Source organism: Argopecten irradians, unplaced genomic scaffold (genome assembly GCF_041381155.1).
Source record: "Argopecten irradians isolate NY unplaced genomic scaffold, Ai_NY scaffold_0427, whole genome shotgun sequence".
NCBI lineage: Eukaryota > Metazoa > Mollusca > Bivalvia > Pectinida > Pectinidae > Argopecten > Argopecten irradians.
Window position 1 is genome coordinate 1 of NW_027187894.1, and position 57,744 is coordinate 57,744.

Here is a 57,744-nt window from a genome sequence, read left to right on the forward strand (position 1 = left end):
TATATGTACGTATGTTTTTTTTTATAATTTACATTTTATTCAGTTTTTTTTCATCAATACATGTTATGTACACAAGATAACTGTGGTCAATGATCATCATACATACATCATATACACTGGTAGCCCTGTTCTGTTAATTTTCGTTCTTAAACTGTTATTTTAACCATATTTGTGATTTTTTAAATATTTATGTTGGTTATATCTGTTTTACTGTTATTATCAAAATTTTAGTTATCTTTAACTAAAAGCATGTTATTATTTTCTAGCACACGTTATATATTTGCTGCTGTGTTATCTCTATCTTTGCATGCGTTTGTCTTTTTTAAATGATGTTAGATTCAGTGGCTGATGTTATTATTTATTTTGCATTGTTATTCATTTCATTTCACGTGTTAGTGTCAGCAATGATTGTTAATGATTTTGTTTCCCATGTTATTGCCAGAATGTTACGTGATTTTTATGTGAAACTTTGTTAGCATCAACAGAACATGTGATTGTTTACGTGACCACGTTACGAGTATCGTTGGAAACGTTTTTTTTTTTGAAAGCGTTATTTTTTTCGTGGAAATAACACTGCCTATTGTTCTCATTGACCCCCTACGGCGACAGCGCAGTGAGCCGGCGGGCGAGCTTCGCTAGTGTGTTGACCACTCACCCATAACGAGAGCACGGCTCCCGATATATAGTCGACTGGCGGTATCGCTGTCACTGTATCGCTACCGTATCGCATGTGCTGTGCAACTGAGCATGGAATATATATAGTTTTCAGTTACTATATTTACAGTTCTTTTTCTGCGAAAAAAATCCTGTATAAATGACCCTTATTCATATATTTACAGTTCTAGCTAAGTCTTGCGAAAAAATCCTGTATAAATAGACCCTTAGTAATAGGTACGCTTCTTATGTGATTGGGGTAATAGTATTCATGACATAGCCCATGAGGCACGGTGACATTTTTCATAAAGAATAATGTTCATTTTTCAGACAATTTTAAACATTATAGCCAGTCAGGTGATACGACTTCTTTAATTGACTATTTGTAGACTTCTTTCAATTAACTGTACGGATAAGCAAAAGATTTAATGTCGTCCACGTGTTCTCACAGCATGTCATCACTCAACTACTGTACTAAACGATACTGATTTAACGGAGCAGTGGTTTTAAAAATAGTATGCAGTTTTGACAAAAAACAATAATGTATTCATGGACTTTATGCAGCAGATTTTGGACCTAGAAGATATGACGAATATGGACTCACACAATTTTTTTTTACCGTGGAAGGAATTTTAGCACGCATGAAGATATTTATGGATTGTATCAATTGATCTACAAAAACGACCCATGTCATCTGTTTTAATTATTCTCATTAATTTGATGTGTTTTGTCGATGTACATGAAACACTAAATGCTTTTGAAACCACTTTTTACCTGATTGTTTATAAGCGGCCCGCAGGTTGAATCATTTAGATTGATCAAAGATCGTATTAAACTTGAAATAAAAAAAAATGAACAAATGAACTTTGTATATCAAGGATGTATTAAAAGGACCCCATTCAATCTGAGGACCTCAGTTATGGAACACCAGCGCAAACCCAGTAATGATATATATTATTTTATACTCGGCCGTTATGTCTTTTGGTCAAACTCACTTTACAAATTTCTTTACTATTCATAAAATCAAGGACGTATATCTCACTTATAAATCCTTGATAAAATCCACCGACTTATTGCGTTACGTGTTGTATTGTATCGTGTGCATTTATGGAACTATATTTCTGGTTATATACATATTTTTAGCGTGAATTGCCTGGTAAATTGTATATATATATATAATATAAAAAAAATAAAAATCGATTTCTCACAAAAATGTTACATTTTTGTATTTAGCAAGAGGGATATTTAATCTAATCTATCACTAAAATTTCTCTTTTAACCTCATGTTTACGGACCATGGACAAAGGTTGGCGATTAACCGCCAGCGGCAACTCTCTAAATCACACGCGTGGCCATTCCAACAAACCCATAACGAAAATTGACGAAGTCGTACCCAGAAAGTTACCTGAGAACTAATACGGTTGCGTGGCTTGGCATGTAAATCGCCGCGGGGTTCTAGCGTGACCAAGACAACGGGGTCATACCTCACGAAAACACGTGGAAAGCCCACCTGTCGTGCTTTTGATTCACAGACTTGCCTAACCAGTGTACGGGTACTCTAATATGTAATTAATCCATGTCACTGCAACTCAGAAGATAGTTTCAAAGATTTCATTATAGTCTCCCAGACACATTAAAATGTGTTACATGGATTATACAAGTTACATTTTTAACTGCACGTGGCAGGATGGACAATATATATCATTACCAATTACTAAAATATGGAATATTAATTTGAAAATTAACAATACTTATACCGTACTACTATCATAGCTTTTATTCACATCTACAAAAATACCATCATTTTTCTTATGAATAGAGACACCTTCTTCAATAATTGGATATTACAAATACCTATAAATCCACCCATCTTATGAAGACTGGGATTACTATAATAATACTGTGGGATATATTTAATACGTATATTTTTTTTCTATTTCTTCGTGTTTACATACAAAAAGATAGTGAAATTCATTCCCGATATTTTCATTGCATAAATGGCATATTCTTTAACGTTTCTCAACATTACGCCATCTTCCAGTCTCAATTGGAATTTTTAAATTTGATGTACGGAATTTAGTTATGTATACTCTATTCATTTCCGATAATTTTATAAGATAATTTTCAAATCCAAAATCTTTTTTATATATTAGATAAGTCTGTCTCTTGAGGAGTTTTCCACACCTGAGAACCATTTTTGTATAAACTGATCTTAAAGGCGCTGTTTAATAAATCTTTTATAAAAACTGTTAATCATTTGTATTTCATTGAGGAAGATATTTGGCTGACCAGATTCGTCAAAAATATTTTTAATGAAAGATTCCATTAAAGTGTATATTCCTTCGAAATGTAACTTCGAGATTAGTTTATAAAGTATGCTACTTAATTTATTTTCATTTGGTATAAGTCTATTCCAAAAACACAGCATTCTCAGTTTGATATTTACTTCGAGTGGGAATCTTCCCAGTTCCCCATACACCATAAAATAGTAGTCGAAGAACATGTACCATAAGTACACATGTACCAAAAGTACGCTACACAACCGTGTGCTAATATTATACAATACTATTTATTTTATCTAATTCTTATCGGAACACATCGTCGTACCTAAATGAATAGTCAAGGACTCCAAAACCAAAAACTGTAACTAGATAGAAAGTTTCTTTTTAATCTGTTAAAATCGTTCATATATCTGGGTTTAGTGTAGTAGATAAACAAAGACGTGCGTGTCCTGAAAAGTCGTATATTAGAACGTGAAACTTTTTTTTTTATTTTGAAATATTACCATTTAGTCTTTATATAAATTATCTCATAAAACGTTGACTTGTATTTTGAAATGAAAAGTTGTTAAATTCTGTTGGTAACTCGATTTGGTCCGCAGTCACTGAAATAAAACACACCATATTACAGTTTACGCGTGGCTGAACACGTGATGACCAGGTACTGATAAAATTGACAGGAACAGAAAGGTCGTCATGGTTCACGCTGGGTGGATAGTTATTTCATGACGGGAGGGGTGTGCGGTCTGTATACATGGGACGGTGGCGTTTGTGTGACATGAGTGAGTCGAGGATGCAGATATTTCTTCGATATTTTTAGAAATTGATACTGATTAATACGTTCATAAAAATCACCAGAACTCAACTGTATGTAGTAAAAAATCTTTGGATTATTACTCAATGATATGTCGAGCATTTAATTACGCCCCTAATTGTTTTCTAAAAGGTATTGTTCATAGACGGCACTGATTAAGATATACACTTAATTCATTAATATAAAAATATGATTCTTATAGATAATACTTGTATATATGTTATCTGTAATTTGATGTATGGATAAGCAGTAATAAAATGCAAAGTTTGTAGAGGTATCACTATTTTAATTACTGATCAAATAAGGAACATAGTCTAAACCAGACTGACAGATGTTGTAATGGATTTGATGATCAGATTGATTTCTTAACGCAATGACGCGCAAGCGTGATATGGGTCTGATGAAATCCATTGTTAATCGTTGGAAGTTTCGAGTGGGATTGGCATTCGGGTGTCGACAGATCGGTGAGGGGTTGAAGGTTACCTGTGACCACATCAAAGGAACTCTGTGATTGGTGTTACAAAACGCCATTTATAGGAAAAATATATCAAAGTTTTTCAGGGATGTAAAAAAAATCAACACGATCAATTTTATTGTCCTCTTCAGCTTTTCAACAGTTAACACAAGTGATGACGTCAGTTTGGTATTTCCTTCGATCTTCTCTTGTCCTACACTATGATATCTGAAACGAGAACCTCAGGTACATTTGTATACTATATTAATTGAATATCAATGATCTAGAACTACAGGAACGTCTTCAATCGCAGATCGAAGCCATGTATACAAGGTGTGTAGACAAGCTTTACAAATTGGTCTCATCTAAAACGAGAACCTCGAACAGCATTTAGTATCAACACAATTCACATCAGTACAAACAGTAATTCATATTTTACCGCTCGTATCGGAACTCTCCCGAAAAAAGGTTGAAAATGCATGTTTCGCCAGGTAGCAAGAATGACGAGAGTAAAACAAGTAAATGTGTATTTAGAGAAAAATAAAGAAGTTTTAGTGTGCATGCATGACGTAAACATAAATATCACAGGGGTAGTCTACAATCGGATAGCTTGGCCCGTTCCACAAACCTAATGTTTACCTGTGCAAGCCGTGTGTACTCGGCCGTCACGGCTCGGCGCGTCCGCTCGATAATTACCAACGTCAGTCAGAAAATCTGTTAAACCGACGAAATATTTAATTCTATCGTCGAATGTGTTAATTTCACTGTCGCATCGGAAAAGTTTGACCCCGACTATGTAGCATTAGATAGCCGTGCATGTAAAGCTGAATATCGAACCAGGTCGGTATTCTCGTCCTAAGGTTCTTTTAGAAAACAGACTTTGTACATTATGTAACTCAAACTGTGTTGAAGATGAATTTCATTTTTTAATTGTATGTGATTTTTATTCAGATTTACGAAGAAATCTTTTTACTTTGGCTGAATCAATTTTTCCAGATTTTAGCCTTTTAAATAATCAAAATAAACTAATTTTTTTAATGAATGAATGCAATCTTCAAAATATTTTACCAAGCACAATCTATAAAATGTATAGTAGAAGAATTAATTTTTAAGTACATACTATAGATATCAGTGTCTCGTAAGCCTTTATGTTATAGGCTGGGTGTCAATTTTAAATTTGAATATTTTGTTCAGTACTTTTACTTTTCTGTTTTATGTAAATTGACATGTGACACTTTAATAAAATAAATTGTATTGTATTGTATTGTAAACAAAGGTGGGTACTTGTAACTGATAGCCTCTGATGGTTTGTTAGTCGGCCGTCACGGCGGAGACAACGGACAGAAAAATACTTTTTTTTTACGGCAGAATACTGAATTATTCTGATCGAATTGGAATTCTAAGGAAAAGTCCTAATATTAAGGGTTAACACTGAATAAAAAAGCACATAAGCTAATCCTGCCGAAACTTGTTGAAAATTAAGTATTCTGCCGTTATTCTAACAAATTCTGAATATTGGTGCTGGAAAACAAATATTTCTTTTACACATAATCGGATAAAAATGTCAATTTATCATAAACCAATACATTTGTACATGTTTCTGTTGTCATACATACATAAATAAAGCATCGACTTGTTTTCATGTATATATGGTAATATCACAAGGATCCGAAAATTAGCTACATTTGATATATTTTATTTATGGACCCACCAGAGACCATTTATAGACGTTTAAGAGGTTTAGATCAAAAATCAGAAACCTCTAAAATTTGGTCTTAGGGTACTCTGTTGGGTCCGTGTAAAACTATTTATCAACAAAAGGAAGCGAATGTCTTACGGCCTACAAAGTATGTACTTTATCTTCAAATTCCGCCGTCAGCTGTCAACATAAAACTTGTTCGATGTCATACTTATAAATGATGGCAATTAGTACTTAAGGTGCCACTTGAAGTTTGGATCGATTCAAAGCTCACGAGGAAAGATCATCCCAATGTCTCCCGGGAAATATCGCGGCCTGTTTATTTATTAGTTTAAACAATACTTTTTACTCAAGTAAACTTCTTATAAGCATACACATACAAATGGATTCAACGATTACAGAAATTTCCCAAGATGTTCTCAATGGGATGCAGAACCTGGAATGGAAATATTAATATCTGATCAAAATCGTGATTTTTATTCATTCCTATAATTCATGTACATAGTTGTGTTTCTTAAACCGTTCTGGAATTCAAAATAAATAAAAAGAAGTAATTATTGTGTTTGTAATGCACTAAAACAGATTGACAATTAAAATGTTTCTGACAACATGAATTTTGACACGTGTAGTTCCACAAAATTTAAATGTTATAATTATCTGCAGTTTTTGCGTGATTTCAATGTAGATCTAATGTCGATACGTATAAACCCCCACCCCCATATACAATATATGAATCAAAATTTATGATAGAATATTATATGTCTACTAAATTACAGTTAAACTATTAAGTCTCTGGTTTAAATACTTGTAGATGACTTGTGTGCACATTCTGAAGATTACTATACATAACGTAACCACCCGCCCAGCTAATCCCGTACTTCGCTAAGATTTCAACCAATTTGCAACTCATAAAGAGAAATTTTTACGTCTACTAGCAACTTTCAATGTTAATGTTCCTTTCAATATCTTTGTCTATAAAGTGTATACAATTATTGTCGGCCATTTTCTCGCTTCGTGCTCCTACTAGTGCTAGCGCCCCGAAGTCGAGCCTCGTAAGTCAGGGCGCATCACGATTCCGTTAACCTTCTCCACCGTGTATAGGTCTAGTGTAAATTCCTGTCTAAACAGGATAATCATACTAGCAGACATGGCGAGAACCAATAAGTGCTGTGACCTGTCACTCAGAGAGGGAGGCAGAGAAAGAAAGAAAGAGAAGAGTTAAATATGTAGAAAAATGTTAATGCTAAGATGAATACAAGTATGTGTTACTTTTTACTACAGTCTTTAGAAAGAATGCATAAATCATTGAAAAAAAAGTAAGAAATCTACACGAAAGTTTTACCCTCATTAAATATACATAATTATCCACCAGCCTCCGCATCCAGGTGAAATTGTACAGGGTTACGTTGTTCATCGCGGTTCTCACAATTACGCTTTCGTCCCGCATTGCTTAACATTTTATAAGAAAACGAAAGTTCATGACAATGCTATTTAATAATAAAAAAATCAGAGAAACGTACCAACAATCCCCAATCGCTGAAAAGACGTTTTTGAAAATCACAGGTAGGTGTGTCGAGCGCCGTATGCAAGCATTGATAGTGATGAGCTGCGCTGCCTCGCAAAGGGTCGATTACGTCACGCACCAAATAAGTCTCGTTACTACAATACATGTCCTGGCACCGAAATGCGGATATCTAGGTGTCCGGCAACTAATGACTCCGAGTGTCTTGAAAGGAGAAGACACCTCATTTTATCGTGACACAAATTCTTTGATAGTAGAGTATAGTTTTCCTTTAGCTAGATGACTCTATGTCGCGGTACCATTTTTCAATAATCTTTGTTGAAGTTAAAAGTTAACGGCTTAAGTTAACAAGCCGATTCCAAACAGTACATAAAAAATTAATGGTAGCGGCCTTCTAGCGTAGATAATAAGGAAAAATAAAGGAAAATAAAAGATCCACGACTGCTTGACCCGCGGGCAATTTTCACGGGTCGCTGCGCATGTTACATGTCCTGCGCGGTAGCAAGTCGGATACAATGGAGTTTGTTTTGACAGTGATTTTTAGCATGAACTTGAATATATATTTCATTTTTCATAACGTAGACAAAACGTACAATACAGTGTATTTAATTAAATAAATGCATGTCAGTTTGCATCATGCGTATTTTAACTGTATTCAAGGGACGTGCATTTGATATTTATTTGTGTCTTCCCTGTACGATACGACATATCATATAGAATTATAGTAGATTTTGTCATGTTCATTTTGAATATATAGCAGTTGTTCCAAAATATGCCTCAAATAATGTTGTATATATATAAATCAGCCATTCAAGAAATGTACACAATTTCGTTAATCAAAACAGATTCCATAATATGCGTAACTTCGACAAATAGTTTTGTTAATCAGCCATACAAGAAATGTACACAAATTCGTTTAACAAAACAGATTACGTACGTTATCAGAAACATATCTATATATTATATTTATAACGTAATAATCAATAAACTTGAAATACACAATATGTTAAAAAACATCAAATCTTTGTACAGTGTAGTTAAACTATGACCGATTCCAAGGATTTAAACGTCCTTGCCGATTCCAAGACAACCCTAATATGTCAGGAATTTTCAATAAGTTTATACAGTGAATGCAAACTTTGGAGAAAAAGAACTGTAAATATAGTAACTGAAAACTATATATATATTCCATGCTCAGTTGCACAGCACATGCGATACGGTAGCGATACAGTGACAGCGATACCGCCAGTCGACTATATATTGGGAGCCGTGCTCTCGTTATGGGTGAGTGGTCAACACACTAGCGAAGCTCGCCCGCCGGCTCACTGCGCTGTCGCCGTAGGGGGTCAATGAGAACAATAGGCAGTGTTATTTCCACGAAAAAAAATAACGCTTTCAAAAAAAATAACGTTTCCAACGATACTCGTAACGTGGTCACGTAAACAATCACATGTTCTGTTGATGCTAACAAAGTTTCACATAAAAATCACGTAACATTCTGGCAATAACATGGGAAACAAAATCATTAACAATCATTGCTGACACTAACACGTGAAATGAAATGAATAACAATGCAAAATAAATAATAACATCAGCCACTGAATCTAACATCATTTAAAAAAGACAAACGCATGCAAAGATAGAGATAACACAGCAGCAAATATATAACGTGTGCTAGAAAATAATAACATGCTTTTAGTTAAAGATAACTAAAATTTTGATAATAACAGCAAAACAGATATAACCAACATAAATATTTAAAAAATCACAAATATGGTTAAAATAACAGTTTAAGAACGAAAATTAACAGAACAGGGCTACCAGTGATATATTTACTCTTTCTCGCGTGTGTAATCATACATGTACCCTTACACTCGTGCATAGCTTTTTCTCATGCTGTATAGATTATCAATGTACATACACAAAACACTCTTCTTACTTGCTTAGATTCTTTCCTGGTCAATTAAACTTGCATTCACATACCCACAGTACTTTCTAATTTTTAAGTATAACATTTTATCTATTCATACATTTACATCAACATAAAGCACTTTCTTACTTAGTAAATATCTAATTTTTATTCATACATACATTTAAATTCACATATCACATTGCACTTACATTCCCGCAGAATACTTTCTAAATTTCAAAACTTGCATTCACACACATTACTTTCTTAATTGATAAGGTTGCATAAAGCTTAAGTGTTATTGTAATTATTTTCACCAAATTCATATCTATTACAGATATATACAGTGTATATACGGTATATAAGTGATGTCATTTTGTAAGGGTACGATAAACATGTATATATTAAAACAGCAAATATTGAAGAAAAGAAAAAAAAATCTTTGTATTCATTTGCTTTAATTACAGTTTATAATTTTAAAGAGGCAGGAAATACTTTGAAATCGATGAAGAATAATAAAAGTCCTGGATCAGATGGGTTCACAACAGAATTTTTTAAATGTTTTTGGGGAAAATTAGGGGAATTTGTAATAAGATCAATCAATTTTGGTTATCAAACAGGACAATTATCTATAACACAGAGACAAGGAATAATAACATGTATTCCTAAAGCAGATAAACCAAGACATTTTATTAAAAACTGGAGACCAATTTCACTTTTGAATATTGTATACAAAATTGCATCTGGATCTATAGCTAATAGGATAAAAACTGTTCTCAATAAATTAATAAGTGATGATCAAACTGGTTTTATTTCAGGTCGTTATATTGGTGTGAACACACGATTAATATATGATATTATGCAATTTACTGAAGAAAATGAGATACCTGGCATGTTATTAATGATCGATTTCGAAAAGCGTTTGATTCTGTTTCGTGGATATTTATTGAAAAAGTTCTTCTTCTCTTCGGCTTTGGTAAAAGTATAATAAACTGGTTTAAATCGTTTACATAACAATGTTCATTCTGCAATAAATCAGGGAGGAAACTTATCTTCATTTTTTGATATCAAGAGGGGCTGTAGACAGGGGGACCCATTAGCACCATATCTATTTATTCTCTGTGCAGAAGTATTAGCTACAAAATTAAGAAATAATGAAAATATAAATGGTGTAAATATTGAAAACTGTCCAAATTTTATTATCACAGTATGCTGATGACACTTCACTCATACTGGATGGAACAGAGAGGTCATTAAAGGAAGCAGTATGTGAACTTAAAGAATATGCTAAAATTTCAGGTTAAAAAATGAATGTAGAAAAAACTCAAGTTATATGGATTGGGAGTAGAAAGTATAGTCAGGATTATTATTTACCTGAGCTAAATCTTCAGTGGGGGAAAAGAAAAATTTACATTGTTAGGAATAGAATTTAGTGTAAATCTTCATGAGATTCCTAAACTTAATTTTGACAAAAAGCTAACTAAACTCAAATCACTGATTAAGATTTTGGAATAGGAGGTCATTAACACCTATCGGAAAAATTAATATTATCAAATCTCTACTCATATCTCAATTTAACCACCTATTTATATCACTTCCTAACCCTGATGATAAATTTATTAAGAAACTTAACACAACTTTTATATGAATTTCTGTGGAATGGAAAACCAGATAAGATTAAAAGGGAAGTAATTGTTCAGAATTATTGTAATGGTGGCTTGAAAATGACCCATATTAGTGCTTTTATTAACTCTCTAAAACTCACTTTGATTAGAAGACTCTTTAAGAGTAATGAGAAATGGCTGATTATATTAAAAACTTTTGTTGATTTAGACCGTCTTGCAAACTGTGGTTCAGAAATATATTCAGGTGTGTATAAACAGGTGTTCAAATAAATTCTGGATAGATGTTTTCAAATCGTGGTACATGCTAAAATACAAAATATCATGATAATTTCTTACAAGAAAATATATTGAAAGTTCCTATTTGGTATAATAATAAAATTAAAATTGGTGGAAAAGATATTTTCTATAGGGCCTACTATCAGAAAAACATCTGCATTGTGAATGATATTTTAAAAGACGTAAGCACAGGCGAATTTTATTCATTTGCTGAATTTTATTCAAAAATATCAAGTGAACACAAATTATTTACAATACCATGGTCTTATTTCCGCAGTGAAACATTTCCTTTCAGCATATGATGTCTCTATTTATAAGATTTCTTATCCTTATGTACAATTAATCTACACTTCATTCTCAAAGACAAGAAAGGTTCTAAAACTTTTTTATAATATCATTATAAAATCAGATAAAGTACCATCTGGTACCAAAAAGTGGAATGATATTTTTGAGAACATTGATACAATAGCTTGGTGCAAAATCTACAAAATTCCTTTCTGGGTAACAAGAAACACAAAACTTCAGTGGTTTCAGTATAGAGTGATTCATCACATTCTTACTACTAACTCATTTTTGTACAAAATTTGGAGTAGTTACTTCCCCTTTATGTATTCTGTGTAACGTTACTGAACCTGAAACCCCATAACCCTAGAAGTCTGAATTATGGGAATGCAAATTCCATTTTCATTTAATAAAAAAACTTTTCAGCCTTCGGTATCCTTCAACAAACTTTACACTATAACTTGAGTATGCTGATTATATTGCAAATTATACTGATTACAACATTATGGGCCTACCAACTTTGTTGTGTCATGTTCAAACTGTTAAATCCTATTCATGCATAAGGAATATTATAATCATTTTCCTGAAAAAAAAGGTTATTTTTATTACCTTTGTAATTAATACCTGCTCAAAAAACAGCTTACAAAGATTATTCACATTGGTTATCTAAAGAAATTAATTAATGTTAGGAGCTGGAATAATACTTTAATGTTTGATATTTTACATGACTAAAACCCATATGCTGTGATTTTTAACAGGAATAATCCTAGAACAGCCATAGGAGTCTGGAGTAGTGCTGAGTTCACCACCAATAATTTTATAGTGCTGTTGGAGTTTTGTTGTTGCGTTGCTAGAACAAAACTTCCAGAATTCCTGTGTACACAGCAGGTATGTACCTTGTTTTGTCTGCTTCATTAAATGCTAAACAATGAAACAAAAGGTTAACACAAATTTTGTGTTATATGATTTATTAATTTCCATTTTCAACAACAACAAAAAACATGAAAATGAAAGGGATCAATCCAAGTGAAGTTCAGTTTTTTGGTCACCCAACCATAATGTTTTTGGTATCTGTTCCAACGATTTCATCATAAAGCCTGCAGGGGCATTTTAATGTTCTTAAAGATACTTTCAAGTTTTCAATAATAAGTTTATCTTGTAAAGTGTAACAGGGACTGTGTTTAAATTATGTCCGGTTTTGTTTTTCAGTTTAAACAAGGAAAATTATGTGACAGGTTAAATTTACGCAAATTATGTGAAAGGAAGTATTAAGGCGAGAATTTTTTCCATAGCGCGTATTGTTTTCTATATATATATATATGGAAAATGTTGAAAAACCGTTAAAATGTATTTATCCCAAAATTTAATGCTCATTGTGATGTAAATGTTTACCCTGTGAAAAATCGTAGGAAATCAAATTGTTTTGTTAAAAAAGTCAACATTTTACGGTGTAATAGTTTACTATTAAGATTGAAAACATCTACATACAAGCAGAATTACTGAGATTGACCAGAACAACAAGAAACATGTGAAATAGGAATGATCACTGTACTCGGGTTTCTGTGGCCAGGGTTCATCAACAATCATTCACTATGAACGCCAAGTGTCGTGTTCATGATCTCCTGTCGTTCCTTTAGCCAGCTGTGTCTCCATTTGTAACCTAATATAAGACCCAAAAGGTGAGATGATGCAATACCTTCCATATGTTCAATTTAGATTTTCTATGAATTCGCTCACTCAGTCCAACAGCGCAGTGGAAGCGACTGAGTCAACTAGCTAGTGAACTTTTTTCACTTTTAAAAAAACAACATAAATATGAAAGGCGTTATAGACTTTATATCGGGCATGTAGTTAGACTAGGAATGAAGGGTTACCAAGTTTGTTCAAATGAATCACCTTGACCCTTCAATTTAATTGTAACAGGGTCAAATGGGCTAAAATTGGTTTTTTTTCCTGACATTAAATTAACGGATATTTCTCTCATTGGATAGAAATCTACTTAATTGGTTTTTTGACTTCATGTCACTGAATTAGTATGAAATCACCTACTCTGTAGATGCGGGTATAGGCCGAGTGTTACAGAGCCAGATATCCATGGTAGGGGAAAGTCAGTCGACTAGCCCATGACCTAAGAACCAAAGCAACCTTACAGCTTTCTGCTTGCCTTCCTAAAGAGGAAGGAGCTATTGTGCATTTGTACAGGAGTTTATTCCAGAAACATATGATGGTAATAAAACTTACTGTACACACATAAGAAGACTGTAATCTTAATAAAATAATCTTTCCTCGTGAAAAGCCATTCTGATAAAATCAATGTTGATTTAAATTTTTGAATTTCAGTGTTTTGGTAATGTCTATTGTATCGCCGCCAACGATAGTTTAGACTATGGTGCTTACTTTTTCCGGCAAAGTGGTGGGACAGCGTTGTCCCTCGTTATGTTTCTTCTGCTCCTCAAAAACTGTTTAGAGTCCTAATCTATGAACCAAACTTTAAACATAGCTGAAGGACCATCATTATCAACCTTAACACACGCCCCGAATTATTGCAAGTGATTCATTTCATGGTGTGGAGGATTCAGAAGCTGTGAAACTATTAGTGATGCTAAACAATACCTTAGTTCTTTTTCTTTAAAAAGTACATAAGTCTTATCCTAAACAATCTTGTAAATAGAGCTAAAGTGCCATCATTTACACCTGAACACACCTAAATGTTTTTCAAAATTTCATTATTTTCATTTTTTAGAAAAAAACAAAATTTTGAAAAACTCCAGGAAACAACATCATACGACAACCCAAAAAAACACCATATATTTTACAAATAAGAAAAACAATTGCTGAATGGAATATTTTTGAAAAACATGTGACTTGGAAAAAACTAAATGAAATGTCTAAACTTTCTTTAAATGAATTCGAACATTTTTATCATACCTGGGCATTTATAATAATCAAACATTATTTAGGTGAATGTTAGCAATTTGGGTACTCAAACCTGCTGAAACACAGAACTTTGGACTGGGCATGCTTCCAAGCTCTGTAATTATAAATATACCGCACTGCTGAGGCAGTAAACCAATTCATGAAAATTAAAAATAAAAGCATCTATTTGTGGAATATTAAGAAAAAAAAATCTGGATTCAAGCACAAGTAAGAAAATTTTTTACAATTAATTTTAAAAAGAGTTCCAATTTGTCATGTTCACCTACTAGATATCAGGTTCTAGTTTCATTAAACTTGATTGGGTATAAAGTTTGGATGCAAATACAAAAATATTAGAATACTGTAAACATGAAAATGTATTTGATGGGAAAATTTTTTGCTAATTATGTGACTATGAGTTAACATTTCCATGTGTAACCTTGCTTTTAAAAAAAAAAACTATTTTTTGAGAACTGTTCCTTTTACACAGGGCTTCTTCCATAATTTCAGTGGTCAAAATTGGACATCATAAGCAGAACTTTACTGTCTTTTTTGACATGTGAGGACTTTTGAAAAGATTCCTATTTAGACTGGTGTTTCATTCCTGACGGTAGTGGAGAGTTTACCTATCAGTACATCTTTTTGATAGGCAACATTGAGGTAATGGAGGTTGGTTTTTTTGTGTGTGGTTTATGTGTTGGTAGTGAGCCATACCGATGAGGAACTGTTGGGATTGAATACTTCGCTCGACTACAACCTGGCCTGGCTGTGTCTGTATGTGTGTCCAAAGCCAATTAAACATCCTGGACGGACTATCTGGTGTTGGAGGGGCTCCCGAGGACGACATCTACAAAATTACCCCTTACACAACCAAAGTAATTAATAATAATATATACTAGAGGGGCATCCATTGGACAACCTTTACAGGATTACCCTACACACAATATGTTATTAGTAAGTATTTAAAAGGAAATATTAAGACAACAAATACCTTTATTAAAATTTAATTTGTAACATGATTCATTTAACAACAACGATTGTGGAGACAAGTTGAAATGATCAAAAACTGGGTGACTAATCACTTGAGTTAGTCTTGATGAAAGATCCTAAGTGCAGCAAGAATGTGGGATGGCAACCGCGGTAATCCGGGGAAAACCCTTTTTGATGGCGAGCAAACCCAAATCAGGTTAAGTCGGGAACATTACCTCACCTAGTCCCTGGTTAAAAGGCCATAGCATAATTTACCACAGAAATGTTCCATTGATCCAGTCCAGCAACCTTTCAGTACTGTGATAAAATATAATTGTTACTCGAGAGCGGTTTAGAGAGTAGACTAACAGTGTCATTGTATTTACTATATTAAACTTTCAGTATTTGCCCAGGGCACTCTCAAAAATTACAAACGCAAATACCAAAATGCCTATCAATAAAGAAATGAATAATTTCAAATCTGTATTTAACAATAAAACTTGAGGCCTTGAAAGAAGGTGATTGCTGTTTACAGGGAAGAGGTGGCTGATTTAGGTGAGAAAGCATGTGATTTGATGCATATTACAGTCCAGAAAATCTGAAAGAATTTTGCAATTAAAAATTATCAGATTACATGGTATAATAATTGTGTGAATGGAATCTGTGGCGACATTAAATAAGATTTGGCTTGATTAGTTTAATGTCCTACTATAACAGTTAGTGTCATTTAAGGACATGTTTGGGTTGCTGGAGTACCCCAGATAGAAAAAACGCACCAACCAACGGTACAAATACCTGTCATGACGACTGTTCAACCATGAGATTCAAACTGGTAACCTGATGGTGGAGACCAATGTGTCAATACCTGCATGACGACTGTTCAAAATGAGATATTCAAACTGGTAACCTGAGGTGGAGAAGTATGTCTGGTATTCTACATTGTAATTTTTTGGGAAATCTTAACCACTCATCCCGCTGCACGCCGCTCACATCAATAACGATATCATAAAAAATCTAACATAAAGAGAAAGAGATTATAGGTTTACTGTTAGTGACCTACCTGGTAATTACATTGCTGTATTCTTTTCCATGGATTAAGGATCATGCGTTTATTTCTTGACAGGGTAAACAAAGTATATTTTTCCTGTTGCCAAAACTTCAGCTTCCTTAAAATAAAAGCCAGATAAAATGTGGGGTAAGTTATTCGAATATGGAATCATAAGAGCTTGTATAAAATAACATAAAAGACAGAGCATAAAAGATTCCTGATTTAGGCTAGTTGCAATAAACATAAAAGGAAATTGTTTATATCCATGACATTCATAATTAAAGAATATGCTTTTCTGTAATATATAGTTGTTCCATGCCAATGTAAAAGAAGAGTTTAAAGAATCAAATTATAAAATCAAAAATTGATAAATTTGGATGAGGATATACTTACTAATTTAGTGATGAATATATAATTGACAGACATGTAACCACCCCCTGATTTATGTTTTTAGCTATCTGTACTTTTTCATTCTTTTTATGATGGGTTAAATTTTATGAGATAAGATATGAATCATGCAATTTTAGACTTCAACACTTTCCTACTTTGATCAGGTTATTGCAATTGATTGAATACAATTTATTTTTGTTATTTCAGACTGTCCGTCACTTGTAAAATCAGTTTACAATACAGTAGATGTACTTTTACCCTGATGAATTATATAAAGATGAAAAGTTAATTTAATGTTTGTATGTATTGTATGGTATATCAAAAATGTCTTAAAATGTTTTTTTGCACTTCAAACATAGGATTTCACAAAACTTGTATATAGTCTGTAGATTCAGAAACTATATAGCAAGAGTTCATGAGTTAATCTTCCTTGTCATAATTGATTATTATCTTTCATATCTATCATAATAGTCATTGAAATGACACTATAACTATCTATTGAAATGAAAAATTGATTTAAAACAACTTGAAACTTACAAGCAGTTTTTTTTTTTCAAAAATTATCAAAAAAAAAGAAATTTATGTCCATATGATTATTAGTTATGTTTCTTTAATTAAATTTTTCAAAAATTTTAAGAGCCATAAACTGTTGGTTATGCAACATCGGAGAGAGAGCAACCAGACTTGACATGAACCCCATGGCCATTCACTGCGTTCCGTCAAAGGGAAAAAACCAATATGTTAAGGATGCTACTAAGTCTCAACAAGCCGTAAATGTACAAAGTTAAGTAATACAAACATTTGAGAGAAAAATAAAAAAACAGAATACCAAATTTTACATGAAAATGAATCATAATAAGAAAGCAATTAAACTTAACAGTGAAAAGGAGTAAATCAGTTACCCAATTAACCCCCCAGACAAAATTTGAACTTTATGAAATTTAAATGTAACCTATGCTATACTTTTTAAACCATTCACATAAATATTATCTTATAAGAATTAACTCCTGCAGTCTTGAACATTAAATGTTATTGAAAACAGTCATCAGGCAAGTACAATACTGTACACAAATAGTAAAATAATATAAGGTAAGAAACTAAATTCATTAAATATCTTGTAAGTGATCAAATTAATAGTGAAAAACAGTTAGAAAAAGCTGATTAAAAACAAAAATATATCCACGTTGAACATTACGTGGTATGCTTAGTGGTTGAGATTTGCCCACAGATATACCACTAGCGGAGTAGCCCTCCACCGCTGGTTTAACAACTTTGGAATCCCAAAAAAATGGGCATTGACAACTGGTCGGGTAGTATTATATTCTAGGGGTTACTCCATGGCATTTCAATGGATTTAATAGATTAACATCCTATTAACAGCCAGAGACATTATAAGTAAGTGCCAGGTATGTTTTGTAGTGAGGAAAGTGCCGAGATATCTGGAGAAAAAACTCTACCGCCGAGCGGTCATTACCTGGAAACTGCCTAGACATGGGATTACGAACTCGCGAGCCCAGAATATTGAGGGCTATGTGTGTTAAGTATTGTCTAGACTTCCAACACCGCGGCCCCTGTTCTCTGGCTTTCTGACCTATAAACCTAACACATCCTTAAATGGCTGTTAACAGGATGTTAAACAAATTAAACAAAACTTTGAAACAAAGTCTTTTATCAAAGTATCTAACTGTAGTTGATGGAACTAATCGATGTAAATGTTGTATTATTTACTAGGGGAAACATCCCTCCACAAAGCCTGTATTAAAAATGACGTCATCAACTTGAGAAAAACTGCTAAAGATACCAGGTAAAGTTATGTAACACAAGTAATTGATGGTATGTTGGAATCTTCATATATTACTACCATTTCTTAATCTTTTACTCCCTAATTGAGACCTATCTCATTCTTCCACCCACACCAGCAAGCATGAATGAATGAGTTTTATATCATTTATGGAATTGTTCCTAAATAATCAATAATATCTGTAAAAACAAAACTGCCATTGTGAAACTACTTGATATACTGGAAGACTGTAAACAGACTTATTTCAGTACAATAAAATTTTAGTCCAAATGATGAATCTGTGCAATCACCACAATGGCTATATAAACAATATACACAAATACAATTAGCTTAGTCATATTTAAAGGGACAATTCAGTCTAAGAGAACATTAAAATTTGTACATATATCGGAAAAAACCCAGTTCTAATGGAAATTAGATCAGTCGGTTTTACTGTGATATGCCTGAAAAGCCCATGGTGGTGACATGTGTGTAGAAGTTCAAACTTGCTCGCTGTCCACCATTACACATTGTGGTCGAACTTCTTGTATGCTGAACCCTGTCCCTTGCTGGTAGAGTAATGCAACTGTTGTCTAGAACTGCTCAAATCGCTATGACGGTAGTATGTTTACCTTATTAGGTGAATTGTCTTGTCTAAAAAATTCATTTTATCATCCTCTCAGTGGTTATGTAGTTATTTGTTTAACGTGCGTGACTTTGGTTCGGGTATGGGTACAGCGTCCATATTGTACCTGCTTAATCGTATTGATCTTTCAACGATATTAATTAAAATACTTAACAATGTCGTGGAATTTGTCAATTTTTTACGTTACATGTTTCATAAGAAATGTAGAACAATACATTTATGCCATATTTTGCTTTGGTTATGTAAAAGAATTAGCCTGAGTGAATTGTCCCTTTTAAGCGTAGCATTTCCGCAACAAAAAAGTGCTTAGATGAGATTACCACTGAAATATGTATGTTTACAGTATACATAAGCCGCTGCATGAGACAAGTCTAGAAATTCTCATTATTGATGGACTTTAAACTACAAATATATATAATAATTACAGCTGTTGCATAATATTTTATATGTACAGGAATAGACATTAATGCCAAAGACAATGCTGGCTGGACACCGCTACATGAAGCCTGTAACCATGGCCACATACAGTGTGTAAAAGAACTCCTAAGCCTTTGTACCATCAAAAACTGTAGACACTTTCTTCAGTTACAGGTATATACTTAAAACCCTCAAAATGATGTCAGGGATCTACAATAAACTGCTATATTGTCCAACCTCTGTATATAAGACCACTGTTTGATAAGACCACCTTTCTAGCGATTCCCAATCGACTAATTTTAATATTTAACCTGTGTATAAAGACCACCTGATTTTAAGACCATGTTTTCCTTGTGTGGTCTTTATAGACAGGTTTGACTGTATCTCCTTGTCAATATGTCACTGGAAACCCAAACTACCAAATTTTTTTACCTTGACCTTTAGCCTAAATTTTAAAGATGCCTCCACCACTGACAAATGGTATTTTTTGTCTATCAGAAACAGGAGCAGACTAATTAGTATTTTTCTTCAGTTACAAAAGTTGCTTACTTTACACCATTACCACCATTGAAAAGTTTCAGTATCTAGTTTTAATTCAAAGATAAAAATATTAAAAATTCTGTGGCACAATGTCCTATATGTAATGAATTACTGATTGCGCTTGCACCAAAAGCAAAATAGATTATTTTATATGTGTTTTTGTGTTAGTTAGACACATATAAACACGACTATACATCAGTTAATGTTCAAATGATTGGTATCGTTTAAGCTGCAATGGAGCTTCTTTAAAAATTATGGTTAGGAATGTTAACGACTACCTTCTTTGACTGATTTTGAAGAGTCCAAAGTCTCCAGAATAACGGATATAACTTTAGGTTTGTTTTAATACCTGTTGTAAGTCAAAGACATTATTAAACGACCATTTGTGTTTGTTTCCTGAGATATATTTGACACAACACCTACAGGGTTTCCATTGTACTTTACAGGTGATAATATTTGTAGAAAGGCAGACCTGTTGCTAAGTAACAATGAAGGAATTACTCCTCTACATGATGCTGCTATGAACGACAGACTAGATGTGTGTCGTCTTGCTGCTTCAACATGGTGGTAAGATTCAATGTATAGGTAAATTATTCTCTATCTAATGCACTGCTTGGTACACAAAATCTTTCTAAAGAGGATAAAAACAAAAAAGGACGGTGTCAAATTAACAGGCCATTCTGTTGTTCATTTGGCTGAGCAAATGTACATTGTGTGCTGTTCAAAAAACTTCTTTTGTAGGACAGAACACAGAATCAGAGTATCAAAATGAAATTTTACTTGCTTGAATTAAAACAAATTAAACATAAGAGAGACCACAAATGGTACCAATATTTAAAGGGGACATGGTTGTTTATAAGGCTAAGGTTGTTGGTCGGGGTGGGTGTGAACTTGAATATTTGGAAAGTTTTTTGGTGGGGACACCAGGTTTGTTAATTTTTTTTTTTTGTAAGTGTAGAAGATAGGTTAAGGTTAATTGGGGAGGGAGAACTGTTATCACTCCATTTTAGACTGGCAAGAAGAATAGAATGAAAGATTATACTCAGACAGGAACCAGAATTACAGAATGACTTACAATATTAGATCACAATAATGTTCTGGTAGTTAAAGCTATTGTTGATACCATCTTTTCTTGTAGTAGTTTATTTGCATGGTTTATAAATTTCTGAATAATTTACAAGTGTTACGAAAAATGTTCTTTTGTGTTACAGGCGAAGGACTTCTGCGATGCAAGACAGTATATAATTTTACTCCTCTAGACCTAGCAAGGACAACAAATATTAAAAACTTGCTTCTCTCATTTCAAAATGAAGAACAGATGAGTAGTTCACAAGGTATATATGTTCAACATGCTGAAATTCTGAAATATTTCTTTAGAAATTCTTGATACATTGTGAATTATTTTAGCCTACTGTCTGTGATTTGTCGTCTGTCTGGCTGTCCATAAACAATTTTTTTTTGTATTATTTCTCAGAAGGAATTTAAGGATCCTTCTCAAATGTCACTTGCAATATATATATTTCTCTTTGTGCCTAAGGGTATTAAACAGAGAAAAGTTCCGACTATCCTTAGACTGACAATGGTCCACTATGTGGTGGGCACCAAGATCCCTTGTTGCAGGGAGTGAGTTTAACTGAGTTAGAAACAATTAATGTTTTATTCTAAGTTGTAGATTAGATATCTAACAATTTATCCCTTATTCAATTGGACGAAGAAGTAAATTATTTATGATTTATCTTTTCTTCATTAATGATTGATGTTTTATTTTAGGGAGTGAGAGTTCCCGCGGGAGTCATATCCCAAGCGATTACCTGTACAACCAGGTAATAAATCAGGAGGGACAAAACACTGATCTCGTCAACTGTGTAAGGTACATTGGACTTATAACTAATACCATCAGGGCCTATCTGGAGACCACTAGCCTCAAAACACTTCTCTCCCTCTCCAGGACAAGGACTGGTGACTCCAGGGATGTATCAATACCGTCCAGGAATGGGTTGCATGGCGGTGTGTCATCAGAGGAAATGTCATCATTCAACGATATGGATCAAGATGTGGATGGAGTTTTGTCAGGCAGTGATATGATGTGCCCTGACAAAATTAACAATGGTGCACTAGAGAAACAGACTCCATGGACTATAAATGACTGTGATATACTCCACAGAGTGAAGTCAGACATGAAGGTCGCCAAAAAACTGAACCAATACATCAACCAATTTGAAAATCATTTGATGAAAATAACTCAATCTGATGATCACCCATCGGTAAAATTCAGAATCACATGTTTAAGATGCCTGGCTGAAGCAATGTCATAAATCACAATGTGCTCTATGTTTTATTGGAAACAAATAATTTTGAATTTTCAGATATAAGTGATGACTATATAATGTAGTTTTACTAGAAAATGTAACTCTGTACTCTAGTCAATTTAACTCAATACTCATATGTGCCAAACTTAGAAGTATTCAGATACACTGCATTACATGACTATTGGTATAGTGTGTAAGCCTTGAAAGTTTTAGTCTGATGTATTAAATATAATACTAAAAACAATAAGAAGTGTTTGCATGATGTGAAAATTTGGACAACAATTTAGTGGTTAATAATAAAGCAAGTTTTCATGTTTTCGGGTCGTCAGGTAAAGAAAGGATAATATAAATGAATGGTCACCATGTTTTAGGGTCGTCTGGTAAAGGAAGATAATAATCAGTCACCATGTTTCACTTTTTGGTTTATGCTGATCTTGGAATTTCTTACTTTTCAAACTTTTTTTCTGTTGGTTGGTTATCCTCAACAAATGGGGTTTTTTTTTTCAGGGAAATTTAAAATAGAAACCATCACTGTCACTCCTTTTTAGCTTACCTTACAAGAAAAGGAAGGCTTTTGATATAACTTTGGGTTAGGGTGGGCATTTAGTTTTGGGGTGGACATTTGGTTTTGGGGTGGGCATTTAGTTTTTGGTGGACATTTGGTTTTGGGGTGGGCATTTAGTTTTGGGGTGGACATTTGGTTTTGGGGTGGGAATTTAGTTTTGGGTTGGGACATTTGGTTTTGGGGTGGGCATTTGGTTTTGGGGTGGACATTTAGTTTTGGGATGGGAATTTTGTTTTGAGTTGGGCATTTGGTTTTGGGGGGTACATTTAGTTTTGGGTTGGGCATTTGGTTTTGGGGTGGACATTTAGTTTTGGGGTGGGCGTTTAGTTTTGGGGTGGGAATTTAGTTTTGGGGTGGGCGTTTAGTTTTGGGGTGGGCGTTTAGTTTAGGGTTGGGCATTTGGTTTTGGGATGGGAATTTAGTTTTGGATTGGGCATTTGGTTTTGGGGTGGGAATTTAGTTTTGGTTTGGGCATTTGGTTTTGGGGTGGGAATTTAGTTTTGGGGTGGACATTTTGTTTTGGTTTGGGCATTTGGTTTTGGGGTGGGAATTTAGTTTTGGGGTGGACATTTAGTTTTGGGGTGGGCATTTAGTTTTGGGGTGGGATTTAGTTTTGGGTTGGGCATTTGGTTTTGGGGTGGACATTTAGTTTTGGGGTGGGAATTTTGTTTTGAGTTGGGCATTTGTTTTTGGGGTGGGAATTTAGTTTAGGGTTGGGCATTTGGTTTTGGGGTGGGAATTTAGTTTAGGGTTGGGAATTTGGTTTTGGGGTGGGAATTTAGTTTTGGATTGGGCATTTGGTTTTGGGGTGGGAATTTTGTTTTGGTTTGGGCATTTGGTTTTGGGGTGGGAATTTAGTTTTGGGGTGGGCATTTAGTTTTGGGTGGGCATTTAGTTTTGGGTTGGGCATTTGGTTTTGGTATTGGGATGGACATTTGGTTTTGGGGTGGACAGAGTTGGCATAGACTTAATTTGTCAAGGTCTAAGTACAAGTGTTGTCTCTGACAACTGACACTTTGATTTTACATTTTCGTTTCAGATAAAAGTTTTTGCACTTTGAGATGTACAATGGGTCAATTTGACTAAAATGTACATTATGGTCAAAGGTTTTAGTGCAATCCTTAGCTACCAACATTGATAGCTGCATTGATGCTGGATTATACTTGTTGTTTTTTTATATGGATAAGTAAGACTTAAACATTTTGGATAATTTCAATGGGTCAAAGTTTACTTGGTTCAGGTTTTGGTGCAAGTGTAAAATTTCTATTATCCTTACACTTGACATTGTAGTAGGAATTGTGCAAAAAATTCTATTTTTTAACTTTTTGGTTTCCACCCATAAGATTCAGCTCAACCTTGCCTTCGAAAAACTCGGATAGATTATTAAAATATGAATAATTTCTATAGGTCTATATTGAATCTTGTAGTAATTGTTTTATTGTACTAATGGTTGTGGTATTAAGATAACTTTGGACTTTTTTCTTCTAAAGGGATAAAAAAAATCCTCACAATGTAAAATAAAATTATTATAATACAGCATGTCAAGAGTCTTTCATTTTGTTGTCCATTGTTTATATTTCGGTTGTGATATCTTATTTTCCAAAGAAATAAATATTTTCCTACACACCTTTACAATACTGCTTTATTTTGTTTTTAGCATGCCTTCATCAGAGAGCGGGTTATTCATGAACACGATAAATTACCTGTTACCTCTTCTTAGACACCGTAGTTAGCTGGTTCCAGCTAGTTGCAGCGCGTTTCGTTCATTTTTTAGGTTGTTGTTGTTGTCCGGTTGTGCCATATAAAAACTGGGATAAAACTTGCATGGCACTGATTTCCAGTGTGTGTTCAGTCGGTTTTTAAACGAGTTTAGAGTAGGGGCTCCTACTACGAAGTTTGGAAGGGAGTTTCACGAATCTACCACTTGCCAACTAAACATACTTTGTGTGACTTTAGTCCTGCTCTGTTTCTTAAACAGTTTTAAATTATTACCTCTAGTACTAGCTGAAGACATTGTAAATAACTTGTGTTTATCTAGTTTATCTATTCGGTTCAGATATTTCAAAATTGAATAAATATGCACAGAGCTTAAAAGATGCTCCACCGTTGACAAATGGTATTTTTTCTCTAGCAAAAACAGGAGCAGACGATTTAGTATTTTTCTTCAGTTACAAAAGTTACTTACTTTACACAATTACCACCATTAAAAAGTTTGAGCTTTCAATTTTACTTCAATATAATTAATTAATAATTAACAGAATAATTAATTGCGTCCCGAAAAAATCCCGTGGCACTTTGTCCTATATGAATACAGTACTGCATGATTGCGCATGCACCGAAAGCAAAATAAATTATTTAAAATTATTTTTTATGTTAATTAGTCATATATATATATATACAATTAACCACCAATTATTGTTAAAATGATGGGTATCATTTATGCCCTGTCGGCAATGGAGCATCTTTAAGGAAACTTTGTATGTAAACTAGCATTGGAAAGATCTTGAAGGAGTTTGAATATCGGCTTGATTCGAAATACTTTAATGGACCTTGTGAAACTTAAGTAAATTACATGGAGCTTTATGAAACTTTGGCTTAAAACTAACATTGGAGAGATTTCACCTAAGTTTGAAAATCAGCTTGATTCAACTGTAACTGATTGAGTTATTGCCCTTTGCAATTAATTATTATTGGATCTTGTGAACACGATAGTTTGAGTAAATATGCACTGTCTGAGCTTGATGAAACTTTGTATTTAGATAAATATTGAGAAGATCTCAGACAAGTCAGCTTGATTCGAATGTAACTTACTGAGTTATTGCCCTTTGCAATAATAATAATCATTATTGGACCTTTGTTATGAACATGATAGCTTGTGTAAATATTCACCAAAGGTAGTGAAACACTGTACACAAACTAACATTAGAAAAACAAGTACAATAAATATTCTTATTCCATCAAAACTGATGGAATCTTTTTTTTATTCTTTCAGTTCTTATTCTCTAGTTATGCATGTTGCATTTTTGGGACTGAGACCGAAACACTAGTCAACTATTTTAGAATTTGTAAATTGAGCATTGTTATCACAATTTCTCAAAAATTGCTTGTGTGACCTCTAAAAGTTGATAAAGCAAGAGGTTTCAATAGAAGGTGCCATGATCCTTCTGACTTATCAGTATCACTAGGCTATCAGTGTTCTTATGGTATACAGTGGATCTTCTATAATCTGAACACAGGTGTCTCCAGCCTAAACCGTCTTAAGTGATAATTTTCAGGATGGCTGGATTCTGTTTACAGTAAAACATGTTTATAACGAACCTCTAGGGACCAACAAATCACTTTGTTATAGAGGGCCTAGCATAATTCATTATACAGATAATGGAGATATACCATAGAAACCTTAACGGGGAATGAAAATGCCTACATTATGAACCATGAATTTGTTGTAAGCATGTTGGATATAAATGTGTTTTACTGTATAAAATTACTTAAACAATGATCAAATACATTCCATGAGGTTTCAATCTAATTAAGATTGGACTTGTAATTCCGCTCCAATAAGATGCACTACAAACTAGGATGTGCTCTAATCCAATATTGCATTGGAACGTAACGTAGAGCATCGTAATGGAGTGGAATTACAAGTCTAATTATAATAAGATTGTTGATATTTCTGCGGGAATGTCAGTTTTCTGGTGGACTAAAGGTATCCAGATTATTGCAGGTCCACTGTACAAGAATCACAAACAACAGGGAGCATTGGCATAAATTATATAACGGTATATTTATTTGACATCCTTCCTTTCACAAATTACACAAGTACACATGAACACACTCATTAGTTTATCAGTATTCTAGCTTTTCACAGCTTTCTTTTTCCATATATGCTTATATTTATTAGCGTCAAAGTCATCATCATATTCCTCTACCACAGTTATCTTCTTCCGTGGCGTTCTTTTACTGATTACTGCTTTAGCTTCTTCTTCAGATAGCTCAGTTAGATCAACAGGCAACTGCAAAACATAAACAAAAAGAGATACAAATGTATAGATAGAAACAGGTCCAACACAATATTCTACCGTATATTTAACTTAGACAAATATTGACATTTTTCAAAAGTCAGAATAAACAACAATAAGGAATTCTATAATATTACGGTATATATCAACACATAATTTGACTGATATCCAGTGATTTTGCTCATCATCACGTGTAATATTTTTGAATATGCAATTAGTGTAATGCAACCTGTAGTGATTTTCTTCGCATGCAAATTCATTGACGTCATTAAACAATGAAGTGACATCCGGTTTTGAGAATGGTGTGACAAAATGGCAGACACAGCTGGATTTTTTTCAACACATGTTTACGGTACATCTTTTAATTTTAGTGTGCCTATAATGACAACATCATCATAGAATACCCAAACATTAATGGATTAACAAATAGTACGCTATAACTGGTAGTATTATAATATACAATAATGTAAAATAAGATGTAACATTGGTTCCTCGAAAACAAACAAAAGAAGTGGAATGATGATGGTAGAGTGTCGGTGAAACTTTGCCATTTGACCATAGTAGGAAATAATTTGGATTAACATTTATTCATCTAATTACTATTTCATACCGTGATGAGTTTTCTCGGCTCCTTGTATCGCACTGTAATGGTAGAACCATCTGGATAGACTACTGTTGTAGGATACTGACGGACATAGACCCTTCTGCGGTAGCGTGTCAGTGATGTTCTACTGGATATTGTTTGATACTGCCGAATTAAATGTCCTTGGCAGACTTTACACAGCGACTCTCCAAGTCTGAAATAATTAGAATAGTTTTAATGTTATCAATCTTTCAATGAGCTTTATCTTGTGTTACATACCCAGTCTGACTTCAAGATCCTTATTCTTACTACTTTACTTTTTATGACCCTTGGTCATAATGGAATTACTATTTTTGAAATCTTGAAATATCAAGTTCAATAAAATGAGATATGTGCAACAGTTAGGAGAGAAGAAAATGATGCACTCATATACATTTACCTAGTTATTGACCTACTTCATCATATTGAAGATTGCCAGCTAGATCGATGATCACACAAAGGGCAAGAGAGTTGTATAAATCTTGGCTCTGACTCCCATGGAGTAAGAGGGGCATGGCCCAATAGTGGTAAACAGAGATAAATAATTTAAATCTCTACTAGTCATATACTAGTTCTGCAAGGACTGTAAACCAAATGAGGCCAGAAACATCCTTGGGGAAATCAGGAAAAATATCTATTTGGACTTTTGAAATGCAAAATTCTTCAGAAATTATTTAAACTAAATATAATGTCACAATAACGACATGAAAATAACTGCGAAGGTAAGATTATCGAAATACGATTTTGGAAATTAAAAATTTTGAATACATGAATTCAAACAACGGCTATAACATAAAAGTCCCACGTGAAAGTCACAGTTACCTTGCCAGAGTCGCCATGTTTGTTTTACTATACTTCCGGTGTACCGCTTATATAATAGAAAAATAAATATTGAAACAATTTATTTATTCATTGACGTTTAAATTATGGTCAGATTAATATTTTCATCATTATTCTTTGATAGTCGATAAAGAAACCTTAATAATGCTGTTTTGATCTCAGACTTGATATTAAATGTAATACGATCACTGACACATGTCACATGACCTATTTTTGGTCGTAGAAAATCATGTGACTTGCTTTCATTTTGTAGGTGACGTTATGTATGTTCAAATGATTATTAACAGTGTATTTGACCGATCCAAGGACAGATCCTCCTAAAATGACGACGTGCAAGACATGTTTAGTACTTTTTTTGGTTTTGTTTAACTGTAAGTACTGTATTTTGTTTGATTGGTATGTATTTACGCATATATTGTATACATTTGACACCCACTGTGCACTATACAATGTACATGTACTAGTTGTCAGTGCTACAAGTAAACAATGTCATCTATAATCTAGATGTTTTGAGCCCTTTAGAGTTTTCAGTTATTAGATCAGTTTCTTGTGTCTTACAAAGTAGTTCTAGACATTCTTACAAAAGTCTGAGATGTTCAATTAACTCAGTATTTCCAGGTGTCAGGAACATACTAAGCCTTACAAATTAAAGTGTTCATTATAAAGATGTTTTATTGTACAGTATACAGTGTAATGTAACTAGTACTTTTTCCAACACAGACATTATATCATATTCCCATAGTAAAGTCTGCGTGACACTGATTATAGAGTACTGAGGTACAATGTATAATGTAGTAACAATACAATATAGTTTAATTGTCTCTTAATGTTTTATATATCATGTCATATATCTATAGCTGAATATATAGCTATCTTGATTTAAATCAGTAGGACTGAGGCAAACTTTGAGTTTCATCAGAGGTCATATTGATTGAGTTTGTATATTAAGTGTACTACTGCACACGATCTTCATGTGAGAAGCATGTGAGAATGTTTGTGACAGTTCATATACAAATTAGGTGAACCAGATACAAAACGTGTGAAATTTATATATGTAAGCTGATATGATCAAGGTAAGAAATGTATGTATATACATATAGCATAAATTTGAAGAAAAATACATATGGAAGAAAAAATATATACAAAAAAAAAACCAAAAAAAACGGCTGACTAATGTTAGCGCTTTCGCTCCATCAAAGGGAGCTTTTCAGAGTCTGAAGACTCAATTAAGGACTGGAAAATTTGTATCCGGTATGTTATTATTTAGTCTAAGAGAACTCGCATTATAGCTACTACTAAATACATGATGACAAATATATATATATATATATAGCCAAAGCCATCCCGCACATATGAGTACTGATATGTAGAATATTGACCATAAGATGTAATATATTTTTGTAGTTTGAATCCATAAAATCATTAATGTCTGTGAAAAGAAACACTTTTACTTAGACAAGTATACATTTCAAGTCAGCTGCATTTTTACCTATGTTTAATATATTGTTAGCAGAAGAACTTTAGAGATTTATAACTTTGGTAAAGGCTGGTGAATTTTTGTTTAATGTATATCTATAGTTTACCAGGTACATTTGTATATCATTTCCATAAAAGAAGATAGCGTTTGGATACTTAGATATGTTCATCCTGTAACACTACTCCCCCCTTTCAAATGCGTTCGCCCCCGAACACAGACCAACCCAGGTTCTCTCTCCAGCGAAGCCTCTCAATCCCGTATAGCTTTCGCTTGGTGTGGTCTACGGCACCAAATGTAATAGAGCGAGATTAGTGTGCCACCAGCCGGACTTACTGGTCCGCCGCTCTTCCGACTGAGCTAAAGGGAAATTCCCTCTAGCGCGAAACTATAAGGCGACCATATCACTATGTACAATTAAAACCTGCTACACTCTATATAACCTGCCTTGATTGCATGCTGAGTGGATCTCAGACTGCCCTACAGCATTATGTCTCACCAAATTGAACGCCTCTGGCCTAAACACCTACAGTAGTGATAAAAACATAATACATATACCTGGCAATATTAATTGTCATGTGTTAAAATCAAATGTGGCCATAGGCAAAGTATTTCTGTGTGTGCTGTCGGTTTCCATCACAAATCAGTACGAGTCTAATGAAACTAATTATGATAGTTGACTTATTAAAAGGGACCATTATCTAGTAAGGTATATTAATTGACCCTTTTGCATAATTATCAAGTTTGTAATAGAGTTTATCTATTTTGGAAATATTGTAATTTTCTTTTGTAATTTTGGTTCATTGTCTAGATAGAATTGGGTAAATATTTAGGAGAAAATATATATTGTCATGATATTGTATATAGCAGTATAGCTGTATCTGACTGGACCGGTAATTGGTGACCTGGGCCCATTTTTACAAACTTTCTTTAAGGAATTTCATAACTTAAAATCATCCTTTAGTAAAGCATTGCAGATTTTAAAGAAGGATCCTAACTTAGTGTTTGTTCCTGTATATCTGTCTGAATTGGTTTCCAGATGATAACTTGAGAATTAATGGATGTATTTTGTAACACAATGGTAGCACATGGGAAAATACTATCCTGAACTCATACATGTCATGTCATGTAACTGATTCTAGTACCCTGTACCCTGTACCCTGTACCCTCTACCCTGTACCCTGTACCCTGTACCCTGTACCCTGTACCCTGTACCCTGTACCCTCTACCCTGTACCCTGTACCCTGTACCCTGTACCCTCTACCCTGTACCCTGTACCCTGTACCCTCTACCCTGTACCCTGTACCCTGTACCCTCTACCCTGTACCCTGTACCCTGTACCCTGTACCCTGTACCCTGTACCCTCTACCCTGTACCCCCTACCCACTACATGAGTTGCTATTACGGACTATCGGCTTGCGCATGCGCGGGTTATGACGCCTTAGATGTTCGAGTGAATTACAATAGATTATGAAGGAATCTTATTACTTGATATAAAAGCAATTTTTCAATTACTTTCATACCAATGGCAGTCGGTAAATTTATTCCGAGTCATACTTGCATACCTTGTACCCTGTACCCTGTACCCTGTACCCTCTACCCTGTACCCTCTACCCTGTACCCCCTACCCACTACATGAGTTGCTATTACGGACTATCGGCTTGCGCATGCGCGGGTTATGACGCCTTAGATGTTCGAGTGAATTACAATAGATTATGAAGGAATCTTATTACTTGATATAAAAGCAATTTTTCAATTACTTTCATACCAATGGCAGTCGGTAAATTTATTCCGAGTCATACTTGCATACCTTGTACCCTGTACCCTGTAACCTGTACCCTGTACCCTGTACCCCCTACCCACTTCATGAGTTGCTACTACGGACAATCGGCTTGCGCATGCGCGGGTTATGACACCTTAGATGTTCGAGTGAATTACAATAGATTATAAAGGAATCGTTTCAAGGAACATCTTATTAAGCAAAATCAAGATATTTCTCAATTACTTTCCTGACAATGGCAGTCAGTCATTAGATGTATTGTCATGTTGTATAGCACGAGTTGGAAGGGGTGACCGCATTTTGATGTTGATCGAAAATTAAATACGGCTGCCGTAACGTCATACCGCAAAAGTTTGAAATAGCTATGAATAAAAAAATGATTGAGATACAGGAAAAAATGTTCATGATGAATGTAAATAGTATTAAAGACTTACTTTTTTTCTAATATATCGTTATTAGATCAAATAAAAAAGTTCGCTATGGGGTCAAAGTTCACCTTTTTTCATTTTTGAAAAATGTAGCCTGTATGCGGGGCAACTTCACCCAATATACGTTTATACACGCATGCGAGCGTCATTGATGTTTCAATACCAATACTGCTGTATTTAGCACTTTGCTTGTTAAATTCATCGAAGACAGCAAATAATAAAAACATGCTTTATTTGACTTAATATCATTAATTACAATTGTACATATGTACATGTAATATGTAATATTGCTCTCACATCTTCAAACTCAAGAACATGTAATCATTAACGGATGACGAAACGTCCGCAATGCACTTTCCCAATTTAGCATTTACATTAACTTTGTCAAAATTACACCATGCACGCATTTTTACACAGATTCAAAATCACCATATTCTATATCCATACAGTTACAAGCTTAAAGATATAATGTAATGATCTACAGAATGTTAAATCAAATACATTGCACAACTTTTATTGTATGTCGTTCAGCAGGTAAATATATTTTCGCGACTGTATATGTTACAATTTACATTTGTTAAGAAAGATTTAGCTCTTGCAATATGTATTTTGAACAACAAGAGGCCCATGGACCTTAACAGGAATGTGACAAGATGTTTTAAAGTTTTCCCTGGGGGTCAATCATGGAGGACGATATGTGTATAGCGTGAAACTGCCATTGCATACTGATAGTTTAAATAAAGTATGTGCTAATTCGAGATGCAATTATAATAAACTATGCTCAAAAGTGTTCATGTATTTTACATATCCTTTAAAAAATAACAACCTTATTCTATGAAAGGCAATAGGAGTGTAAGTCTAGAAAATATTCCGAAATAAACCAAAGTAGCTTTGTAAATTGGTTATAAAACAAAAATATTTTCAAAGCTTTTTAAAGGCCAACACTTCTTGGAATAACTTGAATTGTTTGGTAATTTAACTAACTTCAAAATCAAATGTTTTGAAATTAACCAAATTAGATGTGTACATTGATAATGAAACAACAAGTTATACAAAGCTTCTTTAAGGCCAACATTTCTTGGAATAAATACAATTATTAAATAATCTAAACAAACCACACAAAACCAAATGTTTTGATAAAGTATGTGAAACAAACATTAAATCTTGATACAAGTATGCATAACCACATGACATAATCTCTCACTTTTATTATTATTCCATATGCAATTCTTATTGCAAAGTTATCAAAATATCATATGTATTTAGTAAATATAAAGGTATGTTGTAGAATATGTCCTATAAACATTTTCTTATACATGTTTTATGTACATCCAACTAAAACGTGTGAGGCCCATTATATAAGTATACCTCTTATAATAATATTATAGCAAGGAATGACTACAGGGATCTGAGAAACAATTACAGATTATAGTTATATTTGAACCACTGGAGTGTCCATATGTAATTGTGGAAGATTTAAATTCGTTAAAGCATGCTCTAGATGTTGCATAGTAATCTATGATAAACATTTACAGCATGGTTTTGAAGATTGTTTTATCTAGACCAGAAATACTTCAAACAAGAAGTGCAGTCCTATGACATAATGTTTTTTCAATGTGGTAATTTTAGTGAATGTGGTATCAATCATGGATTTTAATAACTGCACTGCTTGAGCTGCCTTCTTTCACATTAAACCAATTTTAATCATTAGTGATTAGAACACCTTTAGATGTGCTTTTAAGATGGCACCATGGCGGTTATTTTAATTTCAGATTGTACTGTAAATATAGCAACACTGGGTCTATGTTATATCAGGATCATTCCAGGCAAGCTTGAGAAGAGGTTCAAAAATACGTTTTCAAAATGGTGGCCATCCTGGCTTTAGGATAAATCGAAAACAATAACACTACTTGGTCATGACCAGGTCAGGATTTCAGGCAAAGTTTAGCTTAATGAGAAAAAAAAAGTATAAAAAAAGATATGATAACTCACAACTAAGCATTCAAAAATTAAAATCTAAGTATTGATCAGACTATACAATTATAACAAAAACCGACACACAACCCATGTTTACATTATACTTGTCGCACAGTATCTTCAGAACAGAACCATCGTCAGTAACCAATGTAATTAGCCTATACTATGTACGTTGCCGTCTGGTTCCGGGTGTAAACGGAGCACGATATATCACTACGATAAGTTTGGTTAGTAATGGAATGTATTCGTTCGAAAAATTATATCCTGGAAAAAGAGGTCCATGTGTATTAACGGTAATCTTATTTTTGACACAAAACACAGAGAGACTATAGTTGAACTGTGACCTCAACTGAAGGTAAAGGTCATTGATTTGAACACATTTGGTAGCCCGTCCTCTATCATGCTACATAGGAAATGAAATATCTCTATGGCTCTTACATATTGACAAGAAGTCGTTTTAAAAAACCTTTTCGACCCTTGTGCTTCGAATGAAGGTCAAGGTCATTTATTTGAACATATTTTTAATGGAAAAATTATCCACGGTGGACTGCACACGTCGATTGATGACGCATTGCCTACATTGCCTAAAAACGCGACTTTGTTCCCAAATAAATATGCAAAACTTCTGACAAAAAAGACACTAAAAGTTAAATTTGAGGAAGCTAGACCTTTTCAGTACTTTCTGACAAAGTGGCAAAATTCAAGATGGCTGCTAATCAGTCTTATTGTTTACTTTTAATATTCAAAATATAATTACAATGTCTTGGGACAAATATAAACCCTAAATTTGAAATTTCAGAAAGATGGCTTTATAATGTTTTTAAGAAAAAGCAGTAACAAACTCCTACTATCAAAATTCAAGATGGCCAACTACCGGCCTTCTTGTCCGATTCTTCCAAAATTGCAATATGCAATATGACCATGGACTGAAGGGTGGACGGGAGATCACGGACATAATGGTGGACGGAAGACCACGGACTCATGTGTAGACGGGAGACCACGGACTGAAGGATGGACGGGAGAACATGGACTTAATGGTGGACGGGAGACCACGGACTGAAGGATGGACGGGAGACCACGGAATCATGTGTGGACGGGAGACCACGGAATCATGTGTGGACGGGAGACCACTGACTCAAGGGTGGACGGAAGACCACGGACTGAAAGGTGGACGGGAGACCACGGACTGAAGGATGGACGGGAGACCACGGAATCATGTGTGGACGGGAGACCACGGAATCATGTGTGGACGGGAGACCACTGACTCAAGGGTGGACGGAAGACCACGGACTGAAAGGTGGACGGGAGACCACGGACTGAAGGTGGACTACCTGATGACATATTTTATACTTACGATTCCATTGATTTTCCAATGGGTTTTTTCTAAATCAATACGCAACGTCGACGTCTCTATTGTGACGTCATGATAACGTCGAGTTTTCACGCCATTCTCGAATTTTCTTCAAAATAGTACGAAGAAAAAGAACCTACCAATCAAATAGTAGAATTTAGTATAAAAACAATTAAAAAGTAATTATAAAAACATGCATACAAATTGAGGGTAGGTATATTTGTTGGGCTTTTTTTCCAATCACAATATTTGTTGCTTTTCGAAACATTTATATTTAATTTCTCTTCGTTTTCATAGCTAAACTGGCTTTCTGATTGGTCAATACGTTTTTGAATCCGAGAATGGCGCGAAACCCCGACGTTATCGTGACGTCACAAAGACATTGCGTATTGATTCGGAAAAATGAATCCCTTAAAAAATCACTGATTCACACAGTTTGCAAACAAATTGTTTTTCAAACCCAATACATGTAATATCTAAATAAACATTAATGCTTAAATATTAACAATTAAAACCACTTGAACAACACTCAAATGTCACAACCAACCTTTCGACAAGGTTTGAACAAAATTTCCTTCAGCAGAGAAGTCTAACAAATCTAACAGGAGACAAAAACAGCAAAGTTCATTGTGCCTTGAAAGCTGGTCCCTGCTTTAATGGACTCACTTAATCCGTCGTACTCGTACCAGGATCCCGCAAATTTGATCTTGGCAATGAAATGGGACCTCCTACAGATAGTTACAGCAAAAAGTGCATAACTGGAACAAAAAAGATGAAAACTACTTTTTAATGCGAGTTTATGTACATGTATACCAACAAGTAAAACCTACACTAAATAGAGTCATCTGAGATAATTAGTACAGAAAATTAATTTTAAAACCATACCTTTTTGTTGATGCGTTTCGTTTTACATCTCACAATGAATGAAGGCTATGCTTTGGTGGCGGATTATCGCCTAAGTGACATAAATTTATAGTCAGGCGAATATCGGACAAAGTCAAATTGATTAGTTTGTGACAATATAGCGATTTGGAACGTTTAAATTTTAGGTAAATTTGAATAAATAGTACATTGTAGCGGAATGGAATATTGTTTTCTACTGTTCAGATAGAAATATAATATAATTGAATATTCTCCTCCAGATTTTCAGTATTGTCAAACCATTTAGTACAATATATACTATTTTTCATCATAACTTCATTAAATGTGTATTCAATTGATACGATTAATGGTCCTTACCTCTTCTCTTGCACAGTCAGTCTTTGATCGATGTCGTTGATGGTCAAATTTCGCACACGGGATAGGAATGACACGTCAATAACCAATATTTCTGGGGCCCTGTCTTTGAATCGCCTTTGCGTGAAAGATCTTGTGCCTTTGCAGATTTTGTTCCTCCTTCAATCAATACAATCAATAAGAATTGATTTAAAGGAGGAGTGTCAATTTGGGCCCTCTGGTTGGCATGACCGATAAGCATTATTTTTTGTTTACAGATACCCGGGGTTTAGGACATCATGATATGAAATATGATTAAGGTCAGGTCGGAGTCCGTTGTGAGTTATGGGGGGTTAAACAGGATGGATAATTTTCGGTTTTGTCCAGTTTTGTTGGAACCAAATGATATTTTTGAATGATTTTACATGCATTTATATGTTAAAAATAAAACTTTTTTTGAAAATAAAACTTAAGTGTCAAAATATAGGTCACAGTGATCTAATTTTGTAAAATGTCAATTTTGTAAGAATACTGTTCATCTGGTGCCATAATTTACCAGAAAAAAATGTTATATATATATTATAATAGATTATATTGAGCAATATATATATATAATTTGCATATTATAAACTTAGGCATAGAGTATTGTGGATGGGATGAGATTGGGTAGGGGGTACAGGGTACAGGGTACAGGGTACAAGGTATGCAAGTATGACTCGGAATAAATTTACCGACTGCCATTGGTATGAAAGTAATTGAAAAATTGCTTTTATATCAAGTAATAAGATTCCATCATAATCTATTGTAATTCACTCGAACATCTTAGGCGTCTTAACCTGCGCAGGCGCAAGCCGATAGTCCGTAATAGCAACTCATGTAGTGGGTAGGGGTACAGGGTAGAGGGTACAGGGTACAGGGTACAGGGTAGAGGGTACAGGGTACAGGGTACAAGGTATGCAAGTATGACTCGGAATAAATTTACCGACTGCCATTGGTATGAAAGTAATTGAAAAATTGCTTTTTATATCAAGTAATAAGATTCCTTCATAATCTATTGTAATTCACTCGAACATCTAAGGCGTCATAACCCGCGCATGCGCAAGCCGATAGTCCGTAATAGCAACTCATGTAGTGGGTAGGGGGTACAGGGTAGAGGGTACAGGGTACAGGGTACAGGGTACAGGGTACAGGGTACAGGGTACAAGGTATGCAAGTATGACTCGGAATAAATTTACCGACTGCCATTGGTATGAAAGTAATTGAAAAATTGCTTTTATATCAAGTTATAAGATTCCTTCATAATCTATTGTAATTCACTCGAACATCTAAGGCGTCATAACCCGCGCATGCGCAAGCCGATAGTCCGTAATAGCAACTCATGTAGTGGGTAGGGGGTACAGGGTAGAGGGTACAGGGTAGAGGGTACAGGGTACAGGGTACAGGGTACAGGGTACAAGGTATGCAAGTATGACTCGGAATAAATTTACCGACTGCCATTGGTATGAAAGTAATTGAAAAATTGCTTTTATATCAAGTAATAAGATTCCTTCATAATCTATTGTAATTCACTCGAACATCTAAGGCGTCATAACCCGCGCATGCGCAAGCCGATAGTCCGTAATAGCAACTCATGTAGTGGGTAGGGGGTACAGGGTAGAGGGTACAGGGTACAGGGTACAGGGTACAGGGTACAGGGTACAGGGTACAGGGTATGCAAGTATGACTCGGAATAAATTTACCGACTGCCATTGGTATGAAAGTAATTGAAAAATTGCTTTTATATCAAGTAATAAGATTCCTTCATAATCTATTGTAATTCACTCGAACATCTAAGGCGTCATAACCCGCGCATGCGCAAGCCGATAGTCCGTAATAGCAACTCATGTAGTGGGTAGGGGGTACAGGGTAGAGGGTACAGGGTACAGGGTACAGGGTAGAGGGTAGAGGGTAGAGGGTACAGGGTACAGGGTACAGGGTAGAGGGTACAGGGTACAGGGTACAGGGTACAGGGTAGAGGGTACAGGGTACAGGGTACAGGGTACAAGGTATGCAAGTATGACTCGGAATAAATTTACCGACTGCCATTGGTATGAAAGTAATTGAAAAATTGCTTTTAAATCAAGTAATAAGATTCCTTCATAATCTATTGTAATTCACTCGAACATCTAAGGCGTCATAACCCGCGCATGCGCAAGCCGATAGTCCGTAATAGCAACTCATGTAGTGGGTAGAGGGTACAGGGTAGAGGGTACAGGGTACAGGGTACAGGGTACAAGGTATGCAAGTATGACTCGGAATAAATTTACCGACTGCCATTGGTATGAAAGTAATTGAAAAATTGCTTTTATATCAAGTAATAAGATTCCTTCATAATCTATTGTAATTCACTCGAACATCTAAGGCGTCATAACCCGCGCATGCGCAAGCCGATAGTCCGTAATAGCAACTCATGTAGTGGGTAGGGGGTACAGGGTAGAGGGTACAGGGTACAGGGTACAGGGTACAGGGTACAGGGTACAGGGTACAGGGTACAGGGTACAGGGTACAGGGTACTAGAATCAGTTACAACTCATCGGTAATATCTATGTAATATCTATTCCCGGAGGAGTTCCTGATGGAGAAAATACAACTTTGGATTAAATTTGGGGTCAAAAGGTCAACTATAAAGGTCACTATTACTAAAAAATAGATTGTTTAAAAAAAAAAAATCGTTTCCGGATGATAAACTTGAGAAAAATCAACAGATTTTTATAAAGCTTCAAACAATGGTAGCATATGAGAAAATACAGCTTGGTACTACTACTACATATATGCATATATATCAGTGATATATTAAATATCGTATATGTTAGAAAAAAACGAGCTAACAATGGATTTCTTTATTGAGTGATATATGTGTTTGATATGTACATAATATTGAGTCTAACCTTATAAATGTTTGTTTTGTTCCAGTGACAGTTATCAGCAGTGTTACACTAACATTCTCAAAGAGCGATTTGACCTTGATCATTCCAGAGACCAAATCTTTGTGGTTGGTGCCAAGGTAAGCATGCACTGATTGACTGTCTCAATTCTCATTCATGATCTGATTCCTGTTACTTCATGAGACAGATACAGCTGTAAAGGACCAATGGTATTGTCCTCATTATTGCCAGAAGTACATCTTTTTTTCATTGTCAAGTATGACTTCTAAAGATACCTTGAGATACATTCTTGCAGCTAATAGAGCCATAATCATATAGGCATTGAAAATAATATGTGTTATGACATGTAAATAAAAGTCAGTTTATGATAAAAGACCATCTTGTGTATAAATTTGTATTGATTTATTTGTTAAAACTCTCACCCCACCCTTCCCCTTGTGACAAAGTTAGGGGCTTGGTTATACTGGATTCAGGTTGTCTGTTTGACTGTCTGTTGGAGGAATGAAGGGAGCTGTATAAGCCTCCTGGACAACAGTTCTAGTTATACTATAAAAATCAGCACACATGTCCTCATAAGCTCCTATATCCTTTCAGTTTTGAGTATATCCTCTGATAATGTTATGACATACAGTTACTAATGGAGTCATATGTAGGCTTTGAAAGTGATATGTATCTAATTATGCAATCAAAATTTAGCTTTTGTAATATTATTTTCAGATATGTAGATTTTATTGATTGATTTATTTAATATTAAAACATCTGGCACTGACTGTGCTCTAAAATTAAACAGCCTGGTCTATAATTACATATACATGTATATAATACAAAGGATCATTATACTGTAAGCCACTTATTCTGGCACTGAGGTAAATCATATGACTGAAACCTTTAGAAATACTTTCAAATAAACACCCCTCTATTTTTAGGTCATCTGACCCGAAGGGTCAGGATGACCTATAGTCATCATGTTTCGTCCGTCGTCGTCGTCCGCCGTGCGCCGTCCGCCGCCGTGCGCCGTGCGCCGTGCGCCGTGCGCCGTCCGCCGTGCGTTAACTTTTCACATTTTGAACTTCTTCTCAAGTTCTACCAGTGCAATTTGGCTGAAACTTGCATGAAATAATCCTGACATGGTCCCGACAAAGTGTTGTTATTTTTCGGGTCGATCCCAAATCAAAGATGGCCGCCACAGCCGCCATCTTGAAAACACATTTTGAACTTCTTCTCAAGTTCTACCGGTGCGATTTGACTGAAACTTGCATGAAATGATCCTGACATGGTCCCGACAAAGTGTTGTTATTTTTCGGGTCGATCCGAAATCCAAGATGGCCGCCACAGCCACCATCTTGAAAACACATTTTGAACTTCTTCTCAAGTTATACTGGTGCGATTTGGCTGAAACTTGCATGAAATGATCCTGACATGGTCCTGACAAAGTGTTGTTATTTTTCGGGTCGATCCGAAATCCAAGATGGCCGCCACAGTCGCCATCTTGAAAAAACACATTTTGAACTTCTTCTCAAGTTCTACCGGTGCGATTTGGCTGAAAATTGCATGAAATGATCCTGACATGGTCCTGACTAAGTGTTGTTATTTTTCGGGTCGATCCCAAATCCAAGATGGCCGCCATAGCCGCCATCTTGAAAAACACATTTTGAACTTCTTCTCAAGTTCTACTGGTGCGATTTGGCTGAAACTTGCATGAAATAATCCTGGCATGGGTCCCGACAAAGTGTTGTTATTTTTCGGGTCGATCCGAAATCCAAGATGGCCCACAGCCGCCATCTTGAAAACACATTTTGAACTTCTTCTCAAGTTCTACTGGTGCAATTTGGCTGAAACTTGCATGAAATGATCCTGACATGGTCCCAACAAAGTGTTGTTGTTTTTTTTCGGGTCGATCCCAAATCAAAGATGGCCGCCACAGCCGCCATCTTGAAAACACATTTTGAACTTCTTCTCAAGTTCTACCGGTGCGATTTGACTGAAACTTGCATGAAATGATCCTGACATGGTCCCGACAAAGTGTTGTTATTTTTCGGGTCGATCCGAAATCCAAGATGGCCGCCACAGCCGCCATCTTGAAAACACATTTTGAACTTCTTCTCAAGTTCTACGGTGCGGTTTGACTGAAACTTGCATGAAATGATCCTGACATGGTCCTGACAAAGTGTTGTTATTTTTTAGGTTGATACAAAACCCAAGATGGCAGCCACAGCCGCCATCTTGAAAACATATTTCGAACTTCTGCTCAAGTTCTACCGGTGCGATTTGGCTGAAACTTGCATGAAATGATCCTGACATGGGCCCGACAAAGTATTGTAACATCTCTGGTTGATCACAAATCGAAGATGGCTACCATGACACTATATCTAATTAATTTCCTATATGTTAAGGCCCTTGTGCCTCTTGTTTGAAATAAAATTTGTTGAAAGAAATTGAAAATGATCCTGACATGGTCCTGACAAAGTGACACCATATATAATTAAATTTTACTATTGCCAAGGTAGTCAGATGACCGTTAAGGCCCTTTGGGCCTCTTGTCTTATTTAACAGTGAAACCTGTCTAAAATGACCACACAAGATACAAAGAATAGAGATCTTGACCTTTGAACACGGGTCAGAATGTGTTAAAACTGACCATTTTTGATTCAGGGAATATGGTCTAATACAGAGGTGGTCACAAGGTTTTACTGTATTTAACACCCATTGTGCTTCATTGGACGAAAATACATGGTAACTTTTAGATGGGTCTTTATAAACATACTGTAATTACGTATACTATTAGGTTGTGCATGTAGAGTCAAATGTTTCTTATCACATTTAAATTATTAACCCTTGAAGACACCTTTGGACCATTCTAGCCAGGACAATTCAATTTCTAAGCAGGGGTAAATCAATTAATCTCAAATCTTGTCGGAGTAATCTTAGGTCACAGAAGTATTACAAAACTGAAAGCTTATGGTATACAGTCAAACCTGTCTATAAAGACCATCCAAGGAACAAAGAAAAATGGTCATTATAGCCAAGTGGTCTTTATACATACCTGGGTAGGCCATATTGTGCTGAAATCAACCATTTACAATTCTGAGGAAGGGGTCATATTTAGCAGATGGTCCTTATACAGAGGTGGTCACTAAGACAGGTTTGACTGTAGTTATAGCAAGTTAGTAGAATGTTCACTACATTAATTGTGTTGTTTTAGCGGTCCTTTGAATGAGACAGCAGAGGTATTATTTACATATGAAATCGGAGACAAGATAAAATACACAGAAGATCATGAGTTGCTTGACCCTCTACCCAGTATTAACATAACAGCCAATAGTAGTCAGGCCGTGGAGGTCAAGCTGACAGCAAAGAAAGCCGGGAACATCAACCTCGGAATCAACTCTTCATCCTTGGAGCTGACAGGGTGAGTAATTAGCAAATATACATGTACATCTATTCATGTTTGATAAGGAAATGCAACCCCGACCGATGGAAAGGCATTTAGCAAGCATATACCACTTCAATATATAACAACCAGTCTATCCTCACCATCTGTCTTGTGTCCTAAACAATTTAAATTTCCATCTGAAGTCCCCAGATTCATGTTATTCAGTATAATTATTTGATTATCATATTTTCAGACCTTTAAGGTCACACTGCAAACTCCTAAAAGAATGCTTTTCATGGCTTCAATTTTTTTTTTCCAAATCAGACTGCTCTGGTCACCATATTCTTCTGTAATCATGCAGTATCCAGAGGCTCAAAGTCATGATAATTTGAAAGTGGCATGTTTAAATAAATTTGGCTCAAGTTTTATTTGAATGACCTTGACCTACTCCCAAGGTCACAAAGGTTAATTTTTAAAAACGATTTAATATGCAGTTTTAGGACAGGACATGAATTAACATAAATAGTAATTTCGATGGATGCTGGTTTTATTTATGAGTGATTAATAATAATATCACTTTTATAAAATCGTTAGTTTTCCTGAATATTGTATCATTTTATGAGGCCTTTTTGTTTCCCCAGCTTAGATAATGCTTTTGTGAGGCTGAGCATCTTCCACAATTCTGCCATTGTTTACTTTAACATTGTAATTGGCTGGATCTATTTTGCTGCCTGGTCGGTATCATTTTATCCACAAGTTTATGAGAACTGGAGACGTAAAAGGTAAGTGATTTTGTACAGTAACTATAGCAGCAATTTATTTGTTCATATACTGATACAATAAGTAAATTTATTACATTTCCTACAAGAAAATCCCATTCTACAATATCACCTCTTGATTTTCTTTTTCAGTGTGATCGGCCTAAACTTTGACTTCCTTGCCTACAACATAACAGGGTTTATAGCCTACAGTTTCTTCAATGTTGGACTTTTCTGGATCAAAAGTATAGAGGTAATAGTATTAGTAATACTGACAGCTTTTCAACATCTGTTTAAATTGTTAATTTTTTTTACTGTCACTAAATGACCTTCATACATGAAATTGCATAACTTTCTCAAAGGTAAACAAACATTAAAACTTTGAGACAAGTTTCATAATATTTCATACAAAATTCACACTAACTGAAGATATTTTCACATGTCTATAAACAAACTCTAGCTACATTTTAAAGAATTTTATTGGTTATTAAATGTTCCCAAAAATTCAAGTGGAGGCAGCCATTTTGTTCTGCCGTCCTCGAATACCGATGTCACTTTATTCTTTGGTTTGATGAAATTTTGTTTAGACCAATAAAACAAACTGCTGAAAGCTGTATCTAAAAAATGATAATGCAAGTGTAGTTAAAATACTTTCTGTCACATAATTTGTTATGTTTATCAGCATTTTTTAAAGAAATTACTTGATGGAAATAAGAATGCAGTTGATCAAGAAGAATGTGTTCAAATTATGTAATAACTATTTGTTTACAGGATGACTATAAAAGTTTACATCCAAGAGGGATAAATCCTGTCCAGTTAAATGATGTGATATTTGCCCTCCATGCTGTATTTGTCACCATCATCACAATCTTACAGTGCTGTATCTATGAGGTAAACAGGCTTCACTGTAACATGCTGTAACATACATTTAATAGTAATCTTTTGTTTATTACAAAAAAAGTCTTGAGTGAACAGGTTTTACATATAAATAAGTTCTCAAATGATTTCATAAAATTTGAAAATTTGTCCTTCATTCAAGGTTACAGGGGTCAAATAGGCTTAAATCTTAAAAAAAAACCCTTCTTGTTAATAACCAAGTGGCCTAGAGCCCTGATATTGGGCCAGTGACATGCTGATAATACCTGGATCATACATAAACATTCTTATTGTCTCTCTTATGTCATAAGTATGCACTATGATTACCAGATAGCAGGTGAGTGATTCAAGCCCATTCGGTCCCTTGTTTAATTAAGTTTGTTTTCAAAAGAAATTTAAATAGAAATCACAAGATGTTTATCTAATACAGATCACAAGATTTAATTAATGTACTACTTAGTTGCAAATAGTGAACTGCCTGGCGACCAATTCTTACCAAGTACCAATTATCGCCATCACATCTGTATATGTACTATTACCAAGCGTCAATAAAGTCTCTTATACTGATAGAAGACAATACCGTACCAATTTTCACAAAAAATGTCTAAAAAATTTGTGTGTGATCAAACAAGTTCACATGCAATGGCTAGAATGGGTACTTGGTGAGAACTGGTGAGAACTGGTGGCCTGCCAGTAATGCTAATAGGGTTTATATGAAGAATAAAACAAATTGAAACAAAAGTTCTTATTTCACATTGTTCAATTCAACATATTATATAATGTACTGATATTTTCTAAGTGAATAATTTATTTTGATAGCGTGGTGGACAAAAGATTTCGTGGATTTCTGCTGTACTACTGGTGTTAGCCTGGCTATTTATCTTGGTAACACTGTTCTTAGCAGTAGGCAATGTGATGACATGGCTTAGCTACCTCTACTGTTTTCTCCTACGTCAAGCTTGGTGTTACCCTCATCAAGTATATACCACAAGTAAGTATGGTTAGTTTAATGTAAACTTGGCCATAGGCAATGTGATGACATGGCTTAGCTACCTCTACTGTTTCTCCTACGTCAAGCTTGGTGTTACCCTCATCAAGTATATACCACAAGTAAGTATGGTTAGTTTAACGTAAGGCGACTATGGTGGCCGAGTGGTGAAGATGTCCTAACATATTACCACAAGCCCTCCACCTTTGGGTTTCAAGTTCGAATCCCATGTTGGGCATTTTGGATTGCTGGTCGGTGGTTCTTTTCCGGGTAATTTGGCTTTCCTCTAACAGTAAACTTGGATGCAAAGAAACATACATATGTAGCTGCACAGAATGTAGTCTTTGGTTTGACTTGATTGATGTAATGTTTGTTAACACTCAGGGTCATGTAAGGTAGGTTAATAGGTGGACCATGGGGGGGGGGGGGGTGATTGTAATGTTTGTTAACACTCTGGGTCATGTAAGGCAGGTTAATAGGTGGACCATGGGGGGGGGGGGAACGTGAAGTACATGGAGAAAAACCACAGACCAGTTGTCAGTACCTGGAAACTGCCTCAAATACTACATTTACAGTATACCCTAAGCTTGTTATGCTCATGTCTATGTATTTAATAGAGATACTGTTATCTATCAAACAACACATTACATAGCAAAGGGAGACAACCTACCACCAAGGTTATGAATGTTCCGATAGATTTCCTGATTCTTGATATATTAAAAGGAATGAGATCACAGAATGCTTTAATTAACAAATGAATATTAATTTCCAGGCGTACATGAATTACAGAAGGAAAAGCACAGTAGGTTGGAGTATAGGCAATGTATTGTTGGACTTCACTGGTGGGAGTCTTAGTCTGTTACAGATGTTCCTACTGGCCTACAATAGTGGTAAGTTGTAGGTTTGAATTATCTTAACCAAGGTCAAGTAAAATATAAATACATAAATAAATAAATAAATAAATAATGGTAGATAAATAAAATCCCGAATAACTTCTTATTAGTCTGATATTGTAAATAATCAAGAAAGACACAAACTAGCATGCTTAGACGAATCAGGCTACAAAGTTTGTTAAAATGAAGAACCCTGACCTTCCTTCACACGGGTCATGCATGTTTTATAATATCTTCTTATTTCATACCAGTAACCAAGTGACAAAGACTCATGATTGTTGAGTATGCTGAAATGAGAGAATATAATAAGCCCATGAAATGGGGTATATTGTATTATAAACGTCTGTACATGTACTACTGCTTTGTGTCTTGTTGATTTCTGCCCTGTTCCTTCTTTTGATGTAATGTGGTGGTGTCTTGTTAAATTCTGCCCTGTTCCTTCTTTTGATGTAATGTGGTGGTGTCTTGTTAAATTCTGCCCTGTTCCTTCCTTTGAAGTAGTTATGTGGTGGTGTCTTGTTAAATTCTGCCCTGTTCCTTCTTTTGATGTAATGTGGTGGTGTCTTGTTGATTTCTGCCCTGTTCATTCTTTTGATGTAATGTGGTGGTGTCTTGTTAAATTCTGCCCTGTTCCTTCCTTTGAAGTAATGTGGTGGTGTCTTGTTAAATTCTGCCCTGTTCCTTCTTTTGATATAATGTGGTGGTGTCTTGTTAAATTGTCTTGTTAAATTCTGCCCTGTTCCTTCTTTTGAAGTAATGTGGTGGTGTCTTGTTAAATGCTGCCCTGTTCCTTCCTTTGATGTAATGTGGTGGTGTCTTGTTGATTTCTGCCCTCTTTCTTCCTTTGATGTAATGTGGTGGTATCTTGTTAAATTCTGCCCTGTTCCTTCTTTTGAAGTAATGTGGTGGTGTCTTGTTAAATGCTGCCCTGTTCCTTCCTTTGATGTAATGTGGTGGTGTCTTGTTGATTTCTGCCCTCTTTCTTCCTTTGATATAATGTGGTGGTATCTTGTTAAATTCTGCCCTGTTCCTTCTTTTGATGATGTAATGGTGGTGGTATCTTGTTAAATGCTGCCCTGTTCCTTCCTTTGATGTAATGTGGTGGTGTCTTGTTAAATTCTGCCCTGTTCCTTCTTTTGAAGTAATGTGGTGGTGTCTTGTAAAATGCTGCCCTGTTCCTTCCTTTGATGTAATGTGGTGGTGTCTTGTTGATTTCTGCCCTGTTCCTTCCTTTGATGTAATGTGGTGGTGTCTTTTTTCATGTCTTTCTATTTTCTTCAAAATGTCACAAGGTCTAGGTTATTTATGTTGATTTGTTATTTGCTGGGATGAAGGACTTTCTTACCATTTGGTAACGACTGACTGTTGTGTCACCTGAAAAAATATAGGTATCACTATACCCGGTATAGCAGTGGTGGCTAATGTCATCCATGTTTGTGTGTGAGGTTTTTTTTTACTGCAATAATTTAAGTTACAAATAATTATATTAAAATTCATTCACAACATTTGAAAATTTTCAAAGTGAATTGCCTTTCAGGTCTAAAAGTTTATAGAAGAGTAATTTCTGCCATGTCTCAAATTTCTGTAGGCTTAACTACATACAGGTCCTCCTTACCAAACTTGGGATTGCTTTCCAGTCCAAAGGTCAAAGTTATCACTTATATTAAAATCATTTCTGTGTCAAAACTCAAGTTGTAGACCTTTCCAATGAAATTTTGTTATGAATTAAACTTAAGCATTGCTATAGACAATATGTAAAGTTCCTGTAGATAAATAATCCAAAGAAGAATGTTATACATAGTTTGAAATAGGCATTGCAAATCAATTCTATAGTTCTCAGAAATATTTGAATTATGCTTTACTTAAAATGTCTTACAGATACCCTCTGATGTTAGATTATAAACACTATTCACTGTGATTGGCCATGTTGTTACAGATGACTGGGGGTCGTTGTTTGGAGACCCCACCAAGTTTGGACTGGGAGCTTTCTCCATCTTGTTTGATATGTTGTTTATGACCCAGCATTACTGTCTCTACCGAGGAAATGTGCCTTACCACCAAATAGGTGTAGTGAATACCGGCAACGCAGGCCAAACTACCAACAGTGTAGAAAAGGCTTGATAGTAGGTGACATAGACCTACTCTTCAGTACCCTTTCTAACTCTTTGACATTTGTTTCCCTCATACCTAATTTGGTGACATTCTCTCCTGTTTATCTTATTTTCGTCTAATCCTATACGTTTCTCCCTTCCATCCTATTCTGGTGACATTTCTTCCCGTCCTTCCCATTTTGGTGACATTTCCTCCCGTCCTTCCTATTTTGGTGACATTTCCTCCTCTTCATCCTATTTTGGTGACATTTCTACACCTTTATCCTATTTTTGGTGACATTTCCTCCCTTCCATCCTATTTTGGTGACATTTTCCCTTTCCATCCTATTTTGGTGACATTTCCTCCTTCCATCCTATTTTGGTGACCTTCCTCCCTTCCATCCTATTTTGGTGACATTTCCTCCCTTCCATCCTATTTTTGGTGACATTTCCTCCTCTTCATCCTATTTTTGGTGACCTTTCCTCTCCTTCCATCCTATTTTTGGTGACATTTCCTCCTCTCCATCCTATTTTGGTGACATTTCCTCCCTTCCATCCTATTTTGAGTGACATTTCCTCCCTTCCATCCTATTTTGGTGACATTTCCCTCCTTCCATCCTATTTTGGTGGCATTTCCTTCCCTTCCATCCTATTTTGGTGACATTTTCCTCCCTTCCATCCTATTTTGGTGACATTTCCTCCCTTCCATCCTATTTTGGTGACATTTCCTCCCTTCCATCCTATTTTGGTGACATTTTCCTCCCCTTCCATCCTATTTTGGTGACATTTCCTTCCTTCCATCCTATTTTGGTGACCATTTCCTCCCTTCCATCCTATTTTTGGTGACATTTCCTTCCTTCCATCCTATTTTGGTGACATTTCCTTACCTTCCATCCTATTTTGGTGACATTTCTCCTTCATCCTTCCATCCTATTTTGGTGACATTTCCTTCCTTACATCCTATTTTGGTGACATTTCCTCCCTTCCATCCTATTTTGGTGACATTTCCTCCCCCCTTCCTTCCCTTCCATCCTATTTTGGTGACATTTCCTTCCTTCCATCCTTTTTGGTGACATTTCCTCCCTTCCATCCTATTTTGGTGACCATTTCCTCCCTTCCATCCTATTTTGGTGACATTTCCTCCTTCCATCCTATTTTGGTGACATTTCCTCCTTCCATCCTATTTTGGTGACTTTTCCTCCCTCCATCCTATTTTGGTGACCATTTCCTCCTTCCATCCTATTTTGGTGGACATTTCCTCCCTTCCATCCTATTTTGGTGACATTTCCTTCCCTTCCATCCTATTTTGGTGACATTTCCTTCCTTCCATCCTATTTTGGTGACATTTCCTTCCTTCCATCCTATTTTGGTGACATTTCCTTTCCTTCCATCCTATTTTGGTGACATTTCCTTCCTTCCATCCTATTTGGTGACATTCCCTCCCTTTCCATCCTATTTTGGTGACATTTTTCCTCCCTTTCCATCCTATTTTGGTGACATTTCCTCCTTCCATCCTATTTTGGTGACATCCTTCCTTCCATCCTATTTTGGTGACATTTCCTTCCTTCCATCCTATTTTTGGTGACATTTCCTTCCTTCCATCCTATTTTGGTGACATTTCCTCTCCTTCCATCCTATTTTGGTGACATTTCCTTCCTTCCATCCTATTTTGGTATTTCCTCCTTCCATCCTATTTTGGTGACATTTTCCTTCCTTCCATCCTATTTTGGTGACATTTCCTTCCTTCCATCCTATTTTTGGTGACATTTCCTCCTTCCATCCTATTTTGGTGACATTTTCCTTCCTTCCATCCTATTTTTGGTGACATTTTCCTTCCTTCCATCCTATTTTGGTGGCACTTTTCCTTCCTTCCATCCTATTTTGGTGAACTTTTCCTTCCTTCCATCCTATTTTGGTGACATTTCCTTCCTTCCATCCTATTTTGGTGACATTTCCTTCCCTTCCATCCTATTTTGGTGACATTTCCTCCCTCTCCATCCTATTTTGGTGACATTTCCTTCCTCCATATTTTGTGCTTTCCTTCCTTCCATCCTATTTTGGTGACATTTTCCTTCCTTCCATCCTATTTTGGTGACATTTTTCCTTCCTTCCATCCTTATTTTGGTGACATTTCCATTCCTTCCATCCTATTTTGGTGACATTTCCTTCCTTCCATCCTATTTTGGTGACATTTTTCCTCCCTTCCATCCTATTTTGGTGACATTTTCCTTCCTTCCATCCTATTTTGGGTGACATTTCCTTCCTTCCATCCTATTTTGGTGACATTTTCCTTCCTTCCATCCTATTTTGGTGACATTTCCTTCCTTCCATCCTATTTTGGTGACATTTTTCCTTCCATCCTGCATCCTATTTTGGTGACATTTCCTTCCTTCCATCCTATTTTGGTGGCCTTTCCTCCCTTCCCATCCTATTTTTGGTGACATTTCCTTCCCTTCCATCCTATTTTGGTGACATTTTCCTCCCTCCTTCCATCCTATTTTGGTGACATTTCCTTCCTTCTCATCCTATTTTGGTGACATTTCCTTCCTTCCATCCTATTTTGGTGGCATTTCCTTCCTTCCATCCTATTTTGGTGACATTTCCTCCTTCCATCCTATTTTGGTGACATTTCCTCCCTTTCCATCCTATTTTGGTGACATTTCCTTCCTTCCATCCTATTTTGGTGCCATTTCCATCCCTTCCATCCTATTTGGTGACATTTCCTCCCTTCAATCCTATTTTGGTGACATTTCCTCCCTTCCATCCTATTTTGGTTGACATTTCCTCCTTCCATCCTATTTTGGTGACATTTCCTCCTCTTCCAATCCTAGTTTTGGTGACTATTTCCTTCCATCCTCTTTTGGTGGACTTCCATCCCTATTTTGGTGACATTTCCTCCCTTCCATCCTATTTTGGTGACATTTCCTCCCTTCATCCTATTTTGGTGACATTTCCTCCTTCCATCCTATTTTTGGTGACATTTTCCTCCCTTCCATCCTATTTTGGTGACATTTCCTCCCTTCAATCCTTTTTTGGTGACATTTCCTCCTTCCATCCTATTTTGGTGACATTTCCTCCTTCCATCCTATTTTGGTGACATTTCCTCCCTTCCATCCTATTTTGGTGACATTTCCTCCCTTCCATCCTATTTTGGTGACATTTCCTCCCTCCCATCCTTCCATCCATATTTTGGTGACATTTCCTCCCTTTCAATCCTATTTTGGTGACATTTCCTCCTTCCATCCTATTTTGGTGACATTTCCTCCTATCCTCCCTTCCATCCTAATTTTGGTGACCATTTTCCACCTTATTTCCTATTTTGGTGACATTTCCTCCCTTTCATCCTATTTTGGTGACATTTCCTCCCTTCCATCCTATTTGGTGACATTTCCTCCCTTCCAATCCTATTTTGGTGACATTTCCTCCCTTCAATCCTATTTTGGTGGACATTTCCTTCTTCCTTCCATCCTATTTTGGTGACATTTCCTCCCTTCCATCCTATTTTGGTGACATTTCCCTCCCTTCCAATCCTATTTGGTGACATTTTTCCTCCCTTCCATCCTATTTTGGTGACATTTCCACTCATTCCCTTCTTCCTTTCTATTTTGGTCACATTTCCTCCCTTTTCCATCCTATTTTGGTGACATTTCCTCTCCTTCTCAATCCTATTTTGGTGACATTTTTCCTCCCTTCCATCCTATTTTTGGTGACATTCCTTCTTTTCTCCTTGGACCTTCCATCCTATTTTGGTGACATTTTCCTCTCCTTCCATCCTATTTTGGTGACATTTCCTCCCTCTATCCATCCTTTTCTCTTCTTTGATTTGTTCACATTTCCTCCCCTTCCATCCTATTTGGTGACATTTCCTCCCTTCCAATCCTATTTTGGTGACATTTCCTTTCTTCCATCCTATTTTGGTGACATTTCCTCCGTTCCATCCTATTTTGGTGACATTTCCTCCCTTCCTTTCTATTTTGGTGACATTCTCTTTCCTCTTTCCTCCTCCATCCTATTTTGGTGACCATTTTCCTCCTTCCATCCTATTTTGGTGACATTTCCCCCTCCTTCAATCCTATTTTGGTGACATTTCCTCCTTCCCTCATATTCCTATTTTTGGTGACATTTCCTCCTTCCATCCTATTTTCGGTGACGATTTCCTCTTCCTTCCATCCTCTTTCGGGGACATATTCTTCCTATCCTTCATTCCTATTTTGTGCGACATTTTTTTCCTCCCTTCTATCCTATATTTTGGTGACCATTTCCTCTCTTACTTATTTTGGTTCCACTTTCCTCCCTATCCTTGATTGTGACATACCTTCCTCCTTCTTCAATCCTATGATGGTGTGTTGTGTGACATTTCCTTGCCCTTCCTTCTCCCTATTTTGATGAAAGTCCTTCGTTCCATCCTTATTTTGGTGACAGTTCCTCCCTTCCAGCCTCTATTTGGTGATTGACATTTCCTCCTCCTTCCATCCTATTTTGAGTGATATTTCCTATCCCTTCCATCCTTTTTAGGTGAGATTTTCTCCTTCTATCCTATTTTGGTCACGATTTCGTCTCTTTCTTTTTATTTTGTGGTGACTATTCATTCCTTCCATCCTATTTTGGTGACATTTCCTCCTTTCCTTCCATCCTATTGGTGGTGACATTTCCTCTTGTCCTACTATTTGGTGACATTTCCTCCTTTCCCATACCTATTTTTGGTGACATTTCCTCCTTCCATCCTATTTTGGTGACATTTCCTCCACTTCCAATCCTATTTTGGTGACATTTCCCCTCCCTTCCTATCCTATTTTGGTGACATTTCCTCCCTTCACATTCTATTTTTGGTGACAATTTTCCTACCCCCTTCCATCCTATTTTGGTGACATAATACCCTCCTGACCTTCCATCCTATTTTGGTGACATTTTCCTCCCTTCCATCCTATTTTGGTGACATTTCCTCCCTACTTCATTCTATTTTGGGGACAGTTCCTCCTTCCATCCTATCTTGGTGACTTACCCCTCCTTCGCATCCTATTTTGACTGACTATTTCCTCCCCTGATTCTTTTTGGTGACTTCTCCTTCCATCTCTATCCTTTACTTTGGGTTGCACATTTCCTCCCCTTCAATTCCTATTTTGGTGTACATGTTCCTCCTTCCATCCTCTTTGGTGAATACCCCTTCCATCCTATCTTTTGGTGACATTTTCTCTCCTTCCATCCTATTTATGGTGACATTTCCTCCGCTTTCCATCCTATTTTGTGGTGACAATTTCCTCCCTTCCATCCTATTATTTGGTGTCTATTTCCTTCCTTCCAATCCTATTTTGTGTAGACATTTTCCTTCCCTACCTATCCATCTCTATCCTATTTTTGTGTGACATTTCCTCCTTTCCATCTCCAGATTATTAGGTGACATTTTCCTCCCCCTTCTCATTCCTATATTTTGGTGCGACAATTTCCATCCTTCCATCCTATTTTGGTGACATTTCGGCTCTCCTTCCAATCCTTTTTTGGTGACATTTCCTCCTTCTGTCCTATTATGGTGACATTTCCTCTCTGTGCCATCGCTATTTGTGTGACATTTCCTCCCTTCCATTCCTATTTTGGTGACATATTCTCCCTTCCATATCCTATTTTGGTGACATTTTCCTGTCCTCCCATCTCTTATTTTGGTCCATTTCTCCCCTCGAGATCCTTTATATTTTGTTCCCATGTCACTCTCTCCTATCATCTATTTTTGGTGACACTTTTGTCCTCGCGCTTCCATCCTTTTGTTGGTGAGCATTTCCTCTCTTCCCTCACTATTTTGCGGACATAGTCCTCCTTCAATTTATCCTATTATGGTGACATTTCCTCCCTTCAAATCCTATTTCAGTGAACAGTTTCCTCTTCTTCCATTCACTATATTGATGATATTTCCTCCCTTGCAAGACCTATTTTGGTGAGTGACTATTTCCTTCTTTCCTATTTTGAGTCCTAATTTTTGTGTTCAATTTTTATCCTACTGTCATTTCCTCCCTCGTAAGCCCCTTTTTTGTGACATTACCTACATTCCATCCTTTCATGGTGACACCTAATCTGTTTGGTCCCATTTTCCTGGACACTGCCTCCTTTGCATAATTTGTTTGGTGGACATTTTCCGCATTCCATTCCTACGCCACTGACAATTTCCTTACCCTTCACATCCAATTTTGGTGAACATTTTCCGCTCTTTCCATCCTATTATGGTGAAATTTCCTCTCCTTCGAATCCTCTCATTGTTTTAGTCTGACTACTCTCTCCTGGTATCCAAACTATCTTGTTGACATTACCCTCCTCTTCCATCCTATTTTGGTGACATTTCCTCCCCGTCATCCTATTTTGGTGACATTTCCTCCTTTCTCCATTCCTATACTGGTGGCTTTCCTCCTTCATCTATTTTGGTGACTATTTCCGCCCCTTCATCCCGAGTTTGGTGACATTTCCTCCACCGGTCATCCTATGGTAATGTATTTGTGACATTCCTCCCATTCCTATTTTTGGTGATCCATTTCGGCCTCCGTATCCTTCATTCCTATTTTGGTGACAGTTCCATTCCGTCATCACGTTGTCCTTGGTGGACATTGTCCTCCCCTTGTCATGCCAATGGTTGTGTGTGACATTTCCATCGTTATCCGTGGGTGGTGGACATACTTCCCTCCTTCCACTTCCAATTTTCCTGTGGACATTTCACTCCCCTTCGATCCTTTGGTTTTGTGACAAGGTCTCCTTCCATCCCAGCTCCTGATTTTGTGACTGTTTCCTCCCTTACCATGCTATATGGTGACTCATACCACCTTCCTTTCCATCTGATTTGGTGACCTACTTTGTCCTCCCTTCCATCGTATTTTGGACATCTGACTCCCTTCATCCCTTTTTCCAGTTCCTTACCGTCCAGCCTATTTGGTGACATTCCTCCCTTCATCCTATTTTGGTGACATTTCCTCCCTTCATCCAATTTTTGTTGACATTTTCCTCCCTTTATCCGATGCTTGGTGACATTTCCCTAAACATTCTGCACTAGTTTGGGGGTCATGTCCTCCCTCTTCATCCATTATATTTTGGTGACATTTCCTCCTTTCTTCTATTTTGGTGACGTTCCTCCTTCCAATCCTATCTGGTGACTTACCCCTCCTTCCATGCACTATTTTGGTGAACATTCCCTCCTTGCTTCCATCAGTATTTTGGTGACATTGTCCTCCCTTCTTCCATTTTTGTGACATTTCCCTGTCCCTTTATCTAATTTTGGTGACATTTTCCTCCCCTTTCATCCTATTTGGTGAACATTTCCAATGTCCTTCCATCCTATTTGGTGACATTTCTCCCTTCTATCCTATTGGTGACATTTCCTCCCCTTCATCCTATCTTGGTGACATCCTCCTCTTCCCATTCCTATTTTGGTGACATTTCTTGTCCTTCATCCTATTTTTGACATCCTTTTGATTTTGGTGACATTTCCTCCCCATCACATCCTATTTTTGTGACATTTCCCTCCTTCCATCCTATTTTGGTGACACTTCCTCCCTTCCATCCTTTTTTTGGTGACATTTCCTCACCTTCCTTACTATTTTGGTGACATTTTCACTACACTCACAATCCCTATTTGGTGACTGTCAGTTCCCTCCTTCATCTTTCTGGCTAACCATTTCATCCCTTGATCCCATTATCACGACAGCGAAACATATTCATCCTACTCAACTGACTGAGCATTTCAATCTTTGCGGCTGACAAGTTTCCTCCCTGCCATCCTAAATCTTGGTGCACTTACACCCATCCATTCCATCCTATTCGTTTGAGGGCAATTTCCTCCCCTTCACTCCGTTTTCATCTGAGGTTTTGGTGACATCCATCCTTCCCTTGTCCACTTTCCTCCATCTTCCTATTAATCAGGTGACATTCTCCTCCCCTACTCAATCGCTTCCTTTGGTGAGCATATCCTCACTTTATTCCTATCTTGGTGACAAAAAACCCCGCCTTAAAACCCACCAAGTGGAATTTCCTCCCTTCCATCCTTATTTTTGGTGACCATTTCCTCCCCTTCATTCCTATTTTGGTGACATTTCCCGCCTTCCATCCTATTTTGGTGACATTTCTCCTTTTCCTATTTTGGGGACATTTCTCCCTTTATCCTATATTGGTGACATTGTCATCCCCTTTCATCCCTAATTTGGTGACATTTCCTTCATCTTCATCCGATTTTGGTGACATTTTCCTCCATTATCAATTTTTGTGTAACATTTCCATCCATTCATTCCTATTTTTGGTGACATTTACTCCCCGTCATCAATTTTTGTGACCTTTCCTCCCTTCCATCCTATTTTGGTGACATACCCCTGCCCTTCCATCCGGATTTTGGTGAACATTTTCCTCCCCTTCATCAATTTTTGTGACATTTCCGCCCTCCTCCTATTTTTGGTGACATTACCTCCCTTCATCCTATTTTGGGGACATTTCTCCCCTTCCATCCAATAATGATGAGATACTTCCTACCTTCATAGTATCCTTCTCACGCGTTACGGTGTAGCAACCGTTTTTCCGTGAAATTCCCTCCCCCCCATCCTTATTTTGATGACATTTCCTCCTTCCATTCCTATTTTGGTGTCATACCCCTCCTTCCATCCGATTGTTGGTGTCCCATTAACCTCTACTTCATTCCTTTCTATTTGGCTTGAACATTTCCCAATGCCCTATCCCACCTTTGATGGTGACATTTTCCTCTCTTTCCTCCTATTTTGGTGAATCCTCTCCTTTCCATCCTATGGATGGTGACATTTCCTCTCTTATTGCTCTACTCTTCCATCCTATTTTTGATGACAATATCCGTCCGTGGTCCATTCCTATTTTTGGTGACTGTTCCTCCCCTTCTTCTATTTGGGGACATTTCCTCCCTTGCATCCTATTTTTGGTGAACATGTCCTCCTCTATTCTATTTTTTGGTGACAGTGCACTCCTTCCAATCCTAGTTGGTGAATACCCTCTTCCATTCCTATTTGGTGACATTTTCTCCCTTCATCTTTTTTTGGTGACATTCCTCCCTTC

The 57,744-nt window shown here is 36.0% G+C and overlaps 3 protein-coding genes across 4 annotated transcripts; 2 read left to right on the top strand and 1 right to left on the bottom strand.

The window, feature by feature from the left end:
* Positions 1-20,663: 20,663 nt before the first annotated feature.
* On the top strand, positions 20,664-23,382 carry LOC138312701 (uncharacterized). Its single transcript, XM_069253480.1, has 3 exons — positions 20,664-20,787; positions 21,432-21,554; positions 21,991-23,382. The coding sequence occupies exons 1-3, from the start codon at positions 20,757-20,759 to the stop codon at positions 22,533-22,535; spliced, it is 699 nt and encodes a 232-aa protein (XP_069109581.1). The 5' UTR covers positions 20,664-20,756; the 3' UTR covers positions 22,536-23,382.
* Positions 23,383-26,859: 3,477 nt separating this feature from the next.
* LOC138312703 (large ribosomal subunit protein mL55-like) lies at positions 26,860-28,602 on the bottom strand. Of its 2 annotated transcripts, none has more exons than XM_069253482.1 (3): positions 28,558-28,602; positions 27,724-27,910; positions 26,860-27,107 (listed from the first exon to the last, which is right to left on the bottom strand). In XM_069253482.1, the coding sequence occupies exons 1-3, from the start codon at positions 28,572-28,574 to the stop codon at positions 26,949-26,951; spliced, it is 363 nt and encodes a 120-aa protein (XP_069109583.1). In that variant the 5' UTR covers positions 28,575-28,602; the 3' UTR covers positions 26,860-26,948. The 2 variants fall into 2 exon arrangements, with proteins under 2 accessions (XP_069109583.1, XP_069109584.1); XM_069253483.1 differs by lacking the exon at positions 28,558-28,602 and adding an exon at positions 28,152-28,288.
* Positions 28,603-28,797: 195 nt separating this feature from the next.
* Positions 28,798-48,763, top strand: LOC138312702 (cystinosin-like). The gene is made up of 10 exons (XM_069253481.1): positions 28,798-28,946; positions 39,753-39,843; positions 42,927-43,133; positions 43,739-43,879; positions 44,009-44,108; positions 44,627-44,746; positions 45,551-45,638; positions 45,759-45,841; positions 46,492-46,609; positions 48,549-48,763. Exons 1-10 carry the CDS (start codon positions 28,898-28,900, stop codon positions 48,731-48,733), a joined length of 1,182 nt encoding a protein of 393 aa, XP_069109582.1. The 5' UTR covers positions 28,798-28,897; the 3' UTR covers positions 48,734-48,763.
* The last annotated feature ends 8,981 nt before the right edge of the window (positions 48,764-57,744 follow it).

Coding starts and splice junctions, on each gene's coding strand:
- LOC138312702 (XM_069253481.1), top strand. CDS start 28,898: ATGACGACGTGCAAGACATGTTTAGTACTTTTTTTGGTTTTGTTTAAC. Junction 43,880..44,008: donor GAGAACTGGAGACGTAAAAG/GTAAGTGATTTT, acceptor TTTCTTTTTCAG/TGTGATCGGCCTAAACTTTG. Junction 46,610..48,548: donor CCTACTGGCCTACAATAGTG/GTAAGTTGTAGG, acceptor ATGTTGTTACAG/ATGACTGGGGGTCGTTGTTT.
- LOC138312703 (XM_069253482.1), bottom strand. Junction 27,108..27,723: donor AGCCGAGAAAACTCATCACG/GTATGAAATAGT, acceptor TATGTTTTGCAG/TTGCCTGTTGATCTAACTGA.
- LOC138312701 (XM_069253480.1), top strand. CDS start 20,757: ATGTGTGTCGTCTTGCTGCTTCAACATGGTG. Junction 20,788..21,431: donor CTTGCTGCTTCAACATGGTG/GTAAGATTCAAT, acceptor TTTGTGTTACAG/GCGAAGGACTTCTGCGATGC. Junction 21,555..21,990: donor ACAGATGAGTAGTTCACAAG/GTATATATGTTC, acceptor GTTTTATTTTAG/GGAGTGAGAGTTCCCGCGGG.